Below are 72,089 nucleotides of genomic sequence, written 5' to 3'. Positions count from 1 at the left end.
AGGCTTTGAGGGTAAACGATGCGGGCAAAAAAAAAAAAAAAAAAGAACAATTATTGTAAAAAAAAAAAAATGCTCTAGAAATACATTTAATTTGATCAAAAGATAATGGCCGAATCACGATTCGTTGAGTTTTTGGATATTTTTTCCCAAGGAATTAAAGTTTTTTTTTTTTAAATGCTCAAAACACCTATGAAGGCACCCTTTTCAATAACATTTTTTCACCCTGCATTTCAAACCCTTTTATCCTGCAACCCTGCCTCCCCTAGTCTCTCATTCATTCACTTAATTTTGAACTCCGCATTGGTAGACAGGCAAAGAGGGTAGCTCCATGGTTACCTGGCACCACGCCATCTCATTACACCGCCAATTGATTCTGGCCTACTGCCATGTCCGCTACAGCCTCCCACCTCACCTCGCCACCAATCCCGCACCGTCCACCATCTCTGCATCCAAGACCGTCTGCATCGCAGCAAATTTCAAGACGGAGAGGGAAGAAGCAAAACCGCTTCACGAGAATGCAACAATCTCAGTTTACATGCGCGGGGCTTATTACAACCTGGCAGGCTGCAAAAAACAACAGCAAACCTTTGTTAGGAACGCAAGTTCTGCTACTACTTCGACTAGATTCTGTGAAAATTTTAACTCTTGCTTTGATCACCAAACCACCAAAGCTAAATCTAATATTGTAAGGAAAAGCATACTTATCGGACACCAAATGTGCAATACACAAAATCACTGACCGAAGAGTAATTGAAGTTTTGTAGCCCAGATGCTATCTTAAAAGTGTACAAAAATCAAAGCATGGCATAGCAGTTATGTTTGGTATGTTTATGAAGCCAGCACGGCAGCGCAGTGGTTAGCGCGTGTGCGGCAGAGTTATGAGGTTGTGAGATTGAACCTCCTGTGTGAAGTTTGCATGTTCTCCCCGTGCTTTGCGTGGGTTTCCTCCAGGCACTCCAGTTCCCTCCCACATTCCAAAAACATGCATGTCAGGTGAATTGGCCGGTCCAAATTGCCCCTAAGTGTGAATGAGCGAGCCAGTTGTCTGTCCCTGTGTCCTTTGCGATTGGCTGGCGACCAGTTGAAGGTGTCCCCTGCCCACTGCTCGATGATTGCTGGGATGGGCGACCCTACTGAGGATAAGCGGTACAGATAATGGATGGATGGATAGATGTTTCTGAAGCCTGTATTTATCAGCAGAGGGTATTAAAAAAGAGCCAGAAGCCTGAAAAAAACCCTCAGTTGAACAAAGTAATGACTCTTAAATAAGTGGGCCAAGTAAATCCACAGCACCTGATGACAGAAAAATTGAGAACTATGAAGAAATGACTTTGGAGTAACATCATCAACGGCATCCAGTGGGCAAGCATGCGGGCATCTCCCATTCTTGCAAATATTTCTGTTTTCAGACTTTTTGGCAAATGCCTGGAAAGATGGGCAGTTTTGTTCTTTCATCTTTTGAGGACGAAAAAGGACCAAATTATCAAACAAGACAGGTTTCGGCTTGCTTTCTTCTATAGGTGGGGTACACACAAGATATTTCTTCTGATTAATCAATACCTATTTAAAGTGCAGATGAAGGAAAATCACCTTGAATTTGTGATTCCACACCACCCCTCAAAATCTTGAGGTGACTTGACATGGCATTCCTTGTAAGGATATACTGAGCAAATATGATGCAAGTCCTACGTTTTGGTTATGGTTCATATTTCCATAAATTGTTCTGAGACAAGGTTGAAAGCAATTTCGAGCAAACAGAATCCATTTATGGTGTTCTAAATGTCTCCACGGTCTGCTACAAATAATCTGCGACTGCGAGTTGGAGCCAAACTCTCACTCAGATGTCTGGATCAATGTCTAATGAGTCACGTCGCCCATCGAGACCCGGGCATTAAGTACACGGGTAGTTTGGCCGCTGGTCCGGAGCATCTGTCCGGCGACTCACAAAAGGTACAGTAGCAGCCGCAGCTGACAGATGCTAGGGTCGTGGCCCCTCGGTCACAAGGGATTCCAAAGGAGCGGGAGAAATATAAAGCCATATGACAAGAATGTGTAAGGGGCATTCAATATCCTCACAGTTTAAGAAGGACTGGCTGGGAAAGCTCTTAAACATTCGGATGTACTCGTCCAGTTCGTTTTTCAGCTTGTCACGTACTTATTGCTTTCGGTGTTTAATGATCATTGATTTTCTTCTACACGTGTGTCGTTTATAGTTCCTTTTTATTTCCCCGAAGCATCGCTAGTCGTATTGTTCCAACCTAATATTCTTTTATACAACCATTAGGACGAAGAGTGTGCAGCATTTATAAGTGTCATCTATCTAAAGACATATTTTTCAAATAAATTAAAAGATATGTCATTTGAAAAATAAATCGAAATTGGGTGATTTGATTATTCTTACTGGAATAGATTATATTTTGTAAATGAATGCAACAATAATAGACACTATTAAATAATATATGAATATACAGCAATATAACACAAAAGAGCCTCTGCTCATGGGTTTCAATATTGCATATCATTATGCAAGTTACTCGGGTGTATTCGTATTCCAAAATAGGACACAGGATTTATACATTTGTCTTTGGTAATCAATTTTGTCATATCATATTATGACTCCTATTGATACTAATATTTTAAACCTCGGAAACGTGCAATAGCCGACAAAAACCTCTTCAAAAGCAAGCCCGTAAAGCTGAAAGATGCGATTCCCCGTCTTTGGGCCCCTTTCCTGTACATGTGCACGGGTTGTTTAAGGACACAGTGAACCGGGCTACCCAATCGAGAGAAGGGGCCAGGCAGGGGGAGCAAAGACGGGATGGCTAAGTGGAAGAATTTTCATGGAATCCAAAGCGCCAAAGGTGGGCGGGAAAGCAGCTCTGGAAGAAAGAAAGCGGGTTGGCTCATCCAAACCGAGCGGGAGGAGTTTGTCGTCTGGGAGGAGAGAAGAGTCGGTTTGAACGCGCAGTCGGTGGATGGCAACCGTTTTGCAAGAGTCCAAAAAAAAAAAACAAGTAAAGACAAGGCCTCTTTTTTGGGGTACAACTTAGAAGATAGTTGCCATTTCTAAAGCTTTCAAATGGTGAGATTTGAAATATGTCGAATCACACCTTCACTCTGCAGGGACACTCTCCTTCTGTCCCCCCCACCCTCTCTACTGCGACGCCCACCCCACCTCTTGTTACCTTGTCTCCCCCTCTCCTGTTGCTCCCCTTTCTGTGCGAGTTTGTCTGGGTCCTGCAGGAGAGGCTTTGTCTGTGAACACTGGAGCCCAGACCAGCTCACAGGGGCCAGATCCATGAATACCCACACTGTTAGAGCTGCTCTTTCACTTCACACCACTTTCTCTACTGGAATGCCTGGGCAGTGAGGTAAGAAACACATGCACACACACACAGACACACTCAACACAAACTGAGTGAGTCATGCAGTGATGAAAAGCCAGTGTTTTGTGTGTGTGAACCCTCTCACCCTGGACTCACATCCTGAGATCCTTTCTACTCCATCAGTCCCTGCCAAGTTCTCCCTCTAATTAAAGACTATTTGGTCCAATAGCGGCGGCCCAATCTCCCCCAGACCGTGCCTTGTCTGCCATGCGTAGCGTCCCAATGAGACGAGAGCCTCCGCGGAATGTGAGGGGCCGAGGTTATTAACAGCTTCTCAGGATTTCTAATTCCTCTGTTAACTGCGGACTTAGTGTCAGGTTGCATGTTAAATTTGCGTCTGACGCTGAAAGTCAACCCAACCCGAGGGGAGGGAAAAGTTGTTTGATTCGTATGATTCATGGTCATGCTTATTTGGGCCCCATTTTGAGAGGCTTATTCATCTGAACAAGTGACACGGGGAATTAGCCATCAACCCAAATCTCTGTAAAGCTGGCTTTTCCCTTTCGTTCAACACAAAATATCCATGACAGTTCCAACCATATATACTCTTACAAAACAAAATAAAAAGCACTTACAGACAGCTACTGTAAATAAAGGAGTGTTGCGGCAATGGTTGTTGTATTTTGCAGTCTGGGCCACGAGAGGGCAATATTTAGTGCCGCCCAACGGTCAACAATAGAATGCAAGAATTTGAAAGCAAAACGCTTCAGTGGCCCAGGCCGTGAACACTGGTTCAGTGAGCTTGCAAGTTGCAACACTGGCAAATAAGAGCTAGAATGATTACACTAAATCATCAAATAATACACATAGAGCCTTCAATAATATCAATGCACGTGTAAATTCAAATGCAAGGTAAGAAAAATAAAATGTAGCTTCATACTACAGTATGAGAGTAATCTTGATCCATTTTCCTGAGGTCTTGGAAAGCGGAATTGTCTAGCATTTGTACACGAACATCCAATGAGAATGAGTAGAAGGGTGCTTTTGCATAACCAGTGCATCGCATCTCAAACTTTTTACCCGGTCAATAGACTTAAAAATACCAATAGAAATATATGACGATTAACTCCAATCGACTGCTTTTTTGTGATCCTGAACAATAATGTTCAATACTACTTAAATTCTGAATTCAAAATTAGAGACATTCCCTATAGCCTTGCTCCTTCAGTGATGATGATGTAGGGCAGGCATGTCCAATTTTTTTCACTGGCCTGCGGCCTCTGTCATAAAATTGATAATTTGTGGCTTGCCAGTAAAAAAAAAAAAAAAATCATGGGAATAGTCCTTTGGCCAAACGCCCTCGCCTTTCTGTAAGAATTGGCGACTGGTAATAGAAAAAGGATAGTTGACTGCGAGGGCCGCCACTTCCAGGACAACATAAGTGTATTTTTTCACTGAACTCTGAAACAACGAAGAATAATATATCAAGAGTCACTGTCAGGCGTCACATGCCGACTACAAAAAGCTGACTGAAAATGAAAGCTGTGAAAATGTGAGGCAACTGGAAGCTGTTTTAGCACCGCAGCAGCGCTTTTTCACGAGTCAAATGAAACTTTTCACAGTGATTTTTTTTTAAAAACTGTTCCAAATAACGCCATGCTGAATAGTCAACCCTCACACATTTTAGCTAACCAAATCTGGCCCGCTTTCTGAAAAGTTTGGACACCCCTGTTGTTGGGCAAGTTCCCTTTCTATAAATATGGATTAAAAAGGAAACAGCAAGGGTTAGAAAGGCTTCATTCATAAAACTGTGACTGATGGATGGGTGGTTGGTTGGATATCTTAACCACGAGGGTCATAGAGGAACCCTTTCCTGTGGTGTGTACCACATGGTGGCACCCATCCCTCTCCAGGCCAACGAATGTTCCCACCAGGTTTCAAACCAGGGACCGTTTGAGTGTCAGGCAAATGTGCTAACCACTGCACCGTTATTCATTCAAATATCAACAACTTGTTCTGTTTTGGACCTCACACTGGAGAAGCCAAGCCATCCAACAACTCGTGAAATACCTTACCCCGGTTTAGAAAAATGTCAAATATTACACAAACTTACCAGACAGTTACTGTTGTCTGCTGTGGAGACGGATTAAGCCAGTCAATGATCCGTGTCTATGAAATGCTACTAATTAGAATGAAGGAATGAGAAGCAGAATGAATGCAGAGCAGAAAACAAGTGCCAATTAACTTTCCCAACTTGCCCTTCTCTGGCGATAATTGTTCAATGACCGCAAGTTAAACTCAAGTAAGAATGGTGGCACAAACAATAGACAAGAAGGCACAACCATTATTGTGGGTCCTTAAAGGTCAAGTACTAGTTATTGTCATGTAGGAAGAGCATGATGTGTAACATGAGTAGTAAGTTTGTGTCATAAAAGACAGCGAATTCTTATACAATGTCAGGTCTAGAACCAAATTCTTTGTAATTTGTTTGTTACCTCCCGTCTCGATGACTGTAATGCAATACTCTCCGGTCTCCCGAAGTCCAAAATCAAGCCTGGTGGTTCTCACCTTTGGGATTATGAATTCACGACAGCCCCTTAAGTTATAATTTCCCTCTTTCCTAATGAATAATTTATGGATGTTTTCTGGCACCATGTTTTTGTTGACCTTAAATAACAGTTGTGCAGTGAAATTTTTTTACTAAATCATCTAATTTTAATCATTTGGACTGCAGGAATAAAATATGAGTATGATCTCGATATCCTGCCCTGTGAATGGTTCTATGCACGTTTGCATGCAATGTCAGGTCTAGAACCAAATTCTTTGTAATCTGTTTGTTACCTCCCGCCTCGATGACTGTAATGCACTACTCTCCGGTCTCCCGAAGTCCAAAATCAAGAGCCTTCAGCTGGTACAAAATGATGCGGCGAGGCTTTTAACTAAGACAAGAAAGTTTGACCACATGACCCCGATTTGAGCTCACCCGCATTGGCTCCCTGTTAGCTTAAGATGTTATTCAAGGTTCTCTTGGTAGTATACCAAATCATACATGGACTTGCTCCCTCATATCTTTCAGATTTAATGCCCCCCTATGTTCCGGTCCGGAGCCTTTGCTCTGAAAATGCTGGTCTACTAGTGATCCTAAGATCTAAGAAGAAATCAGCAGGTTGGAGAGCGTTCTCCATCCGGGCCCCGGTGCTGTGGAATGCTTTGGTTGGCCCCTGAGATTGGATCTGCAACCTCAGTGGAAATGTTTAAATCCAAGGTTAAAAACACACTTCTACTCTATAGCATATGAATCACCTATTTTTTATGTTGATAATATGTGTATTATTTGCCCTCATGTAGGTTTCAGATGATATTGTGTAGTATGCAATAATCTGTGGTCTGTGCAGCCCTCTGAGACTCTTTGTGATTAAGGGCCAAACAAATAAACAGGACTTGACTTAATTGGAAGAAATGTTACAAGGAGGAGAAATGTTTAACCATCACAACAGAAGTCAAGTCCTGTTTATTTTTTTGGCCCTTAATGACAAAGAGTCTTAAAGCGCTGCACAGACCACAGATTATTGCAAACTACAGAATATTGTGACACTGTCCCCTCACACTCTGAGTTCAGTTACATAAATGAGTGTGAAGAATCACCGTCTTTAAGGTCCATAGCCTAATCAGGTGTGGCCTCTTCTACAACTCTAATAAGTGCAGAGCTTGATGCTTGGTGCTCGATTCCGATATTTGAAATCCAAATTTTTGGTGGGATCGTTCACATTTCCAACAAAATTCGGCATGTATGTGATCTCCTGTGACTTTTAGGCCATCTCCTGTGAAAATGCTACATTTGTCCTGCATGCACAGTAGAAGGCACGTGATGTCACACGTGATGCGCTCATTCTTTGCGGGAGTACTCATGGATGCTAAGGCTGTAGCGTATCTAGCAATTTGAAATTTATTGTGCTACCGGAGACTGAACAGAGTTGTCCCCCCTAAATATTATTTAAACCAAAGCATCACTTTCCCTCCGGGAATGCTTTCTGTGTTTTCGTCCGACATGGTTGTTGATTCCTCTGCTTCCTCCAAAAGATCTGATACGTATCGGATTTAGGACCTCCTATAAAGATGCCTGGGTGTGAAAAAGTGTGATATGTGCCGTTCAGACGGACTTTAACAGATTGAATTCAGGTCGCGTTCATGCCACGAAAAAAAATCACATTTTCCTGCGGTGTGAACCTAGCCTAATTTTCTATTTTGCATGTCAGGTGAATTGGCCGGTCCAAATTGTGCCTAGGTGTGAATGAGCGAGCGAATTGTCTGTCCCTGTGTGCCCTGCGATTGGCTGGCAACCAGTTGAGGGTGTCCCCTGCCCACTGCCCGAAGATAGCTGGGATGGGCTCCAGCACCCCCGAGACCCTACTGGGGATAAGTGTTGCAAAAAAAGGATGTGTACATTTAATAATGGCAAAGGCATGTAGACACCGCTCCTATCTGGTTCACTGTCTTGTTGTGTGAGTGCCTGTATGTTTACTCAGTTGTAATTTCATTTGTGGTGAGGATATGAAATATATTTGGCATTTTATCCAAAAATTTTCCCTGATTTCCACTTGATTCCACAAAAGGGTGTGGAACATGTGTGTGTGAATGCCTGCATGTGGGTGCGTGCGTGATTGATCGGAATGTCAGCTGCTAACATTTAAGTGGGCTGGATAAGCGATTTATTTTGTATTCGATCGATGAGGCCTAAATCACTGGCAAACGTCCTTTTTTTTGCATGTGGAGACGAAATCCTTCAATAGTTGACATGCAATGTTCCCCTCTGGTTTAACCATCTACAATCACTATCTGATGTACCAATAAAATTTGATTTTATCTGTGTTATCTTAAAAAATATAGTATATCACTCCTGGACTCTTGTATTATAAAAGAAAAGCGACACCATCGCCAGCCATGTGTGTCCTTTTTCATCACGGGCTGTCTTGATTCTTGCCTTTAGTTACGTTTCTGCTGCAATGTTAATGTTTTGTTGATTTTCCGTTTTACGTATGCTTCTAAGGTTTTTGGCTGAATTCTCCAATCAAAACATTTAGATGCAGTAGGGATGCAGGTATTGTTGGCTAGTATTCCTCCTCCTCCCTTTCGCCCCTTCCAGCTCCTCAATTCTAGCCATAGATGAGCGGGCATTCAGATGAATGCATCAGGTGCGGCTGCTTGGAGAAGAGGAGGTAGCGGGAGAAAGAGCACTTGGGGCCCCCCAAGTTCTTATTGCTGTAAATACAGTGAAGAACAATGTAATAGCTTTTTAATCCCAGTATTTTCACTCGTGGAGGGGCCAGAAAAATGATGGCTCAGAGTGTTCAGGCACCTGAGATTCAAATGTGCAAACTAGCAAAAATATGTCAAATTCGGGAAAAAGAAGTTTCTGAAAAAAAACTGATTGTTTTTGTATAGAAGATGCTATTTTCTGATACTCATAAGGTCACATGAGAAACAATATGTGAGTTTACTCTTTTCAAATATCCAATTGGTCAAAGCTAAAATCAGCGCCTCATCCAAATCCCCAACGACCAATTCAGCACTCTCAAGCTAGACGCATAACTTCACACGTACACTTCACAAAGTGAAAAAAAAATATCTGGGTTTGGTCAGCGCTGTGAGTCACTTCAAGTGAAGTGCCATCATATGCACTGAATAAAAATAACACAGCAATACAGATAAAAACACTTAAAGAGATAGAAAAGTGAAGTGCTAAATTTAACAAAGGATGTAAAACTTAAAGTGAAAGTGTCATGTACCAGAACAGGATCAGGACCCAAACGCGTGACGTTACTCACACAAGCCTTTTATTTTACGGGAAATGGGGAGTCATGCACGTTAGGCAGCGGTCTGTCGTGAAATGATAGGAAGCCAGAGGCCGACGAGATCGATACCAATTGCCCGAGCAGATATTGGAAAGATGGGGTCGATACCGGACAGGACATGAAAGACAGGATTGATGATGAAACAGGATATCGAAAATAAACAGGACAAACTAGACGGAAACGAAAACTGGAGAGAATAATAAACAGGACACAAATAGACAGGGACGAAACTGGAAACCGATATTAAACAGGACAAAAATAAACGGGAACCATACCGGACAGTGAATACCAACAGAAGACAGAACTGAGTCAAAAGCCACATCTAACGGGGCAGAGGTTCGTTGACGGACTGACAAAGGAAGAGCTTAAATAGACGGAAAGCCAATCTGTCAATGAGCCTCATCAGGCGCCACATGGGCGGGGCCAATTGGGCGCCATGGCAACCGTGACAGAAAGTCCAAATGTCCGTGCTGGTCTTTAAACTAAAACAGCAAGTAAAAGTAGAGATGCCTTTTCTGAACTCACCAGTGGGAACTTGACTGCTGCTGTGCATCTACTTCAGGGCTTCGAAACTGCCACCTAAGCAAAATACAAGAATTATAACATAACGACTAAATAAACTGTATGCCAATATCATCAAACAAAAAAAGGTGGAGACATCACACCCTCTCACACTGCTGATATGAAGATTTGCAATAAAAGCTTCTTTTTGCAGATTGAGGTCAACGTTTGCCTAGGGTGTTACGTAACACGCCACAGTATTTGCCCCCGTATAACATCTGAATTTGGGGTTCAGCCAGGAGTCATAGTGATAAAAGGAGGCTGATGTAGACAGCTAGCTAGTATCCTAATACTTGTATTCATATATCCTTTGAAAATAGCTTGGGAGGGATCAACTCTTACAAAATTAGTTCATTAGCTACTCTCATAGCAATTTCACCTCATGATTTAACTCTTAACATACTTAACATAGTGTGCAGAAATCTGGGACAATCATGACAAAAGTTCATTCCAGCCCCTTTTTATCCCCCAAAAACGTGCAATTAGAACCATACACAGGGTAGGATATCGAGATCATACTAAGATTTTGTTCCTGCAGTCCAAATTATTAAAATTGGACGGTTTTAGTAAAATGTTTTACTTCACAACTGCTATATAAGGTCAACAAAAACATAGTGCCAGAAAACATCCAAAAATGATTCATTCGGAAAAAGGGAAATTATAACTTGAGGGGCTGTCGTCAATTTATAATCCCAAAGGTGAGAACCACCAGGAAAAGTATGTGTGTGTCTGTGCGCGGAGTCAAACTTTGGAACAATTTACTAGACGAGATCCAACAATGTCCAACTATTCACGTGTTCAAATTTAAATACAAAAAAACATTCCTGGCGGAATACAGAGATGAAGACAATGGGGTATGAGCGATACGAGAGATTGGAGATACTGCATTTACAACTGTTGTTCAACCTTGTTATTGTCGCTATTCTTATATCATAACTGTCATTATTGCTATTATTACTATTGTTGTTATGATCATTGGTGTATTTAATAGGGAAGATGAAGGGCTAGAGAATATAAGCATTTGCTTCTTACTACCCCTTTTCGAACATATTATGTAACATTATTTTGTGGTTGAGTTATTGTTTTTGTTCTGTTTTTATATTCATTCATTCATTCATTCATTTAACTCTGATCTGACAAATTATTGGCCATGCTGACAGACAGACAGACACAAAAACAGACAGATCGATGATAGACAGACAGATTTGCTTCTGGTTTTAGTCCATTCTGTTTCTTGGATTACACATCTTGGGTTTGATTTGCATTGCGTTTTTTTGCAATCGCCCCTTCTCTGGAAGGGTGGGATGTCTGAATTGGTTGCTATGGCAACAGACGGTTCTTCATTTCCTCAGACAACAAATAACTGTGATTGTTGTCTGTGGATTTGCAAGTGTCCGTAATTGCCCAAAAGAGCAATACGGGCACGCGTGAGACCCCTCTTCTTGATTAGGTGCGGAAAAGTGATTATGATCGAAACGTATGAATTACAGTGAACTTGCCGCACATCATCTGTAAATTACATTGGGCATAATGTCGGGGGGGGAAAGTTCATTTGGTCGTTCACAAGAAGGCATGAATAATATATTGCACTCTGATGGGTGTCTCTGACTGTGATGCTCACTCGGATGAGAAGGTACCAAACCTAACGCGTGCTGCATTCATCCATTTCAATCTGTGATTCCTCCTTCTAAACTCCAGCAGAGGGCAGTATTTCTTTAATTTTCTCCTCGGTCATTATTGCAAAGTAATAACTTTGTAAAGGCTGTCCATGTGAATGTAAAACAAAAAATATAGGAAAGAAATTTCAATGAAATGAAGAGAAAGTTCTTATTTCTATATTTATGACAAAACTGTACATTAAAAAAATAACAATGGAAGCTCAATTAAATGCAATTCTTCGAGTGAAGCTTTTGCAAGATGTTTCCTTTGAATAAAATGACATGGTGCAAACCATCCTTAATAAAAAAATAAACCAACAGTACCTAGCCTTCTTTTAAAGCCAATATTGAATAAAAAGGAAAACATAAGTTCAACCCTTATTAAGTGGTAATAAACCTCACAAATGCAAGGCGGCACCTATTTACTCACAGCAAAACAAACTGCATGACAAAAACGAGATAATTTGTGCAAACAAGTTGACTTTATTTACCAAAACAATTATTTCAGCATCTTTCATAGTTCTTTCCCCACTTGCGGTAAATTTAAAATTGATAATTATACAAAGTCAAGTCAAGTGATATTTATTTGTATAGCCCTTTATCTCAAAAAGTCTCAAAGGGCTGTACAGAGCACAAAAATGTGAATGGGAATTTCCCTACGGGATAAAAGTATCTATCTATCCATCTATCTCTAGTAAAATATAACATGTCATGTTTATTTGTGACGCCCTTAATCACAAAGAGTCTCAAAGGGCTGCACAGACCACAGATGATTGCAAACCACAGACTATTATGACAGCATCCCCTGATCTAAAACCTGCATGAGGGCAAGGACAAACTCAAACACCTCAACATGAGGAAAATGAAAAAAACTTGAAAAGGGACAGTCTCGCAAACACACTACCTCATACAGACATAAAATTGTATTCATGCCTATGCTCACTTTGCACAATGTTGACTATTTTTGCACCTAACGCATATTGCACTAATACGATTCCAAACTGTATGTAACAACCTACATGCGCACATTTCTTGTGCAAATATTATCTTCTTTGTTCCTTTATCTTCTTTGTTTTCTTTTATCCTTACTGTTAAATGTGAGACTGGAGTGCCACGCCCAATTTCGTTGTCACAATATGTTCCACCCATGTTGTAACAAAGACAGTAAAGGTATATTCTATTCTATTCAATTCTCAAAGGGCTGCACAGACCACAGATTATTACAAACTACAGAATATTGTGACACTATTCCCTGATTTAAAAAAAAAAAAACTGTTAACAAATTGTTATATGGTGACAGGGAAAACCTATGAGTTGAAAGGTTATAAAGTTCTCACCTTTGTTTTCCTATGGCAATCAAAAAATGTACATACATCGGAATATATGGCATTGGAGTAATTTATTATTCTCTCCCTCCAAAAGATACACACTAGAGAAATGTGATTGACTAAAAGCGAACATTTTCATTCATTCTTGATGATGCTGGCTGCATGGAGATATTGTGTATGAAATTGCTGCTCTGACAACTCAAATCACTTTGGCACTCGTCTATAGGTGTGTACATGTTTCAATACTACAATGTATGTTTGTGGATGTTGGCTAAGACCTGCAGCTTTTTTTTTGAGTTGGGTTCAACCCTGAAGGGCCTCAAGCCGGACCAGGGCGGGGCGGAGCTTTAGCGAGAGGCTGCACGGGGCGGACCCTTTTGGGCTGAACTCAGTGCACTATAAGAAGACTCGGGGAGCGAGGTCACAGAGTCCAGCATTCCTCCGGAGCGCTCTCTGTTTACACGACTGACGCTCAGCCTGGGGGAGGTGGCAAGGCTGCATAGCTGCTCGCTCAGATACAAGCTCAGTCAGTCAATTTAGAACCTCCACAAAGATCAAACCAGTTGTATGCTTTTAGCTCTGATAGTGTGCATATTTTGCCATATCATGTGGGTTTTCAAAAGTGGATTCGTTCAACTTCCGCTGATCATTGTCATGTTGGGTTTTTGTGGAAGCCATTTCAGCAGTTGTCTGACTAGCGCCACTGTGCTGCCGCTTTCAGAGCCTAAAAGCCAGATGGCCGGTTCTTGGGGAGCACAAGAGATGGGGAGTGACACCCAAGCCCTGGAGAAACAAGGCACAGACTGTACTGTGGACTGGGGGGGAGGAGGGGTTGAGTGTCAAAGCCACCATTGTTGCACATACCAGCGTGGTTTCACGTGCGGCGCATGATTCTCACTGCAGGTCCGAAGCAAAGCCCGACATGACCTTAACCGTCCGTAGGATGGAGCTGCGGCCTCCTGCGCAGGTTAAAGTGTAATCGTGTCCGTGTTTTCTCGGGAAAGTGTGTTTATTTAGAGGACCGACACGGGGGCCCTTTTGTTTAACCAAGTAGTGCGCCTAGACCGAAAAGTAAAGCTCTGGGAAATGCACAGGAACCAGGTGGCCCCCTTTTACTGCATGCTAGCTACAATATGCTTGAGTGTCTTTGCTCAAATATTTGTTTGCTGCTTTGTCTGACTGAGACGGCGATACGTACAGTGGATATCACGTGTCAACTCCACGGTGAGAAACAGCAGTTAAGCTAACAATGAGACCGTGGCATACTTCCTTACTTTCTGCCGCTAAAGATTATTGAGTTCTAGTTTGAATTTACAGTGGTTAGACCTCAGTGGTCAATGCATGAATACTTGTTCTTTGGTTGTGGTTGTAACTTATTCCACGTGAATGCAAGGATAATAATCTCAACGTTATATTAAAAGATCCGTTGTGTTATACCACAACTATGATTCTTTTATGTTTCATCATGAATAAAGAGGAATTATGTGCAAATTCATTTGAAAAAAATAATTACTGTAAATCACTTCAGTTCCAGACTAAAAAAAACGCTTATCAGAAGAAAATTCACTCCCTTCTTAACTCCCTTTGTGATATTACTTTGCTTTTCCACGAAAAAACACATGACAACTCACAACAGAAAATGTCCAAAGCAAGAAAAGCAGAGGACAGGGTTGGGATAACATCAACCCTGGAAAGACTCGACAATGGAATGAAAAAGATTCCAAAACATTAAAGACATGAAGCAGAAATTCCTAAAAGGAAAGGCAGAAACAAAGGTTGAATGCAATGAATCTGGAAGGCCTCGACAGTAATTAAGAAAGATTTTCAAGGACATCGCTTTGTCCCTGCTCTTATGAAATGTAAAGTTTGAATGAGAATAAAGAAAAAAAAAGAACAAAACAAAAGCACAAATAAAAATCCTTCGACTATTAAAATTTTGAATGACACTGTCAAACCATATGATCCTAAAATTAATAATTAATAAGGCTTTCAAAAATATCACAAATATTAACTTGAGCAAATTTTAAAAACCCTACAAAACAAATATAAATAAAAGAAATGGGTATTTTTTTTGGTTTATTAATGAAAGATGATATAATTAAATCTGTGCTGCTTTGATTGATCGATTTTTGATCACATAATATCGGGGGAGACGAAACAACGAGTGCTCGATATTGGTGGTAACAAGTCACCGCCGTCGTGCATGCCAAATCTCAACCTTTTGGCATGTTTTCGCTGATTCGGATGTAATGTCTAGAAAAGACAGCTTAACGAATCTGTCTTTATGCTGTCCGCTGCCAACAGTTGACTCCCTATTGGTGTGTGAGTGTGTGTGTGAATGGGTAAGTGTGAAGCACATTGTAAAGCGCTTTGGGAGCTCTTCATTGACTTGAAAAGCGCTATAGAAATGCAGACCAGTTATCATTTACTATCTTAACATAGCAAGGAATACTGTGTTTTCTCGTACCTCCACGGTCGCAATGAACGGCTACAGTACACTACATCAAACTTACTCATCTCCGGAGGATATATATACTTTTACCTCATCTCTCTTCATCTGTTTCCTTATCCGGGTTAAATATTTTTTTATGGGCTCACTTGAGGGTCTGCTACACTTTGCGTCTACACCACTCAATGCTCATACTCTGCGCAATATGCTATATACTCTGTCAAAAGGGCGCCACTTCTCCGTTGTAGTGGAGGTGCATTTACAAAGCCAAAGCACGCGTGGCGCCGAAGTGCAGCACCGAAGTGCAGCACCGAAGTGCAGCGCCCAAGTGCAGCGCCCAAGTGCAGCGCCCAAGTGCAGCGCCCAAGTGCAGCGCCCAAGTGCAGCGCCCAAGTGCAGCGCCAAAGTGCAGCGCCAAAGTGCAGCGCCAAAGTGCAGCGCCAAAGTGCAGCGCCAAAGTGCAGCGCCAAAGTGCAGCGCCAAAGTGCAGCGCCAAAGTGCGCTCTACAGCGTGCACGCTGTGCAGATCCTCCACGAAGAAAAAAATTAAGAAAAAATCAGCGAGAGAGACCAGCCCAACACCACACCATTGTTCTTATACATGTACGTGTAATATATGAGAGGAAAAGACCCTAACCCTAACACTTGCAAATAAATTAAAAAGTGTTAACTCTTTAGTTTAAATCACAAATCATCTTGTCTTTCTGCCTCCAAATAAGTTGTATACTAGTAAGAATGGTAAATACAGCCAGGAGAACGAACATTAGAGTATATCACTTTGAGGTTTTTGAGTTTTCCCTTGTCCTCATGTCGGTTTTAGATCAGGGGATGGTGTCATAATAATCTGTGGTCTGTGCAGCCCTTTGAGACTCTTTGTGATTAAGGGCCATACAAATAAACATGACTTGACTTGACTTAATGTTGTGTTTCTAAATGTTCTAGTTCACTTAAATCCTTTCAAACAATAAAGTTTAGTCATGTGACTGAAAAACATTTAATCCCAAAAGGCGCTGTTTTTTTTTATTTGGTCAAGCGAATGAGCCACTCAAACCTGTTTAAAAGACTTTGATCCTGCAATCACAGTCACAACAGTGTGTTTGTGGTAGTTTAAAGGATGTATATTTAACTAAGCATTTTGTTATTTTGCTGTTCTCAACAATTGCGTAACATGTATCAAGAATGTATTTTTGGATTTTTTTTTCTTTTCAAAGATCCACGTGTGCTAACTCAATTGCAACAATTACATTAAGATGAGGATGGTTTAGTATAAAAACAGCAGTCGATGGTTAATTTCTAACTTTGACATACACCATTTATGCAGACAATAATGAAGCATCAAAGGATCTCTTCAGCAAATCTATGAAGAGAAGTAATGTGGTGTAGCAACAACAGGAAAATGAATAGAAAAGGTAGTATATTGTGAAAATAACAAAAGATTTCTGCTTATACTCCAGGTCGAGTGGAGTTCAAGTTGGAATGGAAGTGCACTAATCTTGGCTGCTTATCACATGTTTGTGTATCTGCAAGATACCACATGCTGTCAGACCAAGAGGGAAGAGCAAAATAGCTACAGGAAAGGGAAAACGTTGAACACCGGCCACCACAAAAATATCATTTGAGCTCGACGAGATAAAGATAGAAAAAAGAAGAGAAAAGGTCAAAAACACGGAGTAGGAGGAGACAAATGAGAAGTTGTCTATTGTTAAGCTTCAAGGAAGGTATGAGGTTTGGCAAATGGATCACTAGGTTTGCTTTAACAAGATGATGCGTTCAAATTCTCCTTATTGTCTTGAAAAATAACAAATAATTGACCATTGTGCTACTACAACCTAATTACCTGAATGCTCGGCAGGTAATCGTGTAAAAAAATGGTTTCGCGTGCCAATGAAATCAATCTTGCAGATACCACAAAATATTTCACAGAATAGAAAGTCATATAACGTGACATCCAGTCCATCACTAACAACAAAAAGCTGGAACTTTACTTATTCATGTTCAGGGTTGGGTAGGGTTACTTTAACTTGATTACTTTCAATGACTTTTGGATGACTCCAATACCAAATATGCTCATAAAAGACAAAAGAAACTAAATAGGAATACAATTACAAAATTTTGTGCAGGCTTGGGGAGTAACGGAACACATGGAACGGCAAAAATGATGTTGTCAAGCTGTTTGGATTGATTTTCATTTTGTTCCTGTCGCATTTGATGTTCGTTTTGCCGAAGATCAAAGAGATCAAAGCCAGGAGAGAAAGCTTACCAAGTGTTGTGAGTCATCATTTTATTCATATTTAGTTTCTTTTGTCTATTATTAGCATATATGCTATTGGAGTAATCTAAAAGTCATAGAAAGTAATCAAGTTCAAGTAACCCTACCCAACCCTGTTCATGTTGTACAGAACTCCAACCTCAGGAGTAATTCTAAGTGAGATGTTGATAACTAACCATAATGACTTGTTGAAAACACATAGCACAGCAGGAGCCATGTAAGACTTTCCTTTTGAGCAGATGAGCTGAGAAACATTTTACTTGTCCGAGGCACTTACTGTTGCAAAACAGGTGGATGGACTTCAGTGTTTTCAAGACAAACTAGATATTTACAAACAATATGGAAAAAAAAAATCCTCAAACGTCTCTTAAGGTAGGTTTTTATAATATAAAAGTATGTATATTTCAACACCGTTTCAATGACTATGTGACACGGTAAGAAAAAAAAAACAATTCAGCTCTTTCTGAAAGTTGAATTATCGTTTATGCCATGAAAATTGTTTTCTATGTTGTTTGTGCGTCAATGAAAAATACAGTGCAGGATATTTAGTGCTTTTATCCCCTGAAGAAAACACTGACAATTAGAAAAAACTCAGGGTCAAGGGCACATAAATAGAAGTTAAAGGAACTCAAGAGTGAATTTGCACTAGAGTGTCAGGACCAGAACGGAGACAGGACCCACTTGCGTTGCATTTCTCACAAGTTTTATTGGAAAGAGGAAAAAGGGTTGCGCCCACGATCCGGTGATTGCTGCACGCGGAAAGCAGGTCTCTCTGAACGCGGAAGTGGGACTTGGCAATGGCGGTGTCGGAAACGGAAAAAACGGGTCAGTAGCCGGGACAGAAGAGCAAAAACGTGGTCGTAAGCGAGTCGTAAGCCAGGAAAGGAGAGTAGACGTGGTCGGGGACAAAAAGAGGTCGAAAGCCGGGACGGGAGAGTAGACGTGGTCAGGATCAAAAAACGTGTCGAAACCGGGGGACAGACAGGAGCAAAGACGGGACAGGTGGGAGTTAGGGTGGACAAAGGCTTGCCTAGTATACACTGAGGTTCGCAGACGGACTGACAAAAGGGGACAGACAGGAGTGGGTACAAGTACTGATCGGGAGCCAATCAGAATCCGAGGCAGTTGGTGCCAAAGGAGCGGGCACGGGTGATTCACATCGGTAATCATGACACTGGACTACATCAAAAATCAAATTCCCTTTATGAGTGAAATTCACTGCCCGCATATCGGGTCAGAATTGAACATTGCAAGTGTTTTCAATTCATTGTGATTTATTTTCTGCGAAATTCACAATAAACTGAAAGGAGAAAAACTTTGCACGGTTTCTAAAGGTTCCACCATCCAGCACATAAATCGAGATGAAAAACCATGATCATAAGAATGAAAGTTGGGGGAGGAATAATGTATGGTGTCAGAAACACCTTCTTAACTGCTTGAACAAGCTACAATTTTCCTCTTTTTTTCTGCCTCGCCGGTCTGGAAAAATAGCAAAGGCTCGAGTGATGGAACAAAGACCCAGCAATTGTTCGCCTTCTGAGGCACTATTAGTGTCATCAGAGAAGCGGGATGCGGCCACTATGTAAGGGTATTTCCGCAAAAGCCAGGATTGGGGGGGTGTGATGGCTGACATCCGACACCACTTACTTTTCCCGCCCTGTGTTGTATGTATGAAAGCGATTGTTACTGTCCAACAAGAAATCCGTCACACCAGATGCCAGAGACACAGCAGGGTGCCATAGTAATGCTTTTAACAACTCTAAAGCCAGAATTGAATTTATTGTGATATTAAAATATGGGACACGCATTTCTGACCTGGCTGCTCACCTCAATATGGCCGAAACGACAGAATTCGCTCCGGGGGCTACACGCTGATGATCTAAGGTCAAATAAAAGTAATGACATTAATACCACATGTTCCACTTTTTATCCAACCGCCATATTCATGTACATGTTCGCCAGTAAACGAAAACAATCTCCAGCTCATGGAAAAAGTAACAGTTGGGGGCCCACTGGATTTCTTAAGAAGTCTGAAAAAAACATTGCAAACTAAATGTAAAAATCATGTGTCAACACTTACAGAAATACATTCTTTATCCTCTACCAGTGTCTGACATAACGTCTGCCTGGACGCCCAGGGCGTGGATCTTAAAAGGGTCTTGATTACAAATTGTCTCCGCCCGGGTGGCCGACAACTTTAAGATCAAACGTTTTCTTTATTCCAATTTCGAAATCTTCGTTCGGTTTAAAAAATTTTAGAATTTCGGTTCGTTTAGCAATTTGCATACTCGCCAGCCATCGAATAACTTCCGGACTTTCCCAATTGTTATAAGGTCGTGAATTTGCATATCATTTTTCAAAGTAGACGCACAGAGAACACAAGAAAAATGGAGAAGTGGTTAGGAATCAAGCCAAAACCTCAGCCCCAGAAGAAAGATTCAAAAGAAGCTACCAAAATCGATGACGCTACAAAACGTAAACGTACATTGAAAGCATCGTGGAAAGGAGTTCACGTGACTTGTAGCAGACGACGCAACGCAAACATTGCATGAATGAAGATGAGTCAATACAGGTACATACTGATGGCAGATGGAAAACACCCAACATGCAATGAATGTTATAAGTAGATTTATAATAAACTTCATTTGAAAGTGTTTTTCTGTTATATATTCTGATGATCAATCCTTAATACTTTGCAACGATGTTTTTTTTTCTTTCGCAATGAGTTGTCTTATTGTGTTTCAAGTTGTGAAAAATGGGGCAGGCAACTTTATGGCTGGGCAGGCAACTTTTCAGAGTTGTCTGCCCTGCTGTCCGCTAACTTTTTGTCATGAGTTTCAGACACTGCCTTTACAAGGAAAAGTACTTCTACAAAGCAGAAAGCTGAGTGATATACTTTGCCTTTAGGACAGCGGATTTGCTTGGCACGTTTTACGAAAATGCCAATATCGTGCAATTGAAATATTCGAGACGCCATAACTTATTGTCATCGAGTCACGACTGTAAAAGCAACACAAGTAACAAGGATGCAGATAGGGTGAGGCGATTTTCTTACCACTCGTCTTCAGTGGGCACTGTTCATGTTAAGAAGGGGAAAAAAAGCAAAAGGAGATTCTACTGCACAAAAGGTTTTTTTTATCGTATTACTAGTTGGTATAGTCACCTAAACACTTTTAAACTGTAAAAAAAAAAAAAGAGAACCAAACAGATAGCGCTCAGGCAGAACTCTTGAAGCTACACTGTCAAGTATTGCTGTTCTCATATTCCAGGGGCTAGATGTTAAGAATGTGAAGCATGCAGCTCATTACAATTTCTTTCTTTCGTGTCACACTTTTTTTTTATTGTGAATACTCAGAAGAGTAGTGGTTTATGTTGATTAACTTTACAATTTATAAGGTGTAAACGCTATTTAGCTTGTTGTTGTTGTTATTGTAGATAAACAATTTGGAGTGCAACATTTAGTAAGAAATCCAAAACTTGCTAAAAATATATGTACAGCAAATATATCACAGTGTGAGTCTTATCTTTTTTAAAAAAAAAAACAATGAATCCTGAAAAAATGTGCTTTTGTTTTTTTTTAGTTTTGGGGGTCAGGTGGGTTGTGATGCATCTTGTAAAGAAATAATAAAAGAAAGAAATAAAAATACACATCGCAGTCCTTTGAGACATTTTTGTGATTAAGGGCTATATAAATAAATTTGACTTGACTTGACATTTACTGAAACATTTTTAATATTTAGTGTCAATTTAATGTTTCATTTAATGTTTTTAAGGACCATTTATAAGTCCCATTTTAATGTTGGTAAAGACTCTCGTTAACAGTAATTATGTTACCATTTAGCCATTATTGAACATCATCACTGCAGTCACATGTATAAATAGTAATACTGTTTGGCCTTAATCTCAATGACTTGTATTAATCTATTTACCTATAGGAGCATTCTATCTTCACCTCCCCCCCCTTCAAAAGAAATGTAAAAAAGTATAAAAATATTGTAATAAACGGTCAAGTTAATTTCAAGACTTTTGAATGCCTTTTCCAATCAATTGAAACAAAAAAAGACAAATATTTCTTGCACACTATCAATCGTGCCTCGTACACATTACCTGGCACTTTTAGCCATGTCGAAAAACCTTGGGCGGACAGCAGCTTCTCATTAAATGTACACTTTCCTATGGTCCAAAGTAAACATCACTGACCAAGATTGCAAAATGTATCGGTCAATTCATAAAAAAGCCAATGATAAATCTTACTAAATCTTTAAGTTCAAACAAAAATGAATCTTATCAAAGTGTTGACATTTTTAAGACTTTTCAAAATGGGATTTAGGACATTTGAATGCCAATGAAGGCCTTTTTTAAGGATAATGAATTCAATGAATTCAAGGATACGCGGGAACCCTGTGTGTGTGTGTGTGTGTGTGTATTTAATTGTTTTCTTTTTTTCTTTTCTGTTTTCTTTGCTATACAGTAAATAGACATAAATATCAAATACCCAATAGTATTTTTAGCAATGGAGATAAACAACTGAGCAGTAAAAATAATATTTTACAATCAGTCACTTGTTAGACCGGCAGAAGACTGTTATGGAGCAATACACCACACTAACATTTTATTTTCCGAGTCTGCTCATGTGGGGGCATGTTTGTTTCCGTGCACAAGAGATGTAAATCAATTAAAGCATCTGCTTTTAATCCAAAGGTGAGCCAGCGACTATTCCGTAAAACACTCGACCGGCACAACACAGACCGAAAATCTCACTTATCTGCGCACAGACTTTCAAAAGCTAACCATAAAGACCTGCGATAGAGGTGTGTCAAGTATTCAAATCTGAAAAGCAACAAGTGTTCACACACTTTAAAACAAACACTCCAGCTGTTTACAAGTAACTCACCGTTCGTTACACCGTTCATCTTGTTGTCAGACCGGGACTGCGGCAAGGAAAGTTGCTCCCCTCAGATTTCTTTCCACTCAAAATGGAGGCAGAAACTTCCCATATGCATTCCTTTGTTCGGAGGTTTTGTTATCTTAAGTCTGTCAAGTCCACTTGTAGCTCTCCCTTGCGGACGGCAGCGCGGGATCCTAAGATGACAGCGTGGGTTCGCAAGCAGTTGGACTACGAGGCACACGTGCACACACATACAGGTGCACGCACGCAAACTACCGGCCGTCGCAAACAGCCGCGAGTAGCACAGTATGAAGAGGCTCCTTTGCCAGTCATCTCGTGTGGAACTGCAACAGTACTCCACCTCCCTTTTCGTCCTCCCCTCCCTCTCTTCCAACGACTCCAAGACGGGGCATAAATGAAACGCATGCAGAAAGTTAGCGAGGACCCTCCACCAGCCCCCCGAACGTTTCTGAGGTTGCGCAAAAAAAACAAAAAAAGGTCGGTAGAGTTAGTGTATCGTGACCAAAAATAAAAGATCCTAGCTAGATCTCATGGTGACATGCTGAAAAAATATGTCGATGTAAGTTTGTATCATGCAAAATGAAAGACAGATCATTAAATGTATCATTATTATTGATAATATTCAGAAACAGACCTATATTTGACATTCTAGAGAAGAGGTCTCAGAGTTAATTGAGTTGGGGTCCTTGGAAGCTAGGATGAGGTTGGGCCAAATGGGGTTTTCCAATAACAATAACTTTCCGGGACAGGAAAAGAAAGCAAAATGTAAAAGAAGAAAGTAAAAAGGAACAAAAATAAATAAAGGAGTTCAAGAGAAAAAAAGACAAACAAAAAAATCTATTTTCTCTCTTTTTACTTTTATTTTTTTGTTTTCTCTTTTTTTATTTACTTTTTGTCTTATTTATTTTTTACTTTTTTTCTCTTTTCTTTTCTTATCTATTTTTTCTTTTTCATTTTCTTATTTCTCTTCTTCTATTTCTACACACTGTCCTTTTAAATTTCATCTTGGGGCAGGTGCCTCAAACCATTATCCTGGGGGCTGCAATTGGCCCCCGGGACGCAAATTTAAAACCCCTGCCTTAGAAAATACCATGTGACATCCATCCATTATCTGCACCGCTTATCCTCAGTAGGGTCGCGGGGGCGCTGGAGCCCATCCCAGTTATCTTAGGGCAGTGGGCAGGGGACACCCTCAACTGGTTGCCAGCCAATCGCAGGGCACACAGGGACAGACAATTCGCTCGCTCATTCACACCTAGAGACAATTTGGACCGGCCAATCAACCTGACATGCATGTTTTTGGAATGTGGGAGGAAACCGGAGTGCCCGGAGGAAAACCACGCAAGCACAGGGAGAACATGCAAACTTCACACAGGAGCTTCGATCTCGTGACCTCAGAACTGTGCCGCACACGCGCTAACCACTGCGCCGCCGTGCTGCCCCCATGTGACATTACTCCAGAAAATTGATTGCTAACAACTGATGATGAGTGCGAGTTTGTGAGTCAAAGTTGAGATTGGCTTTTGCCCCCAAAATTATTAATGAAAATCTTTGTTTTGGCAAAAAGTTTAGTTTATTCAAGTGTGGTTTATCTCTAATTTATATTAAATTTATATTACAAAATTGTAGACTTTATATGAGGAAAAATATCTGATCTAATCAGATGATGGATTGTTTTGCTCATTTGAAGATTTTTGTTTTAATCTTGGTAAAAAAAAATTCTTAAAACAAGAAAATTACTATTATTTACAAGATAATTGAGAAAATTATCAAAAAAAATAAAAAAAAATCTTTATATGGCCCACATTCATTTCCTATATTATGAGAATTTATTTTTAGAAGTGACCCTATTTTTTTAGAAGTTTCTAAGGGATGGGCAGGGCACCCGTATGATGCGGCAGGGGTAAACCAGTGAAAGCTGTCGGGCCCTGCTGTTGAAAGCATGACCGACTTGGGTGCCGAGGTGCCTAACATGTTTGGGTGTTTGGGCAATTGGGTTGGCCATGGTCCACAAATCTTTGTGTGTGTTTTTTGCTATTTTTTTCCCTTTTTATTTTCTTTGTCTTGTATGTGTTTGTCTTGCTGTCGGTCACCCCTCTTGAGGGATATGACCAGGGTAGAAAGATAGATCGAATTTTTAGAAGTGTAATGTAATTTTGTAGTTCTGACCGAATTATACACACTTGTTATCTTCATCAAATTATTTACATCGTCAAAGGATGTTTTAAATTGGCTTCCCAAATCTGACAGAAGAAGTCTATATTTTCATTGTTAGGAAATCAATTTGCAAGTTTTTTTTATTCTATTTTTACTGTTTCCTCTTTTGAACATATAAATTGTGCCTATTTTTATTTTTTTATCCTAAATTTATTTTTGGAAGATTATGCATTCAATAAAACGACTTAACAGTTACTAAGTATTCAGTTGATGATTTACTCACTAACTTGACAGTTATGGAAAGCTTGAATTTGTTTATGGTAAATAACAGGGTCAGTTTCCAGTTTGATATGATACAAATTGAATAAAAATGACCAGCCTAGTTTATTTATAACTTTAACTTGTGTCTTATTAAATAGGCAATTTCTAATGCGTGGCAATTGTACTGATGTTGACAAGCTGGAGTGTGTGAATACTAACATGTGTTGTTCTCTCTCTTAAGAAATGTCCTCACTGCCTCATGAAAGCTCTGTCAAATACCGTGAACTATGACTGACACTTAGTTGAACTTTAACAGCAAAACCAAAATAAGTGGCCCGCAGTTCTGACCGGTCAGTAAAATAGGTTCCAAGCCTGAGTCTATGCCTAACTTTGACAAAGCAGGAGGCCCTAAGAAAAAAATGATGTGATAAAAATATGTTTGTTTGGCTTATTCCTTGGCGTGCACAGGGGCGAAATTAGTGGAAGTCCACATGATCAAAAAGTGCAATTTGTTTTTTGTTTTTTTTAGAATGTATTGTAACATAAACCCTAGACCAGAGGTCTGAAGCATGCAGCCCCCAAGATGATAGTTTGAGGCCCACCTTTTAATATGAAAGCTAAAGGGACAGTGTGTATTATTTTCCTCCTAGATGTCGCTGTATTCTGTCATGCCACCGAAAATGAGTGCTGAAAGCACAACGGAAAAGGGTGAAATACGGAGACACAAAGTGACCAAAACGCATCATATTACTTATGAAAAGAAGAGAAATGAGAAAATAGGAAAGAAAAAGAAAAAGGAAAAGAAAAAAGGCCAAAAAAGAAAAAGGAAGAGGAAGAGAAATATTAAATAAGACAAAAAGTAAAACTTGAAAAAAATTAAAATATAAAAAACGATTTTGAAAATGAATAGATAAACGAAAGAAATTTGTTTTTGTAGCCTCTTTTCGCTTTAGTTAATTTCTTTTCTTTATCCTTTCATTTTATCCAGTTTCCCTTTTTCCCCCTACCTTTTTTAATTCCTGTTTTCCTTTTTTGCATTAATTTCTTATTTCTTCTTCCCTATTTTTTTATTCCTTCTATTTTTAAAAATCCTTCTTTTTGTCTTTCTTTAAGAGAGGCTGAGTAAAAATTGGAAGAAAAAGGGTGGTTTTTGCCCACTTTCAGCCTCTGTAGTTTGTAGTCTCCCTTGGACTCATTTTTGGTTGCACTACAAATGGAAGCGACATCTAGTGGACAAAATATAAAACACTGTCTCTTTAAGAAGAGCAGATTGTTTTTATCGGAGCTGTTTTTGAGGGAAACCACACCCGGCCCAACTTCACCTGGATCCTTGCAGCGCCCCAACTCTATTGAGTTTGAGAGCCCAAACCTAAACAGAGCAAAGTCAAACCCAACACTCCTTTGTCATAGTCTCTATGAACCCAGACTTTCAATTCCTCCTAAGTCTTGGCTGATGACATGTATTGCAACAAGTCTGGCCGAGTTGCAAGAGTGGTCACTGCACAAAAATGTCTCAACTTAAGTGAAATGTTTCCAAAGGGTGTTATTGGCCCCGACAAAAAAAATAGCCTATATCAAAACAATGAAAAACTTGTGCCCGTGTGATTTTGTTTTAGGATAGTACAAGTTTAGATATCATGACCTAAGGAACTGTGACTTGAGATCAATAATATTGGAATAGGAAAGGAAAGGCTCATTTCTATGTTTGCTCAGTGTGATACCATTTCAAAGGGGTTTTTTGCATGACATTAATAGAGCAAGTTGTCCTTTAAGCTTCCAACTAAAATTCCTACCTTTTGCAATCTCTGGAGTAAAATGCTGCTGCCACTGTCCTCTGCTGGTGAAAGCCTAAACGACAAAGCAAAGTGCAGTTGTCAGACAAATGACAATATTCATGATCTAATATTCAACGTATGTTCTTCACAACACATGCATTACACATGGAAATGATTCCTAATCTTGCAAGCGAGAAATGTACAGAATAGGGCCGGGAGAGCTATTACATATCAACATCATTCTGTTAAAAAGTGGTAAAGATGGCGGAAATATTTTAGAGAATGCTTTATTTTTCGATGGATAAAAGGTCTGCATTAGCTTAAGTAAATGTGGGTTATCATGGAGATGTCTGTGAAACAAACTACAAAAAACAATCTGTTGAAAAGCCGTTGAAGAAAGAACAAGTCACAGATAGAATATAAAATGCAACCTTGATGTAATTAATTGTAATAAGATTTCTTTACTTTGACAAGATAATAATGAGCAGAATATATTTATAAAGTTTAAAAGAAATGTTTATAGTGTATGTAACTTGCAATATCAGGTGTTGTGTAAGTTAAACTACACATCGGTAAGGGTCAAATGTGAATTTTGAAAAGCTACCTGAGAACATGTTGATTTGGTTTTCAAAGAAGCGTGTAAACATCTTAAAATCTTTTAACAGACGAAAAGATACACCTAACAATTGACAATTAAATCTGTTTAAGCTAATAATTCGATTATAAATATTCGCCACAGCCTGGCGAGATCCTGGAGGGACGTATGCGCCATCTAGCGCCCAGTGACCGCTCGTCTGCCGTCTCCCCGCAAATGTAAAAGGTAAAAGTTATTTCAAATGTTATTCCTGAAGTATTTTTACGAAATATTTGATAATGGAAAATTGTTGTCAGTCTTACCCCAGCTGGAATCTTGAGATAGGAAGTTTGCCCCTGTGAATGACTCACTATTGACGTGAACACTCGTTCAGTATCACTTTTAAAACGAAACTTACAAAAATATATTTATCAAAAATCTGTTAAGAGAATAAAAACGTTATACATACTGTTTAAGTGTTGTTTTTTTACAAAAAAAAAAAGTAGGCTATGCTAACGAACACCGATCGGTAGCCAAATGCCCAAAACCTAGCATAACGTTCTTCCTTTCATATCTTTACAGTTAATGGCAGAAAAATGTTAAAAACGTTGAAAATAATTCCGCACAACTGCAAATAAAACTAAACCCATTTCATTAGAGGTGTTGGTTGTTCTAAACTACAAAAGACATTCAAATTGTAAGCCAGGAAACACCATCCGAGATCATCGCACTCCGCCATCTTTATTCATAATACGCGCAAAACAATATAAACCGAACGAAAAAATGCAAATGTAAGTAAAATATAAAAATGGGAAACAAAATACTTAAAAAAAATATACATTGGACTCGCATGGCAGCAAGAACTGGGGGAAAAAAACATAAATGTAACCAAGTTGGCCGGATCCATCAAAACGGCATAATAGTAATAATAATAATAACAGTATATTCAGTGGAAATCAGTTATATAGCATGAAATGTACTTCCTTAACACTCGATATAAAATGAACATAATTCCTTCCTTGACAACATTTTGTGCTTCTTCCCCTAAATTGGAGCCATATTTCAAATAATATACATATATTTTCTAAAATGCATTCCAATAATCTTTCTCGAATAACTTCTGTCACAGTGTACACACGGGTGAGAGGATACAAAGACGTAAGTCCAGCTACTGTTGGCTGTTTATCATCACATTCCTGAGCTGTGCATCGCAAACACGTTTGCCCCAATACAAATGTTTTGGACAAAATGCAGTTCATGGAAGCCAGAACAAGTATGCTCGTTTGTTTTGTTTCTGCATTTTTTTGCGTAGCAGTGTGAGTAGAAATAAATATTGATAGCATAGTTTTGGATGTGAAAAGGAAATGTGCGGTGGTTTTCTTCAGTCAGGCATGAGCATTTCCCTCCAGTTAAAGCTGTGATTGGGTCCATGTGTCAAAGGCAGAATGGGAGGGTCAACCAGCTGCCATACGCCCGTCTCACCCATTTCTTCGCAAGCGCAAAATCCCAAGTAGGGAATCTGTAGAAATACACAAAGCAGATCCACCTCCACGTTATTGAGGGGAAACAATGAGACGTCTTATTCCGTGCGACGTCACCGGCATCTGGCCGACCTTTCGCACAACTTGCACAAAGTCCTTGGAGTTTTGTGGGCTGAGTCCTTGTATCTGGCGAGTGCAGGCCTCCAGGGAGGAAGCATGGGCCACAATCAAGACCTTGTTTCCTGTGCGAAAGAGGTAAAAGAACACACTATTACTTATTTGCTGTTGGATGTTTGGGAGCATCCTCATGCAATATGTGACATTTGTCACTTTCGATCTATAGCATCTTAAAGCCTGTCAGGAAAATTAGTACAGTGCTACCTCTTTATACGAGTTTGTTTGGAACAAAATTTTTGCTCCACATACAACAGAAAATTCAGGTCACAGGCATTCCCAGAGGTTACCACTATGCTGATCACAACTCGTGATTACTCATCGTCAGAATCATCTTGTTCAAGTTTGCGCATGCAAAAAAAAGATGTGCCAAAAAACGTGTGTATGTTCATTTCAAGTTACATTAACTTTGATTTCAAGTGTACATCAACAGTCTCTCAATCTTATACTGTATCTCTCAACCTAAGGCAATCGCTTTCTGTATGAATGGTTGCAATTCCCCTTATTAAGTAATAATAAACCTTAAAAGCATTTACTCACAGCAAGACAGACTATGTACAATACCGCGACAAGATTGGCAATATATGATGACTTTGTGACTGAGACAATCTGGCTTAGAGACAAAATGGGGAAGACGAGATTGGCAAGTGGTCACAATTAACTTACGATTTTATTTTTATTTTGTTATTGATCTTATTACTGTAATTACAATTTAAATGTGTTTTTAGTAATCAGGAAGATGTGTTTTATGGCTACTGTATTTAGGATTCACTACGATCCTTTTGGGAGGACAGGAACAGACAAATAGGTTCTTATTTCATTTTGCTCGTTACACGAGCAATTCGACCTATGAACATGATGCGGTACCACTGTATCTGGTAGATTAATGAGGCCTGAAATCCACTGTACCTAGATTTTTGCATTCTGATAAGATTTCACGAGTCACTTGGAAGCTCCGACTGATGTAAGTGTCGTAGGACTCGGAAACCACCAGCTTGTTCACAGGAACATGAGGTCTAAGGAACAGGGAGATCCAATATGTTAAGGACATGTCATCATATGTTAGGATTAGGACATAAACTCCTTACCTGTATGTTGTGTCCACACTCAGGTTAGCAGCAGCTAGCTCTGTTGGGGGGATCCAGGAGGGTAGACTTGTGCCTGAAACCCATTTGGTCCATTCAAAAAGTCCAGGCTCTACACGGATCTTTGTTTTTCCGTCCTGTTGAAGACCTGAAATCCGTAAAAAAAATATATATATAATCCTCATTTATGTATGTTGTAGGGAACAGTATTCCCAGTTTCTGGGTGGTCCTACCTTGCAATATGTGTTGAGCGGTCTGGACGCAGCGAAGTGAAGGCGAGCAATAAACAAAGTCTATTATGGTGTGGCTTTCCAACAAGGCTTCACCTGGGACAAAAACCTATTACTGAAGTTCTATCAGAAGCAAACCACTCCAAAAAAACGCTCCAATGCCTCTGTGTGGCTTATTTTTCAAAACAGAACCAACCTACAAGCCGGGCTTGGGAGGAGCCAAACACAGTAATCGGACAATCTTTATCATAGTCCCTGTGACCGCCGCTTCTGTTTGGCAGGCTAGATGGCATGTTGAGATTTGAGCGAACGTATCTGCCTGATAAAACAAAAGTGTGTCCGTCGTTAATGGTCACGCGGATCACAGAAACCAAGTATTTCCTAACGCAAACATACCTTTGGCATCAAAGCACTGTGTCACCCAGTGTTTCCCAAACACAACATCCATCCTCTCCCCGTGTCGACACACAAACAATCTCATCTTGGACACAGAAGACTGACCAGCGATCCGCGTCACCTGGAATAAAATGCATTGACTTGATTCTCACAATACACAATCAACATTGACCGTGCTATTGGTACCGTATTTTCCGTAATATAAGGCGCACCCAAAAGCCTTTAATTTTTTCAAAAGCTAACCATGCGCCTTATAATACAGTGCGCCTTATGTATGGATCAATATTAAGTCGCAAAGTCTTGCAACTAAGGCAAGCAGCCGCCGACTCGATTTTCCCCCGAAGGCGAAGTCGTCTGCGGTGTATGCTGGGATTTATATACCAGTGTTTCATTTCCTAACCAATGTGTCAATCATCATTTGAATCAGTCACTATTGGCTAAAGTTATTCGGAGGTAAAGGGGGCGGATCCTTTTGATCATTTACAGGCTCGCATAGGCTAAAGGGGCGAAACAAAGCCTGCGATTGGCCGAAAAAGATGAATGTGAATCGCACGTTGATTGGGTTGCACTACGGCATAGAGAAAACATTTTTTAATATTCTGTATTTGTAAATATTTGACTCTCCTGGATTTACTACACTCACGGTTGTAAGAAGACCATGGTTACGTATCATTATTGAACGTGATGGCTGCAAGAGAACTTAGGTGAGCTATGCAGCTTTCTATTTTCCCGGTATCTTGTTTTAGAACGATCTTGATGTTTCTGTGATGAGTCTATTTTTAAACTCAATTCAATTCAAAGTGTTTATTGTCATATGCACCGTAAAGAACCCCGTTTCCCTGCACAATAAAAATCTTACTTTGCTGTCCACACAGTTGCCAGCAAAAAAAAAAAAAGGAAACTAAGAAATGTTTGGCATTTCTTGAATCCCAAGACATTAACCTTCCGAATGATATTTGGAATGATGCATTTGAGCGACATCGTACGGACATCCGCACGTGTCTGAGACACGTATTTGCTTCTTTGCAAGCTTTCGGAATGTTAAGGGGGTAATAAGTTGGACTGAACTATCTGACTGTTTTGTCCACGTTCCCATTGTAGCGCCTTATAATCCGCTGCGCCTCATGTATGGAAAATATAGGACTAAAAACTATTTTTTGGGGGTGCGCCCTATAACCCGGTGCGCCTTATAGTGCGGAAAATACGGTACTTAAAAAAGAAAAACCCCTCTTAGTAGTGTCTCTGGAAGTGTGTTAAATTGCCCCATGAAACACCCAACACGGTCACATTTTTCAGAAAAAGGAAGCTGTGACTATTCTACAACAAAGAACTGCACCTGCATGGGAGGACAGAGACCACTGAGCCCTGGAGAATCCACCAGACTGTCCAGTAGACTGTCAGCGTGCTGTTCGTCAAACAGCAACCCACTTCGGGTGCTGGAGGCGTTCGAGGGAGGTGAGTAGTTGAGAATGGAATGGGACCTGAAGATTGAACATCAATGCACACCGGTCAATCTTCCGTCAAGAAAAACTAGTAGGATGTGTGTCAACAACTCTCACACCAGGATATTTCTTGTCTGGCAATCTATGTAAACTAAACGGAGGAACAAAATTACCTGCTGTACCACTAGAGGGCAGATGACAAAAGACTAAGCTATTTCCTTTAAAAATAGGGGCCATTACGTTTTAAACCAAAATATTGAGCCATCTCTTTAAAGCAGGTATGTCAAACACAGTTTGGGTAGGGGGCTGCATCCAGACTTTACGTGATCAAGTGGGCCGGATTAGCACAAAAACATTTAGCTCTTCTTTTCAGTCCTATGCTTTGTCATCAGGGTTGGGTAGGGTTACTTTAACTGGATTACTTTCAATTACTTTTGGATTACTCCAATAACAAATATGCTAATAATAGACAAAAGAAACTCAATATGGATGAAATGACTACATTTTGTGCAGGCTTGGGGAGTAACGGAACACATGGAACGGCAAAAATGATGTTGTCAAGCTGTTTGGATTGATTTTCATTTTGTTTCTGTGGCATTTGATGTTCGTCTTGCCGGAGATCAAAGAGATCAAAGCCAGGAGAGAAAGCTTACCACCTGTTGTGAGTCATCATTTGATTCATATTGAGTTTCTTTTGTCTTTTATCAGCATATTTGCAATTGGTGTCATCCAAAAGTCATTGAAAGTAATCCAGTTAAAGTAACCCTACCCAACCCTGTTTGTCATTTGTCCTACATAGTTAGCCTACCTTACAAATTATAATCACGGACGAAAAGGGATCTTTTCCAAGCGCAACACTTTTATTCACAAACAATGAGCAAGTAAATTGTCTATCTCTGTGTCCCCTGCCCACTGTCTGAAGATAGCTGGGATGGGCTCCAGCACCCCCGCGACCCTACTGTGGATAAGCGGTGCAGATAATGGATGGATGGATGTTTAACAGTTGAATAAATGCAACTTTACATCCGAACAAACTGAAGTAAGAGCTATGAATAAGAATATGCTGGCCTAAATTGCCATACCGCTTCGAATTATTTCAAAAAGAAGTACAAAATAAAGACTTTTAACAGTGAACGGGCAATAACATCACATATCAGTTCCAGGCTGGGCCTACTAAAGCTAAGATAACACTGCACAATATTGCCTTCAAATGAATCTAGATCTTATTTGTAATGATCTGTGCAAAGAAATTGCGTGCACGGCCCTTTCCTCTCTTAATTTGCACACCAGCAGTATACTTGTGGATGCTAGCTCCTGAAACTTAGCGAAGTTTTTTCTTTACAAGTCCATCAGTATAAGGTGTCAAATCCTGTGTCACAGGATATTTAACAATGGCATTCAAGTGTTTGATCATTAACCTCGAGCGCCGATTCATTTTGTTTTCTTGGTTGTGCTGTGAAACACTCGTTTTCAGTTGCACTACACAAAACAGTGCCACCTAGAGGTCGAATATTATACACTGTCCTTTATTAGTTTGGAACTTTAAAAAAAAATATGTATATTATTAGTACACAATCAGTTAAACTTGAGTAGATAGAAGTATATTTCACAAACAGTGTGTAAGAAAGAAAAAAATGAAGATGACTGATCAAAACAAGCTTGGATTTTACTTCCTAAACAAAGTTTGAATAAAGTAAGTTTAATTCATCATTATTTTACAACAGTATATGATCCAAACGTTGGGGGGATGGTTTTAAATAGGGCAGCATGGCGGCGCAGTGGTTAGCGCGTGTGTGGCACAGTTCTGAGGTCGTGAGATCCAACCTCCTGTGTGGAGTTTGCATGTTCTCCCTGTGCTTGCGTGGGTTTCCTCCAGGCACTCCGGTTTCCTCCCACATTCCAAAAAACATGCAAGTCAGGTGTGAATGAGCGAGCAAATTGTCTGTCCCTGTGTGCCCTGCGACTGGCTGGCCAGCAGTTCAGGGTGTCCCCTTCCCACTGCCCGAAGATAGCTGGGATGGGCTCCAGCACCCCCGCGACCATACTGAGGATGAGCGATGCAGATCATGGATGGTTTTAAATAGAGACATTTCTTTTATTCTTCGGCAGAAAAAAAATGTACCTCCCGGAACAGTTCTTACCCATGAACAACCCAAGTGTCCGACTCATCAGCGCGGTTGACATAATTTTCAGGCAGCAGGCCGGACAGCCCGGTGCCCAGGGACGTGCCGTACACCCAGCCCTCGCTGGCACTGCTTTGCTCCATCGGTGACATAAAAATGAAATCTCCAGTCACCAGCTCCAGCTCGTCATCATTTTGAGGCGCGTAGGGATACATGACTTGCAGTGTCTAGAAAAAAAAGCCATACATTCTTAACATGTGGTGAAGAAAAGGAAACTATTTCAGGAAAGTAAGACAAGAAGTGAACTGTCAAGAGCAGTCTTTAGTAGATGCATTTCTACCTCATGATTTGCAAAGCGAATATCCCGGGAGAAGAGCACAGCCAGCCAGTCGCAGCCTGACGAGACATCCACGTTCTTGGCTAACTTCTCCAAAACTGGAAGATGCGCGCTTTGGAAGTGGTACGCCAATGTGACGTGCAGTTGCTTCTTATGATGCTCCACGTGCACATCTGGGACAGATGTTGAGCACAATGAGGACGCTGAAGCCACTCATAAATGACAAGGCAGGGAAAAAATATGAGCACGGACCTGCTTTAGTTTCTGCTTCGTTGGCAAAATCAGCCGCAAAAGTCTTAAGCACCTCCGCCACCTGCTCCTCCACGAAGAGGCCGATAAAAGTGGAGGAGGTGTACAGCTCCAGCGGAACGGGCATGGGTATACGACCTTTCCACTTTGCCACGGTGGTCTGGAGAGCATCTGACAGAGCCTCCACCTTCGCATCGGCGCACTGTGGAGTTTTTATGCACAAAATATATGGAATGAACTCTTCTCAATGAATACAAACACACAATCTTTAATTCACTCAATTGAATTGGACCTTAAAAAGACTAATAACAAAAGGCTCAATGCCATTGCTGCGCCTTCCCATCCATTTTTGCAACTAAATCACATTAACAAGATGAAGCCCGTCCATTTCCTAAAAGTGTTGTGGTTGGGAAAAGATTAAGAGACTCAAGTTTAAAACTACAGTTTATTGTTGTAATAATTCCCGAAATAAAAAAATCAGGTTTTCATCGATTTATGGATTTAAAAATACTGTACGGAATTTGGAACTTTTTTTACTTGCTGCCGCCATCTCCACGCAGACTCAATCACCTTGTTCATGATGCGCGTGCAAGTACGTGCCATTCTTAGACGCTTAGGCAATCATTTTAACTGTTCTTACTTTTACAAGGATCATGCTACACAAACACACAGAAAAACATAAGGGCACAGAAAGCTGATAGCCGCAGTGGAAAATAAACTCCATTGGGTTAACACATACTTAATAGAGTAAATATTTAACTTTTAGCTTGCTTAAGGACACCTCAAGTGACGCAGAACAAAGTAGTTAGTCAAAGGGGAAGTAATAAGACTGGGACTGAGACTGACCATGAAGAACTGGCAGAGGGTGATGTGAGGGAAGATGTTGTGCGCCTTGTTTTTGCCACACGAAAGGCGAGATTGTTGCCAGAAGAGCGAAAGCTGCTGCAGCAGAGGACCACTCGGCCGCAGGTACAAGACGTATTCCCTGGGCAGAGGATCGTCCAGGAAAGGGTCGTCCACGTGGGAAAAAAGCCTGGAAACGCAAACGTAAAATTTGAAGGAGGGGGAGCAAAAAGCTTCAAAAGAGACTTCAAAATAGCTGTCCTATGAGGACCGTTAGCAGGGTGTAGCAGTTTCCAATTCATGAACTTCATTCACCGACCAGTTTAGAACGAGTGACTAATAAAAGGTGTGCTTGCGGTTCTCACCAGTCACAAGCGGCCTGGACGTTTTTCCCTCCTGTGGAGACCAAAGCTTTCAAACTGCAAAGACACAAGATCAAGAGAAAACACAGTCACCCAATCAATACATTCTCTTCCGGCTCATGTTTATAAAAAGGAGAGTGAAAAGAGAATGCGCATCCTGAGAGAGAAAGTCACACTTAATATCGGGAGTTCATGTAACAGAAGTGACAGTTTATGTACAAAAGTTTGTTTTGGAAGAAACTGAGAATTTCTGACTGACTCACAAAGCTTATAATATGTTTTATATGTTACAGGAGAGGGCAGCACGGCGGCGCAGTGGTTTGCGCTTGTGCCGCACAGTTCTAAGGTCTTGGGAACCTCCTGTGTGGGTTCAAATCCAGCTACCGGACTTACTGTGCGGAGTTTGTATGTTCTCCCCGTGCTTGCGTGGGTTTCCTCCAGGCACTCCGGTTTCCTCCCACATTCCAAAGACATGCATTTCAGGTGGATTGGCCGGTCCAAATTGTCCCTAGGTGTGAATGAGCGAGCGAGTTGTCTGTCCCTGTGTGCCCTGCGATTGGCTGGCAACCAGTTCAGGGTGTCCCCTGCCCACTGCCCGATGATGGCTGGGATGGGCTCCAGCACCCCCGCGACCCTACTGAGGAAAAGCGGTGCAGCTAATGAGATGAGATGTTACAGGAGATACCTATGCCTTCCTTGATCCCCCTGATGGGACAGGGGGGAATAATGTGTTTGGTATGTACAGTTTGGACTAGAAACAATAATCCTACATTTTTACAGGTCATGTGTGAATCATTTTTCCCTTTTGGTTAGTAAATAACAGTGAAACCTACACCACCCCCTAAAATCCAGGTCATCACTTCTCGTTGTTTGGTATCGGGTCACATAAAAAGAAAAAGAACTGCTTTCGGTTTTGCTTGTATCGAATTAATGAATGTATACACGCATCATTTCTGTTCAGCCCCCCAAAAAAATCATAGCCAGAAAAAATTATGAATTAGAATTGTCTTTATCATCGTTGATATCAACTTTGTGAAACATTGTATGCAACGAGATTAGACATGGCACTCCAGGGCTTAGAAGAGAAAATGTCAGGTCAAGTCAAGTCATGTTTATTTCTATAGCCCTTAATCACAAAGAGTCTCCAACGGCTGCACAGACCACAGATTATTGCAAACCACAGAGTAACTAATATTACACCATCCCCTGATCTAAGACCGACATGAGGGCAAGAAAGACGTCAAAACCTCAACATGGGGAAAATGAAGAAACCTTGAGAAGGGACGGTCTCAAAGGGTTGCACAGACCACAGACTATTGCAAAATACAGATTATTATAACATAATCCCCTGATCTAAAACCTACATGAGGGCAAGGAAAAACTCAAAAACCTCAACATGAGGAAAATGAAGAAACTTTGAGAGGGGAGCACACATGATGTCAGCCCCCTTCCAGGATGACCAGGCCAAAATGGATGTTGCAATAACAAATAATACACAGATATTGTCCAAAAAAAAAAAAAAAGACTTTCCGGATGAATCGGCCAAAAAATTACAATATTCATCCATTCCATCCATTATCTGCACCGCTTATCCTCACTAGGGTCGCGGGGTTGCTGGAGCCCATCCCAGCTATCTTCAGGCACTGTGCAGGAGACACCCTTAACTGCTTGCCAGCCAGTCGCAAGAATTAAAAATAAATAACAATTACAACATCGTGCTTTGGAAAAACTGACTGAAATGTTAATAATGACACTAATGCAATGAAGAAAAATAAATGGTTCATTGTAACAAAAGTGCAATGAAACAAGTGCGATAAGAAAATCATTGCTTGGCTGCGCGGTGCACCCAAGTTTAACGATACAGTATTACCGTATTTGAGCAATGATTGGTCAGTGGTCTGATTTCGCTGACCTCTATCACTTAGCATTGGATGCAATCGCTATTGAACTCGAACGGTGAGAGTGCTAAATACGAGCCACAAGTTCACTAGAATTGTACCTGTTAGAGTGAAAGGCATTATCTTTGATTTCATCATCACGCTATTTTTACTCACGTTTCCACGTTGAACGTCATTTTGGCTGAACTTTTTCCCATAATGCTCCATGACATCATAATGTGTTACGTTGTAGCAATGATATAAAACGGTTGACCAATCACATGTGCCTTCAAGATAAAAAAATAAAGTCGATAGAATGTGGTACTATGAGTAAAAATAGTGTGATGATGGGATAAAATCTCATCTCTTTTCTCATGTCATTTGGAACCTGAGTGGTCTAGTAATAACACAGTAGATTTAGATTTATTTTTATTGATTTTATTATTGTTGTCATTGTTATTATTATGGATGTTATTAGTGAGCTAAGCGGGTAGGATATTGTCAGACATTAAACCGGGTCCGTAGTACACAAAAGGTTGCCGACCACTGCTATATACACACTACATTCACCATATGCTGTCTCTGTCAGATGTTACCTCCCGTCTCGATGACTGTAATGCACTACTCTCCGGTCTCCCGAAGTCCAAAAACAAGAGCCTGCAGCTGGTACGAAATGCTGCAGCGTTAGACCACATGACCCAAATTTTAGCTAACCTGCATTGGCTCCCTGTTAGTTTAAGATGTGATTTGAAGGTTCTGTTGGTCGTTTACAAAATCATGCATGGACTTGATCCCTCATATCTTTCAGATTTCATTTCCTCCCCATTTTCCGGTCCGGAGTCTTCGCTCTGAAAATGTTGGTCTACTAGTGATCCCAAGAGCCAAGAAGAAATCAGAGCGTTCTCCATTCAGGCCCCGGTGCTGTGGAATGCTGTTCCCTCTGAGATTCGATCTGCAACCTCAGTAGAAATGTTTAAATCTAAGCTTAAAACACACTTTTTCTCTAGGGCATATGAATAACCTAGATTTTATGTTGGCAATATTAGGGGATGGTGTCATAAAAGCGGCTGCCTTTTCCAGCAGCTGCCCTATTGTTTTATTGTCTGCTCCTATCTTTTTTCTTCCCGTTTTGACTACTACACTATGGATTACTTCTATCCTATGGGACATGGGTTTTAGTGCACAAAAATGCGTGTATTCAAGGAATTTTAACTCCTTGCCCTGAAGAATTCTCGTGCCGGCGTGATGAAGGGGCCTATCGTGGAAGAAGAGCCGGAGCTAGCGAAGCGGCTAGCGGCGTTTTAAGTCTTCGGTACCATCCGTAATCATGGTAAATGCGAACTCACGACCAAATAAGATCATCGAGTGCTGGTGGAAAACATCGAAGCGCACAGGGAGCGCAGTTGCTGTGTTTTGCGGAAACGTGGCTCACGTTTAGCATTCCGGACGCTAACGTGTAGCCACCCGGAGCTATCCGGCTTCAACGCCGCTATACAGAGACAAGAAAGCCGGGGGGAATCGGAGAGGAGGCGGACTTGCTAACACGAGGTGGTGTATCCCTGGATTTTCACAACGAAAAGATTTCCATCTGCCGCAGGGATGTCGAACTTTTGGACTGGCGTGACGTCATCCACTCCGCTACAAGCACCCCTAGGGCATCATGTTAATCTGTTAATAAACAACGGGGTAGACTGATGGAAGTATGAATTTCCCTACCGGGATGAATCAAGTATCTATCTATCTATCTATCTATCTAATAGTCTGTAGTTTGCAATAGTCTTTGATCTGCGCAGCCCTTTGAGACTCTTTGTGATTAAGGTCCAAATAAATAAACATGACTTGACTACCAACTAAATGCCATATAACATAATACCGTTAGGCAGTCTAAAGAATATCCCCCTTTTCTTACAAAAAGGAAAAAGCCAAATATCTGTGTATTATAAAGAGGAGCCGACAGTAAAGGATTAAGTCTCAGAAACAAGGGCAGATTGCAGTTTATAATCTCTTAACTCTTCTTTCACTGTGACACAGGATGCAAAAAGCTGGGGAGCGTATAGTCAGTGTCTGGAACCGATTCTCTTTTTTGCGTCATTATTTCTGGAGCAAGACAGTCACATGTTACAACAGAGACACCATAAAGGAAGTGACTGGGCCATTGTGTGGGCGAAGGATGTTGTTTACTGGCCCGGCTTTTTGTGTTACCATTTCGACTTGAGAGCTTAACACCGAACGTTTAGGTAGAAACTGAATAGATCACTCACATCTAGAGATACTATCGGTACCTCGACAACTGTCTCTTTTCAGTTCATTTCAAATCACTCTGAAGGACTGGATGAATACGCCAGACATAGCGTCCTCTGAATCAGCTGCCCCGCAACTACCATCTCCACTGAGAACGTAGAGAAGGTCACAAGCCACATCAGGAAATGGGCGACTTCCGCTTAGCCGCCTTGAATCCAAGCTCGGAGTTTGTTCATAAAAATGCCTGCACTGGAATGTGCCTCGCAGTCTAAGTACGACTTCTGCATCCTTACCAGAAAACGTTCACTTCAATTTATTTCAAATGCCAATCAAAGCATGCAACACACAAAAACCTCAACTGTTTTAATAGGGGAGGATGTGAGAAAATCATGTATTTACATTTTTCGTCAAAATATAGTGCGATTGAACAAGCTTTTAACAGGAATGCACTTAATTTGCACAAATTAAATTCAGTTGAGCGGAATAGGCAATATATTGCTGTGAATACCGCATCTCTGAGGCTGTAGTGTTGAAAAGCTGTTCCTGAAATTTACAGCTGAACACTAGAAACCCTTTTTTATCCATCCATCCATTATCTACAGCGCTTATCCTCAGTAGGGTCGCGGGGCAGTGGAGCCCATCCCAGCTATCTTCGGGCAGTGGGCAGGGGACACCCTCAACCGGTCTCAGGGCACGCAGGGACAGACAATTCGCTCGTTCATTCCCACCTAGGGACAATTTGGACCGGCCAATCAACCCGACATGCATGTTTTTGGAATGTGGGAGGAAACCGGAGTGCCCGGAGGAAACCCACGCAAGCACGCATGCAAACTCCGCACAGGAGGTTCGATCTCATGACCTCAGAACTGTACCGCACACGTGCTAACCACTGCGCCGCCGTGCTGGCCCACTATTTTATAAGATGCAAAAAAAAAATGAAACTTTGGAATAATTATATTGAACAACAATATAAATCTTTTAAAGTAAAACATTGATACATTTAAAAAGATAACGTGTATTTAAAAAAAAACAATATGAACTTAATAATCAAAAATACATGATTTTTTTTAATAATACTTGCGCGTCAATAAATTGACATAACATGAGCCTCACCTGGAGGGAACTAACATATTTTTCCACCATTTTGAACCTGAATTAAAACCAAAAAGCTTGCTAAAGGCTAAACCAGGCAGCTGTTCTTAGGACACCTGAGTAGCTAGCGCACAAGTTCTGAAAACAGTTCACCTGTGATGGGTCATTAAGATTTTCCAGGACATTTGATTTCAAACTGGCATGATGTTTAAGTGATCCACTGCAACTTCTAATAATAAGCTGGTAATAACATAGTAACAGCATAGTAATAACATTGTCCTCTGTGTTATATGTCGAAGTGTCCTTGGGCAAGACACTGAATCCCTAATGCCCCCAATAAGCAGGTAGGCGCCTTGCATGGCTGACTCCCTATTGGTGTGTGAGTGTGTGTATGGGTAATGTGAAGGGCATTGTAAAGGGCTTTGGGAGGTCTTCGGTGACTTGAAAAGCGCTATAGAAATGCAGAACATTTACCATATCAAACTGGTAGCTCTTCTGACATTCACGAACAAAAAGTAGCTCTCAGATTCAAAAAGGTGTTGTCTGGCAAATTTGAGTCTCTGAAGTTGTCTTCGTTGTGCTTTGTAGCATTCGTTTTAGGTAGCAGTACACAACACAGTGACATTGAGTGTTCAAGCATTACAGTGTCCCTATAAATATTTCTCTCCTTAGAGATAATATTTGTTTAAAAATATATATATTTTACTACTATAGTAGTTTTTGTAAAAAACAATATAAATGCTTGAAGCTCAAAATTGCAGTTCACTTAAAAAAGGAATACAAAAAAAATACAGAAAAAAAATCTGCAGTTTATGACAATGGTGCAAAAAATGTGGATATTATGTGCTTAACCGATACTGTTCTTGAACTCGCTTTACCATTGCATCTTTTACTGCTTTTTTGAGGCAACGTGATGTACAAGACATAAAAAAGGGATAACGCACACATTACATTCCTCTTGGGGCCCATATGTCAATTTCAAGGCCCACGGGAAGGATCCGGATTATATTTAATTACGACTAAATCCGGCCTGTGGCATCATGTTCCCAAATCTCCATAATACGTCGACGTTTAATTCACGGCGATTACGAAGCTAGAGAAAGCATGCAACATGCATTTCTTTTTCCCCCGTGGGTTACAGAAGCGCCATGCAAAACTAGGGGATGAGAAAAACATTTAAATAACAAATATTGAAACCCAAAGAGGTCTAAATCTAGTGGAAGCTAGAGCCCTTGTTGGTGATAGGAATGAGTGGAGAGGTGTTGTAAATGGATAGTGGGATGTTGGACGCGTTCTCAGGGATGGACAGGGCACCTGTATGATGCGGCAGGGGTAAACCAGTGAAAGCTGTCGGGCCCTGCTGTTGAACAGAAGTGTGCTGGCTGCTTTCTTTTGTCCCGTTTCATCTGGAGGGACGAAAGCATGATCGACTTAGGTGCCTAACTTGTTTGGGTGTTTGGGCAGTTGGGTTGGCCATGGTCCACAACATTTTGTGTGTGTTTTTTGCTATTTTTTTCCCTTTTTATTTTTTTTTTCTTATTGTGTTTGTCTTGCTGTTGGTCACCCTCTAGAGGGATATGACCAAGGTAGATAGATAGATAGATCTCATCTCATTAGCTGCACCGCTTCTCCTCAGTAGGGCCGCGGGGGTGCTGGAGCCCATCCCAGCAATCATCGGGCAATGGGCAGGGGACACCCTGAACGGGTTGCCAGCCAATCGCAGGGCACACAGGGACAGACAATTCGCTCGCTCATTCACACCTAGGGATAATTTGGAGCGGCCAATCCACCTGAAATGCATGTCTTTGGAATGTGGGAGGAAACCGGAGTCCACGGAAGAAACCCACGCCAGCACGGGGAGAACATACAAACTCCGCACAGATAGATAGAAACCCAAATTAAAGATAAACGAGATCAGTTTACAAATCTGCTTCTGGGCATCGTCTCTGTCCTTGCATCTCCTAATTGATGCACCAGTCCATTCCTAAACGACTAAGCAACGATTCCTCTCAGGTGAACTAAAGCATCGATGATCGTAGTAGCGTTGTGTTAACAATTCCACTGTCGGCCTTGCCAAGTTATTCTTAAAGTCAATAGCAGTCAGTGGCAGTGAAGAAGTAGAAGCACCCTCCTCGGTGAATTGGGTGATGCAGCATTTTTCACTGCCACGATAACCATCCCTCCATAATTTATCTATTATGACATGCACGTTTTGGGGGGTGAAGTCCTGTATACGTACCTACTCCAGACAGGAGTTACCATTAAGTGCTAGATTGATGTTTAATGGAAATAGTTTCACAAATGATGGTAAACTGCATCACCAAATGCTTAACCCTCTTCTAAGAACCAACATCATGACGTAAGCTCTACAGTTCATTCATAGAGCTTGTTTCTTGGCAACCCATCCCTCTCCAAAAATGAATGAAATATGAAACGCTAGACCCAAGAGAAGCTGGCAAGTGGCAGCATCCGAGTCTTTCTTTCTGCAGGAGTGGAGCCGAAGTGGAAAGGAAACATAAGCACAGGCGAGCAATCACAAACATGTCGAGGATTTGGGTGCCGGGTCCGTTTACTCACGCCCTGGTCTTAGGGAAGCCCATGGACAGCAGCACGTCCAGAGTTGACCCGTGTTTAACGGTGCCCGCGCGGGTCTGACGTTGTCTTCGAGGGGTCACTTTGGCATAGAGTTCCTCCTTAGCTGCCATTTTTCAATGCTCCATGGATAAGAACCCTCTTCTAGTGGATTTCATTTCGTGAAAAAACATGTAAAGAGAAAAACTTAGGAGACTTAAGTGCAGCCAACCCTATGGTGGTCTTCCAGTAGGTCTGGGTTTTGGTCAGCCATTCCGAATCACCTCGACCGCTTCGAGCAGCCGGGGTTGTGAGCTTCCGTGCCCGGCCTCGGAGGGGGACATGTCGGGGTCGAGAAAGCCTCTCGCATTCGGTCCGCCGGATGAGAAATCAGACGCAACTAAAAAACTCGCTTCGTTCCCTCCATCGAAGATCGCGCATGGAAGTCCAATGCGCGGTGGGTCGAATATGCGAGGAAGAATGGCGAGGGCCCCGGGTTAGCACGCGGGAATGACAGCAAATTGCAGTAAAGAGTACTAGAGCGCCATGACTTGGATGAGTTTGAGGCGTTGTGATGCAGCGAGCGCCCGTCTGGGGGCGGATGGTGGAAAGAGTGCTTCACACTTCCTGTCTAAGAAAAGGGGGCGTCGGTGCGCATGCGCAGAAGCGCGCCAACGGGAACATGACATCACACGTTGCCATGGTAAGGCCAGAAAAAGCTATTATTTTCAATTGAGTCGCTTTTTCGAATTCGATGACATATTGCTGTACATTTCTGGGAGACAGATATTAATTTCCTGTGCTGACCACTAAGTACAGGGTCCCCCAAAATGTTCCCCTCTGTGATGAGGGGCCAGGGTCAGTCTGCAAGAGGAAAAAGTATGACGATTGCAGGAGTGCCTAAATGTAAAAAAAATATTAAATCACCCTTCTAAATTGTTCCAAGAACATAAGAAAATAAATAACACCATTGATGAAAAATAACCAAATAGCCCGCTCTGAATTCTTCATATAAAATGACATAAAAGAATGACACTATTTATGAAATTTATACAAACCAAATAACTTGGACAGAAAAAAGTCCATAGAATAAAATCATTCTGTTGTGCCATCCACAATCTTAACAGATCCAAGTTGACTTGAGAACAGGCATAGATTTCTCATTATCACCACTTTCTAATCACAGTACCACAGACAAATGTTAATTTCGCAGTGCTTTCACATGTGACGATCACAATAAATTCGATTCGTTTTTTCTATTCGAAGTATTGTCATTGTGTCATGTGAAAGGCATAACGAAATTAGAATTTGTCTCTCGTACTGAGACTGAATAAGGTACGAACATAAAGTAAAATCCAATGCCTTTTCACGTGTTATCTAAATCACTGGCAGTCTGGTGGTAAAAGTTTGGCATTCTTATCACCGCAACCCAGATACAAATGATGTTCAAACCAAAAAAAGTGCCCCCACACAGAGTTCTTTCTTATGTTTGAAAAAATAAATACTTTTTGTTTTAAATAGAAAAAAAGGATGTGCGTCAAAATGCCCCCAGGTATTGTTGAGGGTGCCAGCTCAAATGCAGAAGTAGGCCATATCCAGCCCCCGGCCTGTAGTTTGGGGTCCTTTGACTTAACACATCTAAAGGCAACGTTTTACTGAATTACGTGAAATAATTCGCTCCACACTAACACATTGGCGACCTTAAACGTTCCTTAAATAAAGATTAAATCATTCAATTTCTTCACATCTCAAACCCAAAGTCATATGATTGCTGATGGCTCCAATATTAGGATGTTAAAATAATCCAAACGGTAAAGAAAAGAAATCTATCTACCTTGGTCATATCCCTCAAGAGGGGTGGACCGACAGCAAGACAAACACATACAATAAGAAAAGAAAAAAGGGGAAAAAAAATAGCAAAAAACACACATAAAATTTTTTGGGCCATGGCCAACCCAAGTTAGGCACCTCGGCACCCAAGTTGGTCATGCTCTTGTCCCTCCAGATGAAACGGGACACAAGAAAGCGGGCGTGTCACTCGGGTCAGGGTGACACAACACATTTCTGTTCAACAGCAGGGCCCGACAGCTTTCGCTGGTTTACCCCTGCCGCATCATACCGGTGCCCCGCCCATCCCTTAGAACACATCCAAACATCCCACTATCCTTTTACAACACCTCTCCACTCATTCCTATCACCAAACAAATTCAATTTTAAAATCAAAAGTTAAATAAAAAAATAGACAATAACTTGTATCACATTTTATTACTATAAAAATGATAAAATATTACATTAATGTACACCAGTCAAACCTGATTAATGTGCTTTTCAAAGAAAATACAATCACTGTTCACATAGCTGACGGCATCTCTGCTCTATTTGCATGAATTTAACCGGTAGATCTCAACACGGTCACAAAATACATTCAGAAAAAAAATGTAACAAGTTAGTCTTTTCAATGGAATGTTAATCGGAAATAGAAAGTGTCGAAAAAAGGGCTAGCAAGGAGTTTATCCACAGCAAAAACACAAATGACATTATACACACTCACAAGAAACACAAATTTTGGGAAAAATTGTGAACAAGTCAGGGTTTTATGTCATATAATATAAAAAATGTTAGCATGACATGTAAAAACAGCAAAAACACACACTGAAACAGTTAAAACCAGACAGGAAGTCTCTTGCAGACTATACCACAAACGATGACTTCTGCTTGAACTCGCCCTATGAAAAAAAAAAAAACATCAAACGTCGGCCATTTATTTCTGAGAAACGGCTCAATAAAGAATAAATATTTGTCTGCAAGTATACAGCACACAAGACATGAAAAGGCGAGGCAGCGTTTTACTCACGTCATCCTCCTCACCACTTCCAGCGTACACAGAAGGCGGCTGGTAGACCACATTGGGTTTCTGTTTGCTGGAACAGATTTTAGGAACAAACCGATTTTATACACTCGTTTTCAGGGGAAGGGGGTGGGGGGGTGCAAAGCAGTTTACAAACGTAGTCATTTGATATGTGAAGTAATGCATTGTACCAGTGTCTGAAATAAGGTCTGCATCTTTTGCGTCAGGCGAAAGATTTTTTTTTTCAAATCAAAGGTTTGCGTTATTCCGATTTTAAAAAAAATTGTTCGGTTTGGAAATTTCAGAATTTCGCTCCGTTTGGCAATTTGCATGCTCGGCAGCCAATCAGAAGCCCGCATCGACTAACTTTGTGCTTCCGGACGTTCCCGAGCGTTATAAAGTCGAGCATTTGCATATCGTTTTCCAAAGTAGACGCACGGAGAACACAAGAAAAATGGATAAGTGGTTAGGAATCAAGCCAAAACATCAGCCCCAGAAGAAAGATTCAAAAGAAGCTAACAAAATGGATGACGCTACAAAATGTAAACGTACATTTATAGCATCGTGGAAAGAGGAGTTCACGTGGCTTGTAGCAGACGCACAGAAAACACAAGAAAAATGGAGAAGTGGTCAGCAATCAAGCCAAAACCTCAGCCCCACAAGAAAGATTCAAAAGAAGCCAACAAAATGGATGACGCTACAAAACGTAAAGCATGGTGGAAAGAGGAGTTCACGTGGCTTGTAGCGGACGACGCAACGCTAACATTGCATGAATGAAGTCGAGTCAATACAGGTACACACTCATGGCAGATGGAAAATAGCGATACATGCAATGAATGTTTTAAGTAGATTTATAATAGTGTTGTTCTGTTATCTATTCTGATGATCAATCCTTAATACTTTGCAACAATGTTTTTTTTTGCGATTCGTCGTCTCATTGCGTTTCAAGTTGTGAAAAATGGTGCAGGCAACTTTATGGCTCTGAAAGGTCGCCTGCCCTGGTGTTCGCTTACTTTTTTGTAGTTTCAGACACTGATTACACCCCAAAAAATGAAAATCTTACCTTTGAGTCAGTTCTGTCAAAAAAAAAAAAGCAAAGACATCAAGTTATTGGTTAATGACTCTCACATAAAAGATTTTCCTTGTGATGATTGAAGAAGACAGTGATGAGTGTATACTCACGGGGTAGGTATCCCTTTTTGTGAGCGTACCAAATGCCCAGAGCAAGCAGGACAAGCAAAAGGAGCGCCACGATAACTCCGGCAACAATGCCACCGGTGTTGAGGTCGCCTGCCAGAACAAGGTCATTTTGAAGTTAAACATCGGGCATGAATCGACCGAACGAACGAAACGGCTTTTCTGTCACTTTAGACGAGTCTGCCGACGGTTCACTTACGAACTTCCATCTTAACGGCTCGACAGCGCTGCGGAGGACCAGCCACGTTGAATGCCTCGCAGAAGTATGTCGCCGTGTCAGTCTTTCTAACGGAGCGGAATTCCTGAGAAGACAGGTTGAAAGTCAAATGTTTTTACTCTTATGAAAATGAGAGGTGGAGAGGTGTTGTAAAAGGATAGTGGGATGTCTGGACGCGTTCTAAAGGATGGGCAGGGCACCCGTATGATGCGGCACGGGTAAACCAGTGAAAACTGTCGGGCCCTTCTGTTAAACAGTAGAGTGTGTTGTGTCACCCTGACCCGAGTGACACGCCCGCTTTCTTGTGTCCCGTTTCATCTGGAGGGACAAAAGCATGACCGACTTGGGTGCCGAGGCGCTGCACTTGATTGGGTGTTTGGGCATTTGGGTTGGCCATGGTCAATGTTCCCTGGAATTTTCCTTACGGGTCTGAGAGTTCACACAAAGTCGGTGAGCAACGCTTGAAACAACAGTGAGCAACGGCAATCCCAAGTGTGGCAACTGAGTCATTATCAAACATGCCCAAAACTTTTTTACATTTTGCCGAGTTTCCGGCAATGCAAAACATTTTTTCACTTTTGAATGACTTGACTAATGTATTATTGCAAAGGTTGTACGGCCTACAAGCGTTGCTTGTTTTTACAATTCTTTCACAAGATATCCATTTCTTTTTATTTCCTGATATCTTTTGTCCCGTAATATTAACGTTTTGGGGGGCTTATTGCGTCGGTTGTAAGATACAGAACTGTATTTAATCCCATTTTTGAGTGGAAGTACAATGTTGGCAACAAGATTGACTTGGTATTATTGGAAATTATTTGAATGCAACACAAACTTTTTCTTCTTTTTCCCTGTTTTTTTTCTATTTTTTTTTTTTACATTTCTTTTTAAAAAAATCTCATGTGTTTATTTTTTCCTAGCTGTTACTTTTTTTCTTTGTTTCTTTCTTTTCCTTTTTTTCTGGCTTTTTTCTGAATTTTTCCTTCTTTTTTCTCTTCCTTTTGTTTCTTTTTGTCTCAGCTTTTCATTTTGTTTGTTTTTTTATTTTTTATTCTATTCCCCCCCTTCCTTTAAGTCATTTTGTGCAAAATTTTAGATAATATTTGGTCGTGTAGGGATTAAAGAAGCAAAAACAACCTGAAGAGCCATTTGGGACATGAAAGAGCCGATTCCTTTTAGTGAGCCATGCCGAAGAAGCCGGTTCTCGAAAAACTCGACTGACTTTACTTAACTTCATTCGACTTTGACCTTGACTTCAAAATACACAACGTCAGGGGAACCTGTGTATTTTGACCCTCATGCACTGTAACTTTGACTTAAGTCGCTTCTTAATTAGCAATTTGGAGCCCTGATTTTTGTGCGCTGGCTCGATTTTCTTGTGCACTGAGAATGTGCGGGCAGTGCGCGATTGCGCACGCGCGCAGCTTAGAGGGAACATTGGCCATGGTCCAAAAATGTGTGTGTTTTTGCTATTTTTTTCCCCCCTTTTTTATTTTCTTTGTTATTGTATGTGTTTGTCTTGTTGTCGGTCACCCCTCTGGAGGGATATGACCAAGGTAGATAGACAGAATAGAAAACGAGAGGCCAGGATTTAAGATGGTGAAAAGAGATGTAGCCCACCAGGTTGCCATTCGCAGAGTTCAGCATGTAGGTGCTATTCTGGAAGCCGGAAATTTTGTTGGGTTCGGGTGGCAAGAGGACATCGTTTCGGTACCACTTGTACTGGGGAGGGGGCGAGCCGTCCCTGTCGTGGCAGGACAGGACAGTATTCTTGCCGGTCGTCACCGATGTGGGAATCCTACACAAGGGAGGCGAAGGAGCCACTGCCCAAAAACAGGGAAATATATTAACATGCCCTGAATGTCTTGCATAAGATCGAGCGAGCATCATTTATCAACTGATCTGCACCCAAAGCCAAGGTTCACACAAGAACTGCACGTTGTCGGGAAAAAAAAAACCTCATTGCGATTTTTCAGACCTGTATTGCAATTTAGAAGCAAATATTCGATTTGACAAGAAAAAGTGCATTACTGCGCTTGTTTTGTTTCAGGGGAGAACTCAAACATAGTGACATTAGAGACTGTAACAAAACAACTATAAATCGATGAATAAAAACAGAATTGCAGTTATATAAATAGTCTTTATTGTCATTACCGTAAATTCCGGACTATAAGCCGCTACTTTTTCCCCCAGACGTTCAACCCTGCGGCTTATTCAGTGATGCGGCCAATTTATGTCATTTTTCTAACGGCCGCCAGCGGCGCTCGAGTACAAAAGGTAAGATTTAGAACGGTGGAATATACGCGCCGAGGAAGACTGCAACTTCTTGGCTTGTGCATAAATTCAATTAGCGTAAACATACCCTCATCATGCAAAATGAAAATAGAAAGGCTGCGGGAGCGTGGGACGACATCTATATGACAAAGTTACTTTCCGACACTGAGGAAGACCACTTCAGTTCTAACGAGGAAGATGAGGACGGTTTACCGTGATTTTTAAAAGTACGGTATGTTTTTTACCAGACCCGTTTACTGTGTTGCGAGCGTGTTGCTAGCGTGTTGCTACCATTAACTGCCCGGTCACAGGCACCGTTTGGGATGAAAGTTATATTATTATCATTAAAGCTCTGAAAACTCTTTCGGTGTACCGTCTTTCTTTGTGTAACCCATGTATAATATGTATTTGCAACTGTATATTTTTGTAATGTATTTATTTTAGACACTTATTCTGATATGTTTTGCACGGGCGAATGAAAAAGGAGGGGCGGAACAAACACGGGGTGACGGGAAGTGGGGACCAGTAAAGGTGAGAACAGACAGACCTGTTTGTGGACGAGGCGGACAATAGTGGATATATATTTTTCCCACCCTTACCTTTGGAAATATACACTTTTTTCCTTGGATGACTTTCAACGGGACCCGGACTCTGCAAGTCTGCATCAAACCTTAAGTACCGGTATAATTTTCCGTTCATTTTGCCGGCTGTGATTTTTGGACTGTGGACTTTAATGAAGGACATTTAGTTTCAATCGCGGGACTTAAAGTCGGGTTTAGGTTAATTTTGTGTTCGTGTTACATTTTTTAATGTGGGCGCATGCGCTTTATATACAGGTGCGGCTTGTGTATGTACAAAATCGGTTTTCCTCTTAAAATGTGGTGGGTGTGGCTTATAATCAGGTGCGCTCTATAGTCCGGAATTTACGGTATATAAACGTACAACGAAATTGGAGGGCTACAGTGTAAGAGAAAGATTTAGAGAGAGACTGGCGGGCTACACGCTAGCGTCTGCTAACCGTGACTTCTGCAAGGTCTTTGTGATGATGAATATATAAGCCTCACAAATGGAACGGTTTTCCAGGTGTGGTAGGCCCAAGTCGTCCATTTCATTGGTAATGGATCGGGAGCAGGGTTGGGTAGGGTTACTTTAACTGGATTACTTTCAATGACTTTTGGATGACTCCAATAGCAAATATGCTAATAAAAGACAAAAGAAACTAAATCTGAATCAAATGATGACTCACAACACGTGGCAAGCTTTTTCTCCTGGCTTTGATCTCTTTGATCTCCGGCAAAACATAAAATGCGACAGAAACAAAATGAAAAGAAATCCAAACAGCTTGCCGACATCATTTTTGCCGTTCCATGTATTCTGTTACTCCCCAAGCCTGCGCAAAATGGAGTCTTTTTATTCATATTGAGTTTCTTTTATTAGCATATTTACTATTGGAGTCAATCAAAAGTAATTGAAAGTAATCCAGTTAAAGTAACCCTACTCAACCCTGATCGGGAGTTGGTGACTATCCACCTACGGCAGTGGTGGCTTAAGAGTTGTTAGCCTGTCTGTTAGCTTTCCATTCCGACGCCGCGATAAAAATACTCTTCTGACCTACCTCAGAGTCCAAATTAACTGATGAATTCATTTTCAATGTAACGAACCGCTAAAGTGTCGAGCTGACGTGTTTCTTTCGGTGACCAGTTGTGCGCCCGGCTGCTTGACTGAGCGCCTATACCTCATACGAACGTAAAATGGTACTCATGTCTATGTTTCTTGCACAATGTTGACTGCACTATGTTTAAATGAAATGAAATGATGTGCATTTCTATAGCGCTTTTCAAGTCAATGACTTCCCAAAGCGCTTTACATTGTGCTTCACATTTCCCAATAGCGGCCGTGATCTGTGCAGCCATGTAAGGCGCTAACCTGCTTATTGGGGGTATTGGGGATTCAGTGTCTTACCCAAGGACACTTCGGCATGTAACACGGACAAGCCGGGATTCGAACTGGGATCCCTTAATCCTAAAACGATCGCTCTACCTCCTGATCTGCATTTCTATACTGCTCACCTTGCACAATGTAGACTATTTTTTTGAACCATGTTGACTATTTTTGCAGCAAATGCATATTGCACAAACCCTTACGATACCAAACTGTATGTAACATCCTACATGCTGTCATTTCTTTGTGTAAATATTGTGAAAATCATAACTATAACCTTATCCTCCTTGTTTTATAACCTTATCTTCTCTATTCCTTATCTTCTTGGTTTCTTTACCTCACTGTGAATGTGTGAAACCGGAGTGTCATGCCCAGTTTCGTTGTCACACTATGTTAACCCATTTTGTAACAATGACAATTAAGGTAGATTCTATTCTATTCTTTATCAGCCTATCAAAGTTGTGCAAAAACGTCGTGCAAAATTTGCCTCCCCTTTATTGGCTGGTGCAATGAAACCCTCCTTCTGATTGCCCGGTACTGTTAAACCCCAATTCGTGAGGATTCTTGTTGATGAATTCGATTCGATTTTGGTCAATCGTGAAGCCCTTTCGGTTCACACCGCAGGAAAATCGGAGTTTTTTGCACAGACGTGACCTGTATCCGTTCTGTCAAAGTCCGGTTGAAGGACACATATTTGCTTTTTTCACACCGGACCGGGGTCACTTTCATATGCGGTCTTAAATCCGATCTTTTGGAACGCAACTTCCGTGTGAGGGCCACGCCACCCGCCCCTGATTAATAGGCATAAGACCTCACTACTCTACCTTTAACCAGGCACGAGGAAGAGAAGAAACAAACAACTGCGGCGGACGAAAACAGGGAGTGTCATTAAATCCCACGTTCATGGAAAATGAACCCCCGTTTATTTTGTAACTCACGGAACAGCCAACACTGCGTATTCAAAACGTGTTGCTCGTGTTCATTCTTAAAGCGATAGTATTCTCTAATGCTTGTTAACAATATTTACATTCAAATCCCACCACTTGAACAGCATTCAATGGGAAAGCAAGGTTTTGGATTTCATTCCTATTCGGGAGGCCGACGCTCCGCTGTTATCATGTAATTCACAGGTGTCAAAAAGGCGGCCCGCAAGCCAAATCAGGCCCGCGAGACAACACTCAGAGGAGCGCAAGAGACAAACAAGCTGCAGGTTGAAATATGTCAACTTGATGTTGCCAAAGCCAGGTGCCTCCAACATAGACACTGTACTTGTATTTCTCTCCCTCTCTCTTTTCCACCCCTTTTCTCCCACTCTGTATCTGTCTCTCTCTGTATCTTTTTAACTTTTGCTCTAACTTCCTTTTTTCCTTTTCTCTTTTCTCTGTCTCTCTTCCTACCCTTTGCGCTTTCTTTTCTCTTTTGTCTCCTTCTGTCTTTCTTTTTCTCTTTGGATTTCTTTCTTCCTCTCCCTTCCTTTTCCCCTTCACTCACGACTTTTTTTCTTTTGTTTCTCACGCTCTCTCCCTCTCTCTATTTTTCTTTGTTTCGCTCTCTCTCCTTTTCTCTCCCTCTTTATCTTATTTCTTTATCTCTCTTTTTCTTTCGCTTTAATCTACTAGTCCGCCCCCTGACAGAACGTTTGTTCTATCGTTAAAATGAGTTTGACACCCGTGATGTCATTGGTCTGCATTTATATAGCGCTTTACAACGTGCTTCACACTTTTTCCTTTTACACACCAATAGATAGCAGCGTCAGCCATGCAAGGCTTTAGGGATTCAGTGTCTTGCCCAAGGACACTTGGACACAGAGGAGCCGGGAATCGAACCCGCGACCTCTTGATCCCAAGACCAGCGCTCAACCTCCTGAACTAATGAGTACCTTCACAAAAAACGAGTGCATGGTGTGTGACGTCACATGTCCTCTTTTGCGCACGCGGACCAGTTTGGGCATTGACACGGGAAGAGACGTCGCATTGAGTTGGAAATGTGAAGGATCCCGCAAAAACAGATTTCAACAAACAAATCAGATTGAGCATAAAGCTCTGCAGTGCGAAGCTAACCTAAGATTAGCAAATTTGATTCAGCAAAGTAAAACAAAGAAAGAGAAGCAAACGGAAATAGTTACCAAGAACTGTGAGCTTGACCCTCGCCTCCCCAAACTGGCTATTGACACCGGACACCTCACAGTCGTACACTCCGTTATCCTTTCGGGTCACTTTGTTGAGTCTTAGATTGCTGCCGTATACAGTCACACGGTCGGCATACGGCGCTGTGAGAAAAAATGGAACGTCAACTGTTAAACAGGATGTACACCGCTGTCGGCTTGCGCTCTAGAATTCAAATATTTCTTGGTTAATGATTACGAGTGGTCAGGGCATTGTGGGAACGTGAACCAGATAGAGCCACCACACGATGTGGAAATTCACTCCTATTTTAAGCCAAGTAAAACTGAAAACCTGAACAAAAACGGTGTCTGAAACTCATGAGAAAAGGCTAGCGGACAGCCATAACGTTGCCTAGCCCATTTTTCACTACTTGAAACACAAAAAAAACCATTGTGGCAAAGTATTAAGGATTGATAATCAGAATATATAACAGAACAACACTTTCAAATTTAGTTTATTATAAATCTACTTTCACTAGATAGGTAGACAAATCTACTTATAACATTCACTGCATGTCTATGACATCGCTGTTTTCCATCTGCCTTCAGTATGTACAGTAATCCCTGGGTTATGGCGGTTAATGGGGACCAAAACCACCCGCGAAAAGTGAAAATCCGCCAAGTAGCGACGCCCCTTCAAAAATGCTTAAAAAAGATTTTTTTTTTAAATTCTTTTATTTATTTATTTATTTTTAGACCCGCAAAGCTCTGAACCCGCGAACGTGGAACCGCGAAGTAGCGATGCCCCTTCAAAAATGCTTTAAAAAATAATAATAATAATAATTTTATTATTTTATTTACTGTATTATTATTTTTTAGACCCGCGAAGCTCTGAACCCGCGAACTTAGAACCGCGAAGTAGCAAGGTCCCACTGTACCTGTTTTTACTAATCTTGCAATGAAATGATCTGCATTTCTCTAGCGCTTTTCAAGTCAATGACTTCCCAAAGCGCTTTACATTGTGCTTCACATTTCCCAATAGCAGCTGTGCAGCCATGTAAGGTGCTAACCTGCTTATTGGGGGTAATTGGGGGTTCAATGTCTTACCCAAGGACACTTCAACATGTAACACGGACAAGCCGGGATTCGAACTGGGATCCCTCTATCCCAAGACGAGCGCTCTACCTTCTGAGCTACTGCCGCCCCATTCGTGCCATGTTTGCGTTGCGTCGTCTGCTACAAGCCACGTGAACTCCTCTTTCCACGATACTTTTCATGTACGTTTACGTTTTGTAGCGTCATCCATTTTGTTAGCTTCTTTTGAATCTTTCTTCTGGGGCTGAGGTTTTGGCCTGATCCCTAAACCCTTCTCCATTTTTCTTGTGTTCTCAGTGAATCTCCTTTGGAAAAGGGTATGCAAATGCATGACCTTATAACGCTCAGGAAAGTCCGGAAGTTAGTCGATGCAGGCTTCCGATCGGCTGCCGAGTATGCAAATTGCCAAACGAACCGATATCCCGAAATTTCAAAACCGGACGAAGATTTTGAAATCGGAATACATTTTTCTTGAAAAAGTTGCCGGCCACCCGGCGGAGACGTTTTGTAAGTTACGCCCGACGTTAAAGATGCAGGCCCCGGGCGTCCGGGCAGACCTTATTTCAGACACTGAGGAAAGGATCAACTCTATTGAGCCCGGCAACCTTGAAGCTTCACACAGATAAATAACTCACTTGTGGTTTTGCCGTTGTAATAGATATATTTCTGTGACCCTGTGACATCTTTGAACTTCCACTCCACCCTGGCACTTGAACCAAAGTCAGCCGAGTAGGAGCACGTAAGATCAACCCCTGCGATAGAAAATAAAGTTATAAAACAGGCTAGTAGAGTGTAGATCCTTCCAAAAAAAAAAAAACACATTCCAATGAATATAGAAGACAGCAATACAAAAACACTTCTCTATAAAAATGATAACATGCATATCAAAACCCAGAGAAGTCTTTCATCTCAGTTCATTCTTTTGATTTTTATGCAATAAAAACAATCATATTCCAAGTCTACCTTCATTTTCTTTCACTTGAACGTTTGGATTGGAAGTGGTAACAGAGAAGCTACCTTCACCTGTAGACAAAAATGAAAAGAAACATGTTCATTGTGTGAGGGGAAAAACATGATACAGTTGAGGCAGCATGGCGGCGTAGTGGTTAGCGCGTGTGCGGCACAGTTCTGAGGTCATGGGAGCGAACCTTCTGTGTGGAGTCTGCATGTTCTCCCCGTGCTTGCGTGGGTTTCCTCCCACATTCCAAAAACATGCATGTCAGGTTCATTGGCCGGTTCAAATTGTCCCTAAGTGGGAATGAGCGAGCGAATTTTCTGTCCCTGTGTGCCCTGGGACCAGTTGAGGGTGTCCCCTGCCCACTGCCCGAAGATGGCTCGGATGGGCTCCAGCACCCCCGCGACCCCACTGAGGATAAGCGGTGCAGATCATGAATGGATGGATGATACAGTTGCTTAGACTAAATGATTTTAGCCGTGTTTTAGAATGAAAACCTCACCATTTTCGCATCTCTGCCTGCATAAATGTTTATCTCTCATTCTTCCAAAAAGATAAGGTGGCATTCTTTTCCACCACTTGGTATCAAGTGCAATGTAGCATTTCAGTCCCCATACTCAGCTCACAAAAATTGCAACGCTATGAGAACATCTTGTTTTGATACTTCTTGTTCCCTTATCCCAAAATAAGTTGGACTCATTGACCATCCAATCTGTGTACTTTAGAAGATACGAGGAACTGTTGAGGGTTAAATACCAAAATAAATCCGCATTTAATGAAAAACAACTGTTGTTATCAAATCCTGGCTTTAACCTGCAATTTCTTACCTGGACATTGTAAACTACTTAGTATACCCACCAAAACCGTACACCCTCAATGCTATAAAAGCCTGCTAGGAGAAGTAAAATCAACTGATAAACCGTACTCATTTAGTTCTTGATGGGTGAATTATCTCATTGAACCTATCTATCTATCTAACTTGGTCATATCCCTCAAGAGGGGTGACCGACCGCAAGACAAACACATACAATAACAAAGAAAACAAAAAAGGGGAAAAAAATAGCAAAAAACACGCACAAACATTCTTGGACAGTGGCCAACCCAAATGCCCAAACAATGTAAGCACCTAGGCAACACTCGGGTCAGGTTGACACAACACACTCTTCTGTCCTGACAGCAGAGCCTGACAACTTTCACTGGTTTACCCCTGCCGCATCATACGGGTGCCCTGCCCATCCCCTTCTAAACATCCCACTATCCTTTGACAACACCTCTCCACTCATTCCTATCACCAACAAGAGCTCTAGCTTCCATTATATTTCGACCTCTTTCCTGCAGTGCACTCAGAACACCATCCATCCACGTCAATGGCGGCCTTCCTCTTGGTCTCCTTCCATTGACTTCTGCTCTGTAGAACCTCTTCAACATTGGCTCCTCATCTATCCTCGCCATGTGTTCAAACCAACCGAGTACTCTTATCCACACGCTTGCTCAGTTCCACGACTACTCCAGTTCTGTCTCTCACAATTCCATTTCTCAATCTCCTAACATACTCCTCAAACACTTCATCTCAAAAACATGGAACAGAAAACGCTCGTTTTATTAGATTACTTTGAGATCATGGTCGCCAAACAATAGAAATGTCTCGATTCCCAAATCCATTAACGGTACAGAAGTTTATCATTATGAATACATTTATCCCTCTAAACGGCTGCTAATTTGACTTTTGCACTAGTGGCAGTTTTTTTATAGCTTGCCACTCCTTGCACATTTGATCTCTGCACTATTGTTACTTACAGTGTTATTACTTACAGTGTTATTGTTTACAATATAATGGTACTGTGTACCTGACTTGTTAACCTGACTGCCCATCTTGCACATCTGGTTAGCGTCTCTTCTTGCACTATCGGCACTATGGTAAATAACACAATACAGCTTTATTTATATCTGTACACTGAAGGACACTGAGGGAAACTGTGGGAGTCAGATCCATCGACATTTCGTTCTGTATACACGTGTACTAGAATGACAATAAAGTAGATCTGAATCTGAATCTGAATCTGAATCTGAAGTCATTGTTGTTCAGCTCACTGCTTGTAATCCAATAAGCCGCTTAAAAAGTCACGTGTCAAGTCACAATAATTTGTAATCAAAATTACATCCTCCCCCTGATCTGAAAAATACATAAGGGCAAGGGAAAACCTCAAAAAGCCTAATTTCTACAATTGACAGAAAAAGTAAAGGGTACTTTTTTTTACTTGCTAATTCTAATTGCCCCATGCAAGCTGATTACAGGGGTAAATCTTAACATCGAGATAGTTTGAAAAGTGTATGACCCCCAGGCTTTCAAACAAGCCAGCTGGGCGTGGGCGCATAAAACGACAACAGGCGTTCCACGTTTCTGATTAAGAATCCATGCAATATCGATACTGATTCCAGTCACTAGGAATACTAATACCGTATTTTCCGCACTATAGGGCGCACCAGGTTATAGGGCGCACCCCCAAAAAATAGTTTTTGGTCCTATATCTTCCATAGATAAGGCGCACCGGATTATAAGGCGCTACAATGGGAACGTTGACAAAACAGTCAGATGATTCAGTCCAACTGATTACCCCCTTAACATTCCCAAAGCTTGCAAAGAAGCAAATACGTGTCGTAGACACGTGCGGATGCGGTGTCCGTACGATGTCACTCAAATGCATCGTTCCAAATATCATTCGGAAGGTTAAAGTCTTGGGATTCAAGAAATGCCAACCATTCCTTAGTTTCCAATTTCTTTTTCGCTCACAACTTTACTGTGCATATGACAATAAACACTTGGAATTGAGTTGAATTCACTCAACATCAAGATCGTTCTAAAACAAGATACCGGGAAAATATAAAGCCGCATAACTCACCTAAGTTCTCACGTTCAATAATGATACGCAATCATGGTCTTCTTACAACCGTGAGTGAAGTAAATCCAGGAGAGTAGAATATTTACAAATACAGACTAATGAAACATGTTTCTTTATGGCGTACTGTAGCAAGCTTGCTACGCCATTGCTAAACTTGGCCGATTGCAGGGTTTGTTATGGCCATCTAGCCAATCCGAGGCTCCGAATAACTTCAGCCAATAGTGATCGATTCAAATGATGATTGACACATTGGTTAGCCAATGAAACGCCGGTATATAAATCCCAGCATACACCGCGAATGACTTCGCCTTCGGGGGAAAATCGTGTCGGCGGCTGTTGTGTAAGTTGCGAGACCTTGCGAATTTAATATTGAGCCATATATAAGGCGCACTGTATTATAAGGCGCATGGTCAGCTTTTGAAAAAAATTAAGACTTTTAGGTGCGCCTTATAGTGCGGAAAATACGGTAGTTTGAAATGTCATTTCTTTGTTGTTTGATTGTCCATTGTGGGGTAAAGTTCCGTTTTCCTGTTTTGATTTTGAATAGGTCTTCTCTGCAAGGAAAAGCCTCGGCTTTATCCTACAATACTCCCTTTGGGCAAATGTTTAAGCGCAGTATTATTGTACTTTATTCTTCCCTTTCCTATTTCCTTGCTTTTCCTTTTCTTTTGAAATGGTTGTTGCTGTTTTGTGTGCCGAGCCTAAATAAAAAGCCACAAAACAAAAGCGTAAATAAGAATGTAAGTTTAGGTGTTGTCGGTAGTTATCACGCTTTTTCCATATTACCAGAAAGGCAAAAAACCACATCAGGGCAATTATAGGTTCACAACTTTAGGGGTGCGGAGTTCTCAGTGTCGCTTAAAGAGACAGTGTATTAGTTTTAGTGTCTCCTAGTGATACAAAAACCTTTCAATCCCCCAAAATATATATTTGAATACTGGGCAAAAATAAATGAGCTATCATACTAGAAGAAGAAAGACACACAATGGTCATTTTTATCAAACAAAAATATTTGTCTGACATCTTGCTACTTTTCCTTCACACTAGACAATACAGTGCCACCGAGATGTCAAATATTACACACCGGGGCTTTAAAGTTATTTAGGATCATTCAACTTTGTTCAGGAGAGCCACTATCCCATTTGTGAACATCCAGGGTTGGGGAGGGTTACTTTAACTTGATTACTTTCAATTACATTTGGATTACTCCAATACCAAATATGCTAACAAAAGACAAAAGAAACTAAATATGAATAAAATGACTAAATTTTGTGCAGGCTTGGGGAGTAACGGAATACACGGAACGGCAAAAATGATGTCGGCAAGCTGTTTGGATTGATTTTCATTTTGTTTCTGTGGCATTTGATGCTCGTTTTGCCGGAGATCAAAGAGATCAAAGCCAGGAGAGAAAGCTTACCACGTGTTGTGAGTCATCATTTTATCCATATTGAGTTTCTTTTGTCTTTTATTAGTATATTTGGTGTTGGAGTCATCCAAAAGTCATTGAAAGTAATCCAGGTAGTGTAACCCTACCCAACCCTGTGAACATCACATTACACTTTGTGGTAAGCAGAAACATTGTTACGGTTGGTTGCAACTGAAATGATGATTGATATCTGTTGATGAAAAAGTCATGGTATTGGGTGGTAAAACAGACGTTCAACATAACCACTGTATGACATACTCTCAACGTAATGCACAGGAGTCTCCACAGACTCCGCCACTATGCCGCAAGTGCGAAAGAGGACCGTGGAGGAGGGCGGTGCTAGAATTTCAAATGGACTGAACCATTTCTGACGCTGCGTTGCTCACTTTTATCTCTTTAACCTATTCTTTATTAAAGAGAAGAGAATTTTTAAAACTATATACTGTAGTTTTGAGGGGGTACTTGGGTTGAAATCGGGGTCGCTTGAGCACCTCTGAAAACGGACTGAGACTAAATTATTTGATAAACTAATAACCTATATAGTTAAAAACGATTTAAAACTAACATTCCAGAAATCCGGACGGGTGTTTGATGATGTGACCTACATTAGGGACGTTTGAGCCAAGATTTACGCAAGTATGGTGAAACTCACATCGAAGGAATTCAGAACCAGTTTCATGTTTGAGCTGATAAGAAAGCAGATGACCACAAGTCCGAATTCGGTTTTTTTTCAGGTTACGATTTAATTTCTATTCTTCCATTCTTTGGCGCACCTGAGCAAAAAGTATGACGGCCTCCATTTTGAAAATTACCTCAACGTTTGATTCACCTTACTCACTCTCATTACTTTCGACTTCCGAACTGCTCTTTTAACCACAAAAGTATATCGCTTAAAACCTAGAGTTGCGTTAACAAATGTCTTTTTTTTTAACTTACCTGTCGTGGCGAAGAGCAACAAGAACGCCGAAAGCGGCCATACGAAAAACATCTTGGCGTGGCTTTCGCCGTCTGGCTTCGTCAGTTCAACAGCGAAAAAGAGAGGAGAAAAAAAAGAGTTCCCTTGAACAATTACAGGAAAAGACTTCCTTGTTTAGAGTAGTGTCGTTTAGTCCGACATGGAGGAAGGCGATCGCTTCAAAAAACTCCACCTGTTTGATCCAAGGTTCAGGTGACAACAAGTGCGTACCTCACTTCCGGTTCAAAATAAACAACATTTAAAAACAAAAAGGTGACGCAACGAAGGGCAGGTCGTGCAACAGGTTTGACAGAACTGGGAAAGGAAAAAAAAACTGCAAAGCGTGGGCTGTGGTATCGTTTGGACCTACCTGAACGAGGCGCGGCTTCGAAGATCTTCTTATCAGTATCGCTTTTATTAGTGTCAATTATCTTTTGGACGTGTCATATTTTATCCATCCATCCATTCATTATTACAACTAAAAAATAATAAAAAATAACATACATACATACATCCATTATATGCACCGCTTATCCTCAGTAGGGTCACAGGGGTGCTGGAGCAAATCCCAGCTATCTTCGGGCAGTAGACAGGGGACACCCTTAACTGGTTGCCAGCCGGTCGCAGGGCACACAGGGACAGACAATTCACTTGCTCTGGGACAATTTGGACCGACAAATTAACCTGAAATGCAGGGAGAACATGCAAACTCCTCACAGGAAAGCTGGTAGCTGGATTTGATCCTTTCTTTCTTGACGACAAAATAAAAAGTTGGCAAAATACATGCCAAAATGACAAAATACACGCCAAAATTAATCAGAAAGAATAAACGAGAAAATACATAACATAATAAATAAAAGAATTGAAAATAATGACAAAATACATGACAAAATCAAAAAAATGCACAACAATATTAATGACAAAATAAAAATGTCAAAATACATGACGAAATCAACTGGTAAGAAGAAATTAATTTTACTGCTAAGGTTAATAAAAAACTTTCAAACCATTAAAAGGAGAACACAATATCTATCTATCTATCTATCTATCTATCTATCTATCTATCTATCTATCTATCTATCTATCTATCTATCTATCTATCTATTGTAAGGTTTTAACATTTACTATATTGAAATCTGACTCCGAAGACACTTCACGTGTCTTGTCTAATTCCTTACAGTTGGAGCATGCCCAGAAGTCGGAGAAATTATTGAGCCGAGCGCCGAATATGATCCACATATTTATTTATTTAGCCGAATCAAAGAGTTAAACAAATCCGGTCTCTGCCTGTGCCAATTTCACAATCGTGTGCAGGAGACATCGGGGGCTTCCAGGGTTGCCTACTTTTATGACACATGGCGATGAAATGTTCACGCCCCATGATCAAGCCTCTGGCTGATTGGTCCGCACCATCATTGATGCAAATTTCCCAACCATGATTGAAGAATGGGAGAAGGGTGATAGGTCATCGCAACCCCCCCCCCCCCCCCCCAGGGGTCAAGTCAAGTCAAGTCATTTTTATTTGTATAGCCCTTAATCACAATTAGTCTCTAAGGGCTTCACAAGTTATTACATATAAGATTAGGTTACTCGTATGCTATAGAGTAGAAGTGAGTTTTAAGCCTAGATTTAAACATTTCCACCGAGGTTGCAGATCGGATCTCAGGGGGAAGAGCATTCCACAACACCGGTGCCCGGATGGAGAACGCTTTCGAACCAGCGGAACACTTCTTGGCTCTTGGGATCACCAGGAGACCGGCCCTCTCGGAACGAAGGCTTCGGGCCAGGACATAGGGGGAGATCAGATCTGAAAGATATGAGGGGGAAAGTCCATGTATGATTTTGTATAGTAGTAGGAGAACCTTAAAATCGCATCTTAGGCTAACAGGGAGCCAATGCAGGTTAGCCAAAATTGGGGTGATGTGATCGTACTTTTTTGTCCTTGTTAAAAGCCTCGCTGCAGCATTTTGTACCAGCTGAAGACTCTTGAGTCTGGTCATCGGAAGACCGGAAAGTAGTGCATTACAGTAGTCGAGACGGGAGGTAACAAACGCATGAATTATGATTTCCGCATCCGACTGAGAAAGTATAGGACGAATTTTAGCAATGTTACGGAGATGGAAGAAAGCGGTTCTAGTAATTTTCTTCACATGTGTTTGAAAGGACAGATCAGGGTCGAAAATGACACCTAAATTTTTAAGTGAGTCACTCTGTGTGATGTGGCAATTGTCCAAGTTCACTGCGGTTTTAGAGAATAAGTCACGGGACTTAGAAGGACCAATAACTAACATTTCAGTCTTTTCAGGGTTAAGACGCAGGAAATTGAGTGACATCCACTCTTTTATCTCAGTGAGGCAGGCCTCCAAAGTTCCACAGTTTAGTGTGGCAGATTCCTCCATCGGGAGATAGAGTTGAGTGTCATCTGCGTAGCAATGGAAACTGATATTATACTTACGAATAATATCACCTAGTGGAAGCATATACATGCTGAAGAGAAGGGGGCCAAGCACTGAACCCTGCGGAACACCACAAGTAACACTAAATGGCTCAGATGTCAATTCGCCATATTTAACGCAGTGTGTCCTATCTGAGAGGTAGGATCTGAACCATAATAGGACGCTTCCTGAGAGACCAATCCATTTTTCCAACCGTTCTAGCAAGATAATATGGTCCACTGTGTCAAATGCAGCACTAAGGTCCAGCAGCAGCAAAAGTGATGATGCGCCCGAGTCCATTGCCCGTAGGAGATCATTGGTTACCTTAATCAGAGCTGTCTCAGTAGAGTGGTTAGCCCTGAATCCTGATTGCATTGATTCAAAGAGATTGTTCTCGGACATGAAATCATTCAGCTGCTGTGCCACTACTTTTTCAAGTATTTTAGAAAGAAACGGTAGGTTTGACACAGGTCTATAATTACATAAGTTTTCTGGATCTAGGTTGGGTCGTTTCAGTGTGGGTTTAATGACAGCGGACTTAAAAGCAGCTGGAACTACACCTGAGGCGAGTGATATGTTTAAAATATTTAGAACTGAAGGTGCAAGAACGCCATTGACCTTTGATAAGTGAACCTGGGAGTGGGTCGAACTGGCAAGTCGTCGGTTTGGCCGTATTCACCATCTGTTTAAGATTTTCGAGTGACAGTTCACTAAAACGGGACAAAATACCTAGACAGCCACCATGTCGTGCATCTAGAGATTTGAGTGCTTTAGTATGTGTTGAATTAATACTGTCTTTAGCAATTTCTTCCTGTATGCTTTGGATCTTCTTAGTAAAGAAGACCATTATGTCGTGGGCAGAATGGGTGGAGCTATCTGGGATAGTCTGTTGCCTTGTTAGCGATGCTACAGTGTCGAAAAGGACCTTGGGATTGTTCTTTTGTGACGCAATCACTTTCGAAAGGTAGGCTGATTTTGCAGAGGCCAGGGCCGCTTTATACTTCAACAAACTATCACACCAGATTTGATGGAAAACTTCAAGCTTGGTAGCGCGCCATTTTCTTTCAGATTTCCTGCATTCTCGTTTAAGGGATCTAGTTTCATCATTAAACCAAGGTGTGCGTCTTTTAGGTCGTGATTTATGCCGGATGGGCGCAACTGAATCCAGGGCATTGGCCAGGGTAGTGTTAAATTCATTGATAAGGTGATAAGTCATTTTTATTTGAACGGACGGAAACCAATGACACATTCCAAAGCAAAGGGGTTTACGAGACCCTTCTTAAGAAATGCACTCAAGGCTGAGGTCAAACTTAGGACAAGTATTTTTGAGTATAAGTGGAATAAAACAGTGTATAAAATAGTATATAACTTCACTATCTATCTAAATTTCTGCCCACTGAGATTCGATCTGCAACCTCAGTGGAACTGTTTAAATCTAGGCGTAAAACACACTTCTATAGCATATGAATAACCTATATTTCATGTTAACAATATCTGTGTATTGTTTGTTATTGCCATTTTGGTCTGGTCATCCTAGAAGGGGGATGACCTCATGTGCGGTCCCTTATCAATATTTGCCTCATGTTGAGGTTTTGAGTTTTTCCTTGCCCTCATGTTGGTTTTAGATCAGGGGATGGTGTCAAAATAGTCAGTGGTTTGCAATAACCTGTGGTCTGTGGAGCCCTTTGAGACTCCTTGTGATTAAGGGCCAAACAAATAAACATGACTTGACTTGACATGATGTGCTGTAAGGCTACCTGCTTGATGAGTACTGAGGTCTCTATAATAACATAATATGTCACACAATGGACACAAAGTGAACATTTTAATGATGCTTTAGGTGACGATAACATACAACAAACTATAAACACTCACGACCATACCTTAAAGGTCCTGTATAGCTTATTAAGTGATTCAACATTTCTTATGTCCCGATATATTTCTCTTTCAGCATCAAAGGAATCAAACATGGCAGGTTTCATGCAAAAGCACTTTAGTCATTGTGCTCATCACGTCGCAGCTAAAGGAGCTTGTAAACATGTTTTGCTTTACCACGGTTTGTTTTATAAATAGAGACGTTGCTTTGGATTCATCTACCTACTTTGTGCATGCATATACAGTCAGTATTGCTTTATAGAACTGGGGTCAGGGTTGGGTAGGGTTACTTGAACTGGATTACTTTCAATGACTTTTGGAATACTCCTCTACCAAATATGCTCATAAAAGACAAAAGAAACTAAATAGGAATCAAATGACTCCATTTTGTGCAGGCTTGGGGAGTAACGGAACACATGGAATGGCAAAAAGCTGTTGATTTTCATTATGTTTCCGTCGCATTTGATGTTCGTTTTCCTGGAGATCAAAGAGATCGAAGCCAGGAGAGAAAGCTTACCACGTGCTGTGAGTCATCATTTTATTCCTATTTAGTTTCTTTTGTTTTTTATGAGCATATTTGGTATTGGAGTCATCCAAAAGTCATTGAAAGCAATCAAGTTCAAGTAACCCTACCCAACCCTGACTGGGGTCATACATGTTTGGCAGAGTTAAGTAGATCTTGCAGCACCTGTTTGGAGAAAGCGGCTAATCCATCACTCCCGAAGCTTAGAATCGCTCAATGAAGCGTACGGAATCCCTTTCATGATCCCCTGAAGTGGCAATCCTACGGAACAGGGCTTTCCGATGGCAAAACCAATTAGGCCAGGATTTCTAATCAATTCATCCGGGTTAAGATAAGCGGCAAGTAAACGGCAGCAGTCAAAGAAAATGAAATAAAAGTTCAATCAAAATCGGTTCGATGCTGGTTTGCTGGTTTAAGATCAGGTAATTGTGTAATTTTGTAACTGTAATCCTGTGCAGTCCTTTGAGACATTTTTGTGATTAAGGGCTATATAAATAAATTTGACTTGACTTGACTTGACTTGATTTGATTTAAAAGCATTGAAAAAAATAGAATCTCAACTGTGTTCATTTTGAGGGTTAAATGAACACGTTGCATTGTTAATTTCACACTTGAACTCCTGTTAGCACTACTGTTGCCTTCACAGTGTCGAAAACTGCAGGAATTTCTAAAATCCTGCAAAATGAAAACGATTCAATTTATGCACTCAAGGCTGAGGTCGAACTTAGGACAAGTATTTAAGCTCGACGGAAGGCTGGGCGGTATGGAGCACCAATCCTGCTACATGTACTCATAAATGTATCAATATTTACATACCTACATTTTTATATACCTTCATAGATAATTGAATACACAAATAAACCATGTAATACCTAAATATATGACATAAAAAAAATATTCACATATTGATTTATTTTATCATTTCTTAACTTTTGTTTTTATTTTGTCATCTATTCAGTCATGCATTTTGTCATGTATTTTGTTGTATATTTAGTGGTGTAGTTTGTCATTTTTTTTTTTTTTTTGTCACGCATCAAAATGGTATTCAAATAGGTGAAACGCGCAGGCAATGAATACACTCTAAAAAATACACGACAAAATAAGAAAAGAATAAATGACAAAAAAACATAATAAAGTAACCAAATACACAACAAAATAACACTATGAAATTCACGATAATTGACAATATACACGACAGAATTCATAAGAAAATAAAAAAGATGACAAAATACACGCCAAAATACACGCCAAAATTTATAACAAAACAAAAAAGAATAAATGAGAAAATACACAACAAAATTAATAATAAAATAAAAAAATAATGACAAAATACATGACAACGTTGATAAAATCAAAAAGATGGCAAAATACACGCCAAAATGCCCAAATTTATGACAAAATAAATGAAAAATAATATAAATAAATTAAAAAATAAATGAGAAAATACACAACAAAATTAATACAAAAATTAGAAATAATTAATGACACAATCACAAAAAACACTACAAAAATATGTACAACAAAATTGATAACAAAATAAAAAATATGGCAAAATACACGCAAAATGCCCAAATTTACGACAAAATTCATAAAAAATATATATATAAATAAAATAAAAATAAATGAGAAAATGCACAACAAATTAATATCAAAATGAAAAATAATTCATAACAAAATCACAAAAAAACTCTACAAAAAATGTACAGAAAAATTGATTACAAAATAAAGATAAAAAAGATCAAATCCAAAATACACGCCAAAATGACAAAATACATGCCAAAATTAATAAAAAATAAATGAGAAAATACACAATACAATGAATAAAAAATAAAAGATAATCACAAAATACATGACAAAAAAAACGACAAAAAAATGCACAACAAAATTAATAACGAAAGAAAAATGACAAAATACACGACAAAATTGATAAAAAAATTAAAAGATTTCCAAATACAAGCCGAAATTCCCAAATTCACGACAAAATTAAAAAAATTTGAATAATAAATGAGAAAATACACAACAGAATTAATAACTAAATTAAATTAAAAAAATAACGACAAAAATTTAAAAATACATCACAAATGAGGGTGTTGTGTCGGACTGACTGAACTTTTGGTTGATCATCGAGGGCACCGATTGGTCATCACTGATCGACCAATCGGTAAAAAGCTCAAGCGACAGGGTCCCCTCCCCATTTGAACAACATTCTGTTCAATTGAATGACAAAATGCATAAAAAAATGAATAAATCACATTTATGTCATACATTTAGGTATTACGTGATTTCTTTACATGTACATTGATTCAATTCTTAATGCTTTGGGCCTAGTTCTTTTTCGGACTTTCGCTCCTTTGGACTATGCCCTGGAGAATGATCTTGGTCAGTCCTGATGATCTTGAGACGTGACCGTACCACTGAAGTTACCACTTTGACCCAAGAAGAGGCCAAGGAACGTCGAGAGTGGAGAAGGCTCTCCAGAGTTTGTCTTCACTGGTGCCCCGGCGACCCGTGCAGTCGAGGGATCCGGGAACCCTGAACATTATAAGCCTATATTTGCTTATGGGTTATCCCTCAACAACACAGGGTCTTGAGGGCACAATTTTCCTGTGGTGTGTCTTGGGCCCTGCTGACAGCGATTGATGTGGATGGTGTTATGAGTGCACTGCAGGAAACAGGTCTAAATCTAGTGGAAACTAGAGCTCTTGTTGGTGATAGGAATGAGTGGAGAGGTGTTGTGAAAGGATAGATAGACGTGTTCTATGATACAGCAGGGGTAAACCAGTGAAAGCTGTCGGGCCCTGCTGTTGAACAGAAGAGTGTGTTGTGTCACCCTGACCTGAGTGACACGGCCGCTTTCTTGTGTCCTGTTTCATCTGGAGGGACGAAAGCATGACCGACTTAGGTGCCGATATGCTTCACTTGTTGGGTGTTTGGGCATTTGGGTAGACCATGGTCCCAAAAATTTTGTGTGTGATTTATTTTGCTAATTTTTCCCTTTTTTATTTCCAATGTTTTGTATGTGTTTGTCTTGCTGTCGGTCACCCCTCTTGAGGGATATGACCAAGGTAAATAGATCGATGGATAGATAGTGTCTTGGGCAAGTACAGCCAGGTGGCGCTGTTCCCTCTCCTAGGCCAACAACTGGTCTCTTATTCATACATTTCTGTCTACACGTGGCAGGATCGATAAGTAACTTGTGTTTGGCCCGTCGGCCACAAACGGAAAGGGCCCGCTCTCGAATACTTCATATCGCGTTTCAGTCTCTATTCCTGAGGTTACGCTCCAGCTCAGCTGAGGATACAGTAAATGCGCACTAAGCCTAAATATACTGCGTATATATTGTGGTGCGTGTGCTCCACACACAGCCTGGAGTCCGGACCGGCCAACTTCACAGGTAGCTTCGGGCCAGCGGGGCCAGAACCGGCATCAAGGTCAGCAGAGGGTTTTGTAACGGGACACTCGGGGCGGAACAGGGAAGCAGGAGCTCTGCAACGATAACCGCCCATGGAGCTTTACATTTCCAATCCTTCCATCGGGATGAATGAATGAAAACTTGATTTCGAACATTAAAATAAAAACAGAACAAAAACAATAACTCAAACACAAAACAATCTTACATAACTTGTTCGAAAAGGGGTCGTAAGAAGCAGTTGCTTATTTTCCCTAACCCCTTCATCTTCACTCTTAAATACACCAATGCTAATAACAACAATAGTAATAATAATAACAGTTATGATATAACAATAGCAACAATAACAACAAAGTCAACCATAGTTGTAGACGCACTATTCCTAATCTACCCCAATTTCTTCATCTCTGTATTCCGCCCGTAAAGTTTTTTTGTATTTAAATTTGAACACGTGAATCATTGGACATTGTTTGATCTGGTCTTGTAAATTGTTCCAAAGTTTGACTCCGCACACAGACACACACATACTTTTCCTGGTGCTTCTCACCTTTGGGATTTTGAATTTACAACAGCCCCTTAAGTTATAATTTTCCTCGTTCCAAATGAATAATTTTTTAATGTTTTCTGGCACTATGTTGTTGTTGACCTTAAATAGCAGTTTTGCAGTGAAAATTGTTATGAAATCATCCAATTTTAATCATTTGGACTGCCGGAATAAAATATGAGTATGATCTCGATATCCTGCCCTGTGAATGGTTCTATGCACGTTTTTGGAGGATATAAAAGAAGTTTTGGAATGATTGCCCCAGACTTCTGCACAATATGTTAAATATGGCAGAACGAAAGAACAATATAATAAATACAATGCATTATAATTTAAAATGAATTTTGCTTCATTAATTATTAAAATGCTTTTAGATACCTTAGTTTGTATGTGTCGGATGTGTGTTTTCCAGCTTCATTTCTTGTCTATTACGACCCCTGATACAGTGTCTATTGCAGCAGCATCCATTTTGACTTCTAAATCTCGATTTGCCTTGCGATTACTAAAGAATATTCCTTTGGTTTTATTTCAATTTAAAGATCATATTATCCATCCATACTTTTAGGTGAATTAATTCACAATGAATACAGGTTACCAAATCAATACGGTTATCATTTGAATAGAAAATGTTAGTGTCGTCTGCAAATATGACTAATTTCAATAGTTTTAAAACATTAAAAATATCGTTACGATATAAATGAAATAACTTTGGACCCAGGATAGAACCCTGTGGTACTCCACAACAGATGGCCATGTATGATTTGAATAGGACAACGTACGGTCACCTACTTTTCTCCACCACCGAGGTTTTGGAGGCGGTCGGCGAGTCGGGCAGTCGGATGTTGCAGGTGAAGTTGGACTTCCCGTTGGGCAGATTTTTGAACAGCAGTCGGCAGATGTTGCCCGGGAAGATGCGCGCTTTGGCCCGGTGCCTGTAGGGGGCGTGCTGCTCCTCATCGGGGTCGGTGGTGTCCAGGAGACGTTCCCCTTGCGTGTACTTGCAAAATACTTGGGGGGACTCGGCCGGAAGGGAATATTTGCAATCCAGACGGACGTGGTTCTCCTCGATGGAGCAGTAGGATAATTGGATGACTTTCTGAGCCGTCGCACAGCCTGAAAATCACGAGATCGCATCGCGGCTTTAGAAGAAGGAGGTTTTAGCAATACTACCTTCATTTTAAAAGGACGCTGTGCAATATTTGAACACCAGATGTCGCTGTATTAAGGGATGCGATCCAAAACGAGTGATAAGCACAACAAAGAATACAAACTACAGAGACCCATAAGGACAAAACCAGACCATTTTTCTTTCTTTCTCCAGCCTTTAACAAAGTTTATGGGGGTACCCGTAGTAGCAAGATGTCAGACAATCATGTGAGCTCCGATGTGTAAAATAAAAAAACCTACTGTCATGATGACCGATTAGTATCATCTGTGCCCACTCGTTTGCCGCGAGCCACTGAAGGCTACCTGATTGGGTCCTTTTTGAGCTCAGTCCTTTCCTCGCCTGTTGTCGGTCCGTCAGCAAACCTCTGTTCCTACAAGGCAAGCACTTTGACTCTGACTCCCGTCGGTCCCGCTTTTTGCACCCGTTTTCTACCCGTCCGTTCCTGATTACCCCGTTTGTCTGCGGCTATGACCCGTTTTTGATCCCGACCATGTTTTGCTCTCCTGTCCCGACTATCGACCTGTTTTTTTCCGACTTCACTTCTACCACTAGGAGACCCTGAATAACACAAAATGTCCCTTTAAGGCACATGTGTCAAACA

The 72,089-nt window shown here is 40.9% G+C and overlaps 3 protein-coding genes across 3 annotated transcripts in view; all 3 read right to left on the bottom strand.

Annotated features, from left to right (window-relative positions):
• Positions 1-27,841: 27,841 nt before the first annotated feature.
• ubash3ba (ubiquitin associated and SH3 domain containing Ba) lies at positions 27,842-44,242 on the bottom strand. The gene is made up of 15 exons (XM_088321823.1): positions 43,855-44,242; positions 43,629-43,784; positions 35,845-35,898; positions 35,483-35,669; positions 34,640-34,838; positions 34,391-34,560; positions 34,069-34,277; positions 31,822-31,966; positions 30,486-30,606; positions 30,286-30,408; positions 30,093-30,185; positions 29,863-30,007; positions 29,684-29,790; positions 28,733-28,842; positions 27,842-28,638 (listed from the first exon to the last, which is right to left on the bottom strand). The coding sequence occupies exons 2-15, from the start codon at positions 43,754-43,756 to the stop codon at positions 28,501-28,503; spliced, it is 1,929 nt and encodes a 642-aa protein (XP_088177949.1). The 5' UTR covers positions 43,757-43,784; positions 43,855-44,242; the 3' UTR covers positions 27,842-28,500.
• Positions 44,243-45,870: 1,628 nt separating this feature from the next.
• On the bottom strand, positions 45,871-61,887 carry f11r.1 (F11 receptor, tandem duplicate 1). Its single transcript, XM_088321532.1, has 10 exons — positions 61,516-61,887; positions 56,262-56,321; positions 55,934-56,050; positions 54,225-54,368; positions 49,505-49,707; positions 47,867-47,969; positions 47,653-47,760; positions 47,534-47,546; positions 46,477-46,543; positions 45,871-46,348 (listed from the first exon to the last, which is right to left on the bottom strand). Exons 1-10 carry the CDS (start codon positions 61,565-61,567, stop codon positions 46,313-46,315), a joined length of 903 nt encoding a protein of 300 aa, XP_088177658.1. The 5' UTR covers positions 61,568-61,887; the 3' UTR covers positions 45,871-46,312.
• Positions 61,888-69,295: 7,408 nt separating this feature from the next.
• The window catches only part of thy1 (Thy-1 cell surface antigen), a 4,990-nt gene continuing 2,196 nt past the window's right edge, over positions 69,296-72,089 (bottom strand). The window contains exons 3-4 of the mRNA XM_088321040.1: positions 71,110-71,433; positions 69,296-69,853 (exon numbers count right to left, since the gene is read on the bottom strand). Coding sequence (XP_088177166.1) covers positions 69,756-69,853; positions 71,110-71,433 — 422 coding nt within the window. The 3' untranslated portion in view covers positions 69,296-69,755. The remainder of the gene's footprint in view (positions 69,854-71,109; positions 71,434-72,089) is intronic.

The sequence above is a fragment of the Urocampus carinirostris genome, chromosome 17 (genome assembly GCF_059441175.1).
Source record: "Urocampus carinirostris isolate Australia breed hairy pipefish chromosome 17, RoL_Ucar_1.0, whole genome shotgun sequence".
NCBI classification, from domain to species: Eukaryota; Metazoa; Chordata; class Actinopteri; order Syngnathiformes; family Syngnathidae; genus Urocampus; species Urocampus carinirostris.
Note: the sequence above shows the minus strand (reverse complement) of the source record. Positions and strands in the feature narration are given on the sequence as shown.

Bases quoted from the DNA above. Each gene is read 5' to 3' on its own strand.
- ubash3ba (XM_088321823.1), bottom strand. From the start codon at position 43,756: ATGGCAGCTAAGGAGGAACTCTATGCCAAAGTGACCCCTCGAAGACAA. The intron at 35,899-43,628 runs GTGAGTAAACGG...GTGTCTTTGCAG, and splicing joins GGCTTCCCTAAGACCAGGGC to TTTGAAAGCTTTGGTCTCCA. The intron at 34,278-34,390 runs GTAGAAATGCAT...TTTTTTTTCTAG, and splicing joins TTCGCTTTGCAAATCATGAG to ACACTGCAAGTCATGTATCC.
- f11r.1 (XM_088321532.1), bottom strand. From the start codon at position 61,567: ATGTTTTTCGTATGGCCGCTTTCGGCGTTCTTGTTGCTCTTCGCCACG. The intron at 47,761-47,866 runs GTAAGTGAACCG...TTGTTCTGGCAG, and splicing joins AGCCGTTAAGATGGAAGTTC to GCGACCTCAACACCGGTGGC. The intron at 46,349-46,476 runs GTGAGTAAAACG...TTTTTTTCATAG, and splicing joins GAAGTGGTGAGGAGGATGAC to GGCGAGTTCAAGCAGAAGTC.